The sequence below is a fragment of the Aythya ferina genome, assembly GCF_964211825.1.
Source record: "Aythya ferina genome assembly, chromosome: 3".
NCBI lineage: Eukaryota > Metazoa > Chordata > Aves > Anseriformes > Anatidae > Aythya > Aythya ferina.
Window position 1 is genome coordinate 105,422,676 of NC_140298.1, and position 72,089 is coordinate 105,494,764.

The 72,089-nt window shown below is 38.1% G+C and overlaps 2 long non-coding RNA genes across 2 annotated transcripts; one reads left to right on the forward strand and one right to left on the reverse strand.

The window, feature by feature from the left end:
• The first annotated feature begins 14,134 nt into the window (after positions 1-14,134).
• LOC311434816 lies at positions 14,135-22,661 on the forward strand. The gene is made up of 2 exons (XR_014691746.1): positions 14,135-16,769; positions 20,799-22,661. It is a non-coding gene; the product is annotated as an uncharacterized lncRNA (long non-coding RNA).
• LOC311434814 lies at positions 20,771-31,222 on the reverse strand. The gene is made up of 4 exons (XR_014691744.1): positions 31,174-31,222; positions 25,863-26,001; positions 21,885-25,066; positions 20,771-21,759 (listed from the first exon to the last, which is right to left on the reverse strand). It is a non-coding gene; the product is annotated as an uncharacterized lncRNA (long non-coding RNA).
• Positions 31,223-72,089: the final 40,867 nt, after the last annotated feature.

Genomic DNA, 72,089 nt, shown 5'->3' on the forward strand with positions numbered 1-72,089 from the left:
GTTTATTTTTTTAAAATGAGGAGTGAGAGCAGACAGCAGACTGGCAGCTCAATAGGTAGACAGCATGATCACATAAACACTGTTTTTTTAGAAAACAGAACTATACTGGAGCACCAGGAGACTAGTTGTCTGAGATTTCTCATCTATGACTCTAGGATAAAAGTAATGTTAACTAGTTGTTTTTAAAGGTCTATTTTTAATAAAACTTTGATTAGTAACCTCCCTGATCACTACTGGAACACCAGAGTATTTCAACATCTTCTGAGACAATCTAGCATGCTCTGAAAACTGCATTTCTGAATAGTTATTAACTATATTACAATTTCCATTTCACCAACTACCCTGTAATACTATGAGAAAAATACAGCAGGCTCTTGGCTCAATTCTTCTTTCTTGACTGTGGAGCAGTGGCTTTTTGGCTTCTAATAATCTCTTCAAGTTCTCTCAGTTTTTATTTGCTTTTCCCTCCCACTCACTATTACTCATACTTACCCTCAGCTTTGGGAAATTAGTTGTTTAGAAGAACCATGTATGCAACTGATTAGGACTGTCCTCTGTTTAATTGCCAATTGAATATAACCAGATAATGGTCACTGCTTTATAGGCAATCACCTACTTGTTGTTACAGAAAATAATTTATTCAACTTAATGTTTGTTAATGTTAGTTGAACTTTGTTCAACTTAATGGCAAATAAAATAAACCACTGTTGGGTACCAGACCTTTTGTATAAGAAATCATAGTCTATAGCTTCTAGAAATTGTGATGCCTGTGCCCTATAGCCAACACTTCTCCCCACCAGGAAAAAAAAAAAAAAAAAAAAAAAAAAAAAAAAAAAAAGTTTTCTATACATGACAAGATGTGGTTGACTTAATTTTCTGCTTTAGTTCTTCAACCTCCCATACACTTCCCATGATCACCATCATGCATTCAAAGTCACATAGAATTGAGTTCTGGATATGCACAAATTGTCTATATCTTCATGCTTTCTCCCACTGTATTGTCAGCTCTTATAGCCAAAGATTTAAAAATTCCAGTCACATAAAACATGCTTGCTATAACCTGCTTTGCCAAGTACACCACACTTTCCAAGAATTTTTTATTGTTACTTGTCATCCAGAATTTTAGCGTAAATACGTGAATAACAAAGTCACCTTATCTCTCCTCTAGTTCAATAAATTTGCAACCTGAGTCTATAATGCACACAGTTCTATCAACCCTGTTGGTAAAACTACTGTTATTATTATCAATTTTAACAAAGTCTTCTAGACTACTTCAATTTACCACTGACAAGGAAGACTACTCTTTATCCCTTACTTACAAGCCTCTGTTGTGAAAAAAAAAAAAAAAAAAAAAAAAAAAGTATTTATTTATTTATTTATTTATTTATTTTCCACAGAACTGTTGCAGCAAACTCCCCAAAACACTAATCCTTGATTTCATACCATTTGCAGTCCACTCAGCAGTCCACTGCTTGGTCGCTCATGAAGTGAACACATCTCCAAAGATGTCAGTTCAATCCTGCTTTTCTTTAACAACCTGAGAACCATAATTTACATAATTCTGTGTGGTAACTCCTTATAGAAGAATGACAGAATTACTGTATGAGCTTCACAACTTATTGTTACAGATGTATTTTTACTCCAGTGAAACAGTGCAGAATCCTACTGTCCATGTGACTTCTGCCCTAAAAGCCTGAGGTAATAAAGGCTTCAATGGTTACCAAGCAATATTCACTGTTAACACTAAAAATGATCAAACTTCACTGCCAAATACAAAAGACTGATGTCCTTTCACTAACTCTATTGAGAAACTATTTCAGAAAATTACTCCTCAGACAGTTACAGTCTAATTTTCATCTGTATTGGTGAGTTTACAGCATTTGTTATTTTCCATTCTTCCCAGTATGTAGTGACGAATGACATTTTCTTTTTCTCTCTCTCTCTTAAGGAGGCTGAAACACCTTTCTTGGATGTTGCTTGCTTTGTTCCATCAGGATTATTATCACGTACAGACTTTGTAGCTTTCTGTTCCTTCAGGGGCTCGTTGTTTGGTATCTGACTCACAGAGTGCTGGTAGTGCTGCTGCACTTAAAATAAAACTGAATGCTTCCTAATTTTTATTCTCTTTTGGTCACCAGGACTCTTACCCAGTCTCTTAGCATGTCCCCATCTGGTGTTTTTCCCCACAAAACCTCTGTTTTTGTGGATGTGAAATGGTATTAAATAACTGTTCTTAGATCATACATTTTTTCCTATGATATGTTGGTCAGATTATGTTGACTGCACTGATAAGAAAAATACATGAAATGGTGTATCTCTGTAGTTACACAGAAAGAAAGAGATTCACACACATTTATTGGAGTTTGCCTAGTTATACACCTGCAAGAACACCCAGTTAAAGTTGTTTTCTCAAGTGCAGTCAAGGATTTACCACAATAGATGAAACTGATATTACTTGACTTTAGCCTTCTAAACCTTGGGCTTTTATTCTTGTTAATTGCCTATGTCCCTTACATAAAATGGAATGGAAAGAGAGCTTTCCACCTATCATAAGTACATTTCTTTTTTTCTTTAGCATAGAACAATCAACTTTCTCAAAGTGTTTTTTCCAGTTTACTACTCAACGAGCCTACACAACCAGCTTTCATTAAGTGCCAAAATTTTAAATGTTTCTTAGTTAAATCTCTCCTTAAAAGACTCTAGGTACTGCCATAAAATTTGACTTCTTAGTTACCATAGCTGATATTTCACACTTGTATTTTCTGGGAAAAAAAACAACAACAACAAAAAAAAAAAAAACACAAAAACGAAAACAAAAAAAAACCACCACTCACAGAGAAAACATGCAAGTCCCATGTGGTCTGTGAACTGGTTTTGTGCTAAAGGGATTTGCAAGGGAGAGGACCCAGATTGCCAACAAAGACTGAGCTGAAAGCAAGAGGGCAAAAATCTTAATTGAGAGAACAAAGCTGTTTCTTCTCAACAAGACATATTAAGTAGCATATTACCTATGGTTTCTAGATCTGGAATTGCTTCGTTGGTCTTGACAGTTACTTGAAATTAAAAAGCCTTACATACATTTAAAGAAACAGACATTGGTACTCACCATTCCTCTAAGGTACCACTGATTTCCTTGGATTAACTTGTGTCAGGAGAGTACAGACTATGTGGTGTGAATAATGTTCCAGACATCATTGTGAATTTTCTAAATTCCCTCAATTCTGTGTCACTAAGTTTTTCCTTAGGAAAAATCTGACACAACACAGCCTCACAATCTACTTTTCTTCAGCAATGGGGCAATGACAAATATAGAACAATCAATGCAAGACTAATTAAAAAAAAAAAAAAGCCAGATTATTCAAAGAAACAGCATTTTTCTTAAACTTGCAAAAATATTAGCAATAGCATTTGTGACTAGTTAAAATCCCATTCAGTGTATGACCTTAAGCAGTTGATCTCTCTAATGCTCAGATACTCCATTTATAAAAGGGGGACAATAATATTTTCTTTGTAATATGCTTCAAGCCATACAGATGAAAAACATTAGATAAGCAGCAGCTATTATCTTCACTGTTATTAAAACCTTGCTGACAAGACACAGATAATATTGTAATTCCTGTAAGACCTGAAGACACAGTTTTTTGCATTTTGCAGACATGATTCTGTACTTGATGTCCTAACTCACTCAGCATAAAAAATAAACATTATAATATAATTGCTCTCTGCTTTACCTGGTCTGACTTTTAATAAAAAGACAGCTCTTAGGGACAACAGCTTGCTGTATTCTAATAAAAATTTGGAACAGCTGCACGTACTCCATTCCAAGCTCTCCGCCTTGTATAGTTTATCTTCAAAACCACCTTAGAGCAAACCCCACTTGTTTACTTCAGTGGAAGTTTTTCCACTAGGCATGTAAACTCATCCAACCTATCTCTCCCTTGTGTTTATATATAAAAATACCTAATATATCTCTGCCAGAAATTTCAAGGAAGAGAGTAAGTATAGGCTATCCAAGGCTAAGCAAACAAAAGTCATCAAGGTTTTGGAAAAACTTGTGAGTTCATTTTCTTCAGAAGAACAAGTTATTTGGTAGTGAGTGAAACTTGCTTCTCTAGATTTTTGTCCCTTGTTCTCTAAGCACACCTCTGTCTCCAGCTAAACACCTCTTTATTGCAATAACTTCTCCCCTTAAATCTGAATGGGAAAGAGGCTACAGTGCTGGGGCTATTCTGGATCCAGGGCAAGGAAATATTTGGGTTTCAGGAGGGCAGTGAACTGACAGACAAAACAATAGTTGAATATTTTTGTTTCCTGAGAAAATCAAGCTAAAAACAGTGACAGATCCTCACTAAATCACATCAGGCACAGCCCCAAAGGCCAGGCTCTTCAGGAAAGCAAAGATTTAGCTTCAATATCTAAGTGTTTTAACAGTGGACCTCTGTTCAATCTCCTGCATGGCCTTGAAATCCTCAATACAAAGACAAGTCTTTGCCACCTAGAGCCCATGATCCCTATTGATCACAAAACTATTGTATATTTGTGCAATGTTCAGGGAAAGGATTAAGTTGCTTTTTTTTTTTTTTTTTCCCTCAATTCCTCTGTCTCCAAACTAAAATGTACCCAGACCCAGCCTACTTAACAAAACTGTACTACTAGAAACATACTGATAAGAAGTACTATGTAATAATAGTGTAGCTGCTGGTAGAATGCTGTTAAGGAAAAATGATGCTGATATAAAATATTTCTCTTCTCATCCAAAATAATAACTTTTACTAACATATGTATATATATAAAGAATCAGTCTTTTATCTGTATTACATAGGCTGCAAACTTTTAACACTCATATAAAGTGGTTCAGCTTCAATGCTTAGATGTTAACATGTTCGGTTGAAGTGCACCTGGTTTTACAGCTAGTCAGCCTGACTGCTGCTTCCCCGAAGGGAAAGAAGTGACACGGGATCCCCAGAGTATAGCTGAAATATTAGTCAAAGGCTGACAAGTATCTGAACAATTTGCTGATGCATGTTGAGACGGCCTGCTCTCAGGGGAGTAGTTGTGACCTCAGCCCTTGCACTATATCTGCATTAGTACAAATTAGGAATACTCAAGAAAATTAAAAGACTTCAAGCTTCCTGAGTATAATGAATGAGTAAATCCAGCCCAGTCAAGGAACAGGCTTCAAAAATAATCATCTTGTGCAGAACCTCCCATGATAGACAGGCTAAACAAATGATTAGATTGGAGTTGCTACTGATTATTGAAGCCTACTGTCAATATCACACCCCTCACAGTTAGATTTTAAATCAGACATTTTAGCCACATTCAGACTTCAGGGTATGCCTGTCACAAGCTGTACCACTGGCTATTACACAGCACTGTTTGCCTCAGGGTTGTTACAAAGATCTGTGGGGAAAAAAAAAAAAAAAAACACACACACACAAAAAAAAAAAAAAACACACACACACAAAAAAAACCAACTGCATTGCTCCAGTTCTTTCTTTCAGGATGTTTCTGGAGTGTTGTGACAGGTGATGTTTCTGGTGAAGTTCCTTGCAACTCTCCAGAATATTATTTGCTTATATTAATGAATGAGTGGTCACAAACAGGAGGAAAAAGAAGGCTCTGAATTAAAAATAGTAAGGGAAGATCCTGAACAGAATGCTTTCAGTCATTGCAATCCCTCAAAATTTGGTAATACAGACTTTGGTTTAGGTTCATCCTCACAACATACTATGTATAACTGAAGACATGTGAATAAACAGACTGTTCTCAGAAGGTACACCCTGAGTGTTAGAGAGGTTGGAAACTAAAGATTTCTGTCTTCTGAATCAGTAATGGCTTCTCACACGTGGAGCAATAAAATTCCCCAGCTATCAGTCTAATATTGACTGATATCAATATCTTACCATACTCAACTCTGGGAGCACAGGTCTGAAGAGACATCATGAGTGATGACATCCAAGGCCTTATATAACAAGTACCTATGCAATATAATAAAATCATAAGTCTTCAACTTCAAATAAGAAATTAAGCAACATCCTTTCAGAATCTCACTTCTTTGCTGGTTAGGAAGTAATTTTAATTTTTGAGTGCTTTTGGGGTTTAACATATGGTGTTTTTTTTGTTGTTGTTGTTTTTTATGTTTTTTTTTTTTTTTAATTCAATAAGAAAAATAAGTTGGATGGTTAATAATATTTCTCTTTATCATATTTTTGTCTTGTGGTATAGACTGAAGGCCGCCGGTGGAAACAGATGCCTAGGAAAGATCTTCTGGTTATATTCTTATTCTTGGAACTGTTTGCAGGATTTGATACCACTAATTTCTGGAGAGTTGTCTGTGCTGGGACATGGAGTCTTTTCCTCTGGTGTTCAAGGCTCCATGTCTTATTGTCCCATGCATCAAAGCACTGAATTTTGTCTGAAAAGCAGCTAAAGTTTCTGCTTCTATTTTGTCTGGAAGGCAAACATTATTGTTCCAACTGTTTTAATTTCCAGAACAATTTATTCATGAACAGCTTATGTTAGGCTTTTGTAATGCCAGCATTGTTCTTTAGCTTAAAATAGCTCTTCTGAATCTTTGCTTGCCCCTATATAGCAAATACATTCCCTCTCTACTTTTCTTTTCTTACACTAAACAAGCCAAACTCTCGAGTGTCCTGTCAGACAGACCTTCTACTCCCTTACTTATCCTGGCAGTCCTTCTGTAAGTCTGCTCCAGGCCAAGTTCATCTTTCTTGAACACATGATCAGAATTGTCTCCTCAGTGACTTGAACAGCATTAACAATTTCTACTGTCTTTTAATGCTGGATTTCTCAATACTTCCTAGGAACATATTATTTTGAGGTAGCTGCATTGCACTGGATCAAAACCATTATCTTTCCAAACTCAAGAACTCTAGACTTAGAGCTGTTTTGTTGGTGGTGGTGGTATTGGTGGCTTTTCATTTGATTGTTTTTGTAGATGAACAACAGCTATCTACATGTCTATTCAACATGTAGTTTATTTTATTTGGATGTTTCTTTAAAATGGCATCATTTGGTAGTAAAGAAAAAGAGCTTCAAATATAAAGGTAGTGTTCCCGAGTGTCTAAGAGAATGTCTTACTTGTCTTAGTATCTTTTGTGATCTAATAGCTAGGCATCTTAGTGAATTCTCTAGGCTCTTTTTATCATCAGTGGAGAGCGACAAGCACTTCTAGAGTGTGATTTAGCTCATCTTAAAATAGATATCTAAAACAAGAGGGAGGCATTGCTCTTTGGAAATTGCCTGTCTTACCCTATAGATGATAAGAGGAAACTAGACAACTGTCTCAGATGTTTTATTTGACTTGTGTGTGGCTAAAGTAAGGAGGTATGAATCTTACCCCAAGTAATTCAGGACAGTGAAACGCTGTTTCAAAAGAGATTCAGGTTTGCTAGTGTCTATATTTTACTGAAAGGCAATAAAATTTAGATTTTTAATGTAATGGGAAACATTGGTCATATTTATCTATTAACTGTAATAAGATTATGTACATACAGAACAGTTGTAGTTATTTAAGAAGTCCCCTCTTCAGAAAAGTGCATGAATATGTCAAAGGTTTTTATGCTCACTGGGTTGCGCTGACAACCCTGGAGATCCACAGATTCACTAGACAGCTATGAATTCTGACCTAGATCCTACAACTATAAATATGCTTATTTATCTGGAAAAGACTGCTCACTCATAAAGAGTTTCTGGTGAATGCAAACAATTGCTGGACCTGGGAAAATTCATGACACTGTTACAAATATATTGTGCAGTTCTACAATAATATCCTTCCTACTAGTACATGATATGCCAGATAAGACCCAAATATTTTACCACAGGTCTCTATATTATCTTTTTTTTTTTCTTCTTTTTTTTTTTTTTCTTCTTCTTTTTATTTTTTTTCTTGTGAATAAGGTTGCTTTACATACATACTATCATTCTAAAAGGAGTGAGGAGGAGGTCAAAGGATTTATCTAAAACATATTAGAGTTTGATCTCATCACCTTTAGACAACTTTTGGTAAGAGGAACACTGTCTGGTAAAAAGTGCCCTATTATATTTATTTTTAGTAGGTAATGAAGAAACATGTTTCACATTTTGTTCCTTAAATGTGAAGAGGTACTTCAAAATGACACCCCTTTTTGTCATTTTAAAATGAGACACACTTTCCGTTTACCTACCCTAAACATGAAAAAAAGAAAAAAAAAGAAAAAAAAAAAAAAAAAAAAGAAACCACAACAACAATGAAGCCCAGTGAACAATTCAGTTGTTTAAACCTGAAATCACCTTTTATCCTTCACTGAAAGGCACTCTAATCCTTCCACAAATAAGTGTAAAAATAAAATTGAGGGAGCGACTTCCACCTTTCTGTCACAGGAAATCTTGCTGAGACTAATCTGCGTTTTAGAAGGTTTACTTTTAAATAGGATTTCCTTTTGCTGCATGTACACACACTGAGTCAGGAAGCTCCAGTCTGAGTCAATGCTAAATGCATTTGGTTTTCAACTTGAGTCGGCTTGCAAATGATGGAACCAATGATTCATAATTTCCATCCTGACCTTGTTTGCTTTATAGTCACACTGTGGCAGGTGAATTGTCATGTTCAAGATCGTCAAATTATTTAGGAGGAAACTGATGCCATCCATTAGCCTGCCAAATGAAAAACACATTTGCATGTATCAGAACAAGTTATAGGACGGTGAAATGCCGCTCAGATATTTTGAAATGTTCTCATCTTTTGTCTAGCATAATTTGCATATTCTAGTAATGCTGAACATGTTAATTGTCATCTATGCTTGTTATGGGCTTATTATTTCTTAGTTATTCACTTTTCTTTTCTTTTCTTTTCTTTTCTTTTCTTTTCTTTTCTTTTCTTTTCTTTTCTTTTCTTTTCTTTTCTTTTCTTTTCTCTTCTCTTCTCTTCTCTTCTCTTCTCTTCTCTTCTCTTCTCTTCTCTTCTCTTCTCTTCTCTTCTCTTCTCTTCTCTTCTTTTTTCTTTTCTTTTCTTTTCTTTTCTTTTCTTTTCTTTTCTTTTCTTTTCTTTTCTTTTCTTTTCTTTTCTTTTCTTTTCTTTTCTTTTCTTTTCTTTTCTTTTCTTTTCTTTTCTTTTCTTTTCTTTTCTTTTCTTTTCTTTTCTTTTCTTTTCTTTTCTTTTCTTTTCTCTCCCTCCCCCCCCCCCCCCCCAAGGTAAGTCTGTCTGATAATGGATCCACTATGTGGTATACTATTCCCATGATACTGGAAGTCTAGTTTTAAATGTATTTATGTAATGCTGTATTGCAGTCCATTTTGCTGACATATAAAATATGTGAATGACATTTACATATCTCTTTACCTGTTCTTCTAATATCAAATAGGAAAAACAAAGCAGAACTAAGAATCAGATATTTAATTATGTTATAGGCCAAATCTTCTGAAGTACTGATTTCCTGCCACTGTGATCTGTCCCTAAGAACTTATCAGCACAGATTTCTTCATTCATTTTTATTTATCACTGTAATTTTAAGAACTGTGTAAGAACACTAGAGAAAGATACTTGTAAATTATCCATTTTAAGTAGAAAAAAACACAGTCTGAAGAGTCTGTCACATGTAACTTTTTTCTAAAAACATAAGACCTATAGGCCAAATTTTGACCAGATTGCAGTGAGCATTTTTAATCACTTAACAAATCTTAACAAAGCAACCAATGCATACTTTTTGGGTCACAATATTTCTAAGGTCTATTGTCCTGAATGGGTAGTCTATGGGGAACAATGGGGCTGTACAAATGTTAATCTTTCTCTTGCAGAGTGCCATTTCCAGCCAGGAGAGAAAGCAAATGGACAAAAGAGTGCTTGGCTTACTGATGAAGGACACTTTTCTGTTATTTTTGAGCAACAGTTACAGGGTTATGACATTAGATCTGTGTTTAAACCTGCTCAAGCTGAAAAAGAACTTAGAGCTCTTATTTCCTTTTGTGAAGCTGCTTCAAAAGAAGGTTTAGAAATGTAGATCTGGGCAGCAGCATCTAGATTTTCACAGTGGCTAGCTCAAGGCAGCTCCTTGATCAATATGCACTGAGCCAGTCTACAAAAGCATTTAAGGCCTACGATTAATGGAGGCAGGAAAACACACTTAGCATAATGAATCATTCTTCAGAGGTGTTGATTTTTCACAGTATGCCTATATATACATCTGTATATAGGATGACTAGTTTCCTCATTCCTATATTAAGGCTATCTGACTCATTATGTTAAGGGCAGGTGCTTATTTTGTATGCATTGGCCTAAAAAGCTAGATAGTCTTGATGTAAACACCACAAGTGAGATCTATTTTACTTCACACATCTGTCAATCAACTGCTTAAGCCTAAACTATTCACCTTGTCTCCCTGTGTGGTCAATGGACAGAGCCAGGTACTTCTTTAAAGTTATTATTCTCAGTAATTTACAGACACAAGCTTTAGGATGAGACATATTGCCATCCAGTGCTTCTTGTTTCTCATCAACTACTTAAAATTAGATACCTGACCATTAAAAGTAGGATGAATCCACCTTGGGTATTTTAAGACTTATTAAGACAGATTTCACAAAGTCTTGGTCAGACACATTTAACCTAGTTGGAATGAGTGACCGGCTGGAGGGTCACAGTACTTAATGCTGTGAAATACTAAGTAAGATACAAAAAGGAAGTCACAATAAGACAAAAAGAAATGACTGGAAGAAGTTGTGTCTAAGGAGGGTTAATGAAAACAACATAATTTAGAAAGTCTCTAGGAGACTGCTGAATGATTATTTTCCATGTTGTGTCCCTCAGTTTGGCCATGCTTGATAGTCCCCAGCATGAACACAGCACTTTCCATCAGGCGTACTCTCCCACTCAATGTGTGAGAAGAAAATGTGACTCACCAGAGCTTCATAACGCTTGTTTAGCAGGGGGTTTTCACTTGTGGCTGTCACACATTATAGGCATAATAAAACAAGAAAAAATCAGTAACCCAGATCTCTAGATAAGCAGCTAAGAAACTTCCTTTTACTTTCCCAAGTCCAGTATGACCATGTTCCTTCACCTCTTACTGAATGAAACTGCAGTCACAGAAAAGGGCTTTGCAAGAAATCCATGGATCATGGCCAAGTGAAGGCCAAAGGTTACCCCATTGCCAGAGCTTTGTGATTTCGGCAGAATTTTTGTTCAGGTATAACAGAATTATGTATGCTGTGTTATAAGATGAAGTACTGGAAGGACTTGTACCTCTACCCACATCAGCTCTCAGCTATGCCACTGAAGAACAAACTGTAATTCTAGGTAATTGCATTATAAGAGGAACGCTATAAAGTCTGCAATGTTCTCAAGCTGCCCAGAGATGCTGTGGATGTCCCATCCCTGGAGATGTTCAAGGCCAGGTTGGACAGGGCTTTGAGCAACGTGGTCTAGTGGAAGGTGTCCCTGCCCATGGCAGGGGGCTTGGAATCAGATGATCTTTAAAATCCCTTTCAACTCAAACCATTCTATGATTCTATGTATATTTGCACAACTCTATTATCAAATGCAGAGAGGAGAGCACTCTATACACAGAATTTCTGTAAAGATGAGAGATTACATTCCTTGTGTTTTGTTGAGAAAATGAAGCCTAATACTGCTAGAACTATTAAGGAGTAAACATAACAATGCAGTTTGGAAAACTGGCAAAGGTAAAGGTCCAAACCACAAAGAACAGTACTATTAATAAACAGAAAGTTTATTTTGAGGAAGTATGATGCCCTTTGAGATCACAAGAAAAAATTTTGTTGCAGAACTCTGTCCTTTAAAGTCTTTTCTATTTTCTGTGAGCTTAATACATTGGATTTCTTTTTCTGTTTCCAATTCAGTCCCATTAAATTGCTCGCCCTCATATTACTTGCATTATAATTCAAAAGGGAAAATTCCAATTACAGTTTCCCATGAGAGATATCTTTCTTGGATTATATCCCTCACCTATAGGATCTTATAAAATTTTTGAGACGTACCTGGGCAATATCCCACCTGCTTTCAGATAAACAACAGCAGGATGAGCATATCTTGGCCTTGAGTTACTGTGCAATCATTTTCTTGCTGAAGGTATTATAGTACTGGGAATGTATTTATTCATCTGTTAGAAGAAAACAAGCAGCTGGAAATTAGTTCCCTTGCCGACTGCAAGAGAGCTACTGGGAACTTGTTTATTTACTATTAAAAAAATATGCACTTGGCAGGGCATCTGATCACACATTATTTTGTCAAGAGGAGTAGATATCTTGGAGACAAGGTAGCCTGAGTAACCTGAGGACTATTTAAGGTACACAACAATTGTGGATTCATGTCCGAATATTTTCAGATCTTGTACCATTTTTGTTTGAATATTTTAGCATTATATATCCTTCTTTTCAAGAAGTTTTTGAAGCACAAGCTACCAAAACCAGATAGTTTGTAAGAGGAATTTTCTTTGATTTGATTTACCTCTAGAGTATTAATATATTTTAAAAAGAATTTGAGCTCAATCTTTATATCCAAGTGATGAACCCATACTGTTCACAAAACTATGCTAACACTACTAATGAAATAAACTACTAATGAAATAAATAGTTAACATAACTGAAAATAACTTGCTACCTTTTTGGTGTAAAATAAGGAGACTTTTTACAAACAAAGTCTTCAAACCTTTAGCGCTCTGAAAATGGAATAGACCCCCTTTTTTTTTTTCCCCGTAACTAAATAAGCACAGGAATGCAAATGCTTTATCTGAGTCCCTATTAACTAAATTCTAAAAATACTTTGAATGCATGTCACAGGCACAGCACTTGTGTGCACCTATTGCTTGGTGCAACTGCCTGCTGAGAATCTGAGGGGTGGAGGGGAGCTTGCAGTTGCTAGCACTGGCACTGAGGAAAAGGGAAAAAAAGAAGATGGACATGCTGTCCTACCTTTGATAAAGGATAAATATGTGGAGGAAGAGGCAGCTTTTTGGAAATGGAGAGAGATGAAAATAGGAGATGAGTTTGTATTTCACTATATCTAAAAATGTATATGCAGATGAGACTATAGTTTATCAGGAAAGGGAATTTAAATCCTGTAAAACCAAGATAAATGAGAATGATTGATTACTTATTTATTTATTTATAAACAGAGAGGAGAATGGTCATTATTTCCCACCCTAGGCTGGTACAGATCTGAGAGCCCTCCTGCTGAACAGGCAGTACTACCAGGCTCTTGGCTCCCTGTCAGCTAGCCACATGGATGACGTACAGCAAGGAAGGTGAGCTGGCAGGAAATGAGGTAGATTTTGAAACTTCCTGATTTCTCTTGGCCTGAAAAAGACTCCCAAGTTCTTTTGCAAAATGCCTGACCAGCTTTAGTTTTCGAAAAAAAAAAAAAAAAAAAAAAAAAACAACTTTTCTTCCTCACTTCTGCAGAGAATTTTCCTGAAGACAATCATAGGAACAACACCTATGTGCTGTGCAAAACTTTTTCTCTTGCACAAGGAAACATGATGTCAGCTGCTTTCTAAACCAAACAGCCTTGGAGTGTCCCATGGCTTCTTTTGGGATTTCTAACCCATGGGACAAAGCAAAGAAAAGAGAAAGAGTGAGAAATGAAAACATACACATTCAAACTGTGAAGGAAATTATTCACTATGCATGTGATGAAGGGCTGGAATACCCAGTGGCAAGTGCAGAGCCACTGTGAGGGAAGGCATCACCTTCAGAAAAGAATGGATGCAGTGGGTGAGTGATTTGCTTGAGTGTATGGGGTCAAAAGAATAGGATATAACTTTGTTTTAGCTTGGACACCCAGCCACAGACAATTTTCCAGATGCTTTACAGTATACATTTCTATACCATGAAGCTCAGCCTAAACTACAGCTGGTCTACACTGCCCTCTCTTCTTTCTCTCCTTCTTTTTCACCCTCCACTTACTGCTCTAAAGAAGGGAGTATGATTATAGTCCCCCTCTTCGGTCCTTGCTATGCAAGACAGAAGGACGTTGCTGGATGGGAACTTTGATAACAATTGGCAAGTCAGAGGCTATTCACCATTTGTAAGGAAAACAAAACAAAACAAAACAAAACAACAAACAAACAAACAAACAACAACAACAAAAAAAACTTTAAAGTCAGATTTTATGCAACAGTATGTGTTTTAACAGATGACTCGGCATTTCACACATATGAAGGCTGTTATAGCCAGAAGCCCTTGTTTCATTATTACACAGGAACAGCAAGACTCTTCATTCCCAGACCTCCTCCATCACATGAAAGAAGGTTGGCTTCAATTTCTTTGGTAACTGGCTTTGAGCAGTACATCTATGGTTAGACTGAGACAAAAATACCAGCAGTGATCTGTGATTTTGTATTCCAACCTGGGTCACCTCAAAGGAGATCCATTTTAAGAAGCTGGGTAACAACAGTTTTTAAAATCAAGTGCTTTTGAAATATCTGAAGAATCCTTTAACAAATTCTGAATTTACATCATTTCTCAGGCTGAAAATGGTAGCACCATAGGGAATGAACATACCCAAGAAAAAGCAGTCAATTTGAGAAGTCATAGACAACAGTTATTTTTTAAAGATCATATTACATAATCAATGACTGTGGAATAAAGGACATTTCACAGCAACAGTTCTGTGGTAGAAATGTACTCTGCAAGGTTTGTTCCATGGGAGAGAAAACCTGGAGTTAGAGATCACAAAGGCACACTTCATCTGTATTATGTAGTACAGCAATTGTTCCAATGTTACAGATGGCCAGGAAGCAACTGAGAAGCCACTTTCTTAGCTTACAGTATGACATTTCTGGATTATTCACAGTAACACACATTAATATTTTACTCTGGCGACATTTATGCATGGAAAGCATTATGACTATTATGGCTGGATTCTATGACTGACACACAGAACCTACACTGTGTGCCCTAGTTTGCTCTATGGCTTGGGAAATATGTTAGGAGAAGATATGAACAGTTTTCACCACATCTACAGGCCATGGCAGAGAGTGGCAAGTCTTCACATCCTTTCTTTCTTCCATTAGACCAACCAGGAAGAGCTGAATGCAAGCTGTTTCTCTGTGCTCAGAGGACAGGGAGAGGAAAGAAAAACAGTCACTTATTGGGACTGCCTACAACCCACATATACGGGGTGTGTGACCTGCTATAGGGCTTAGGCATGCATTTGCTTCACTAATGGCTGTAGCAAGATTTTTTCCCACTGTAGACCACTTCTTCTGGCTGTACATGTAGGTTGCAGTGTCTGAACAAACTTCAGATGCTTTACAAAGCATTACATTTGCTGTACAAACTGGTAGCATAAACTACAGGTCACAAAACCTTAGCTTAAACTAATTTTTTTTTTTTTTTTTTTTTTTTTACTGAAATGTTTGATGAAGGTTCATACTTCGTTTCTCCTGCCAGAGTCAATGAGGTGTTATTCTCTGGTTGATGGGAACTAAAATATCAAACTGCTCCAGCTGCTTACTTCAGTGAGCAAGCATCTAAGCCATAATTGAACAAGACCTGAAATACCTATATGAGACCGGAAAAATAATTTTGTGGTCAAGAGAAAAGATGACCTTGTGGTTAAGTTAGGAAACCAGGGTAAGTTGCTTAGAGCCTAGGATAAGAAATTCTGCCTTGTGCAAAGAGTAAATCATGTACTACTTAACAGTTCAAATGGTCTTAAAATATCTGTGCATACAGTGCTAAACCTTTGCATATTGCAAACCATTTATGAATATCATATAGTTAACAGGGTATGTTAGGTTATCAAGACAGACAGCTCGAGCCTAATATTTCTGTTGACCTAAAAGCTCCTGTTCGTGACCTTCACAGTGGCTATTATTCATAATCTGCCCACAACTTTTCAGGATGATATCTATCAAACTTTCAGAGGAATTCCTGTTTACATTTTAAATCAGAATCAATAATTCACGTGTTCCAATAGCATGACTTCATTTCACTTTGAGATCTGCCCTGCATTTCTCTTTCTAGGAAAATAACTTTCCACATACTTTTTAATCCTTTCTTTTTGCATGTCAAGATGATCTTTTACATTATACCACACAGTACAATGTATTACCCTGGTACATTCAACCCTATCTTGCATTATTTTCAATTTCTTTTCTACTCTGGGCTCAGCTGTTGAATGAATTGCTCCAGAATCTGTAACTATCATCTTGCAAACACCCTGTTGAGAACTACAGGAATTTCAGAAAGTATTTTCAAAAATTAAATTTTCTTTTTCATGTAGTTATGGCAGGGACTAGTTATTTGTAAACTGTTATAAATGTTATAAATTTGCTGCAACTCTCTTCTTCCACCAAGAATACTGTTATTAGTTTGAAAATAAGGCTTATAAACAAGTCAGTAGAGTCCCTAGTCTGATGGTGTTGTTGATAACCAGCACCTGGGGGTGCTGGTTGACAGCAGGTTGAACATGAGCCAGCAGTGTGCCCAGGTGTCCAACAAGGCCAAAGGCATCCTGGCCTGCATCAGAAATAGTATGTCCAGCTGGACTAGAGATGTGATTGTCCCCTTGTATATGGCACTGGTGAGAACTCATACGAAGACCTGTGTTCAGTTTCGGTCCCCTCATTACAAGAAGGTTACTGAATTGCTTGACTATATGCAGAGAAGAGCAACAAACCAGGTGAAAGGACTAGAAACAGGTGTTATGAGAAACAGCTGAGGGAATTGGGGTTGTTTAGTCTACAAAGAGGAGGCTGAGAGAAGACCTCACTACTCTCTAAAAATACTTGAAAGGAAGTTGTAACAAGGTGGGTGTTGGTCTCTTTTCTCAAGTGACAGTACAGGAGGAAATGGTCTCACATTGTTCCAGGGAAGTTTTATATAGATATGTATTGGACAATAGGAAGAATTTCTTCAAGGAGAGTGTTGTCAAGCATTGGAATGGGCTGCCCAAGGAAGTGGTGGAGTCCTGGAGGCATTTAAGAGATGTGTGGATGTGGTGTGAAGGGACATTGTTTGGAGATGGCACTTTTTAGGTCAGGTTGATGGTTGGCTTAGTGATTATGGCTTTACAATATTCGATGTGTACCTGGTATGATTCTGATAAAGCATTAATACTCAGAGAACAACTATGAATAAAAATAAAACTTTCAGTAAATATTAGATTGAAAATGAAAATTTTCTCAAATCCAGAGCAGTCTGAAACTAGGAGGGAGAGTAGAAGAGGAAGAGTGGGAGAAGACAGACAAATAGGGCTCTTCTGTAGGAGACCAGTATCTAAATCTGCTGGATAACCACATCCCCTATGAACCTATTAATAATACATTATTAACTGATTTTTAAAATGTTTCTTCCAAATTTTCTATCTTAATAAATTCTCTTTTTATTCTTAAGCCTCTGGTGGAAAAACACTTCTAATCCTAATTCTTTTTTTTTTTCTAAAGGAATTTCTATCTGTTTTGCCTTAAGCAAAAACTTGTATTGATTGCTATAGAAAGTAGATCCTCATATATAAGTGAGAGACATTTTATTGTAATTAAATTGCCTTGAAACTGACTTTGTAGCTTCATTATAAATACCCTTTGATAGTCTGAATTTGCATCTTCCTCATTGCTTTTAGGGGGGGAAAAAAGCAATGAAACAAAAATAAGTTTTCCTCTTTTAAGGTAAAAAACATTGAGGGAAAATAAAATAAAATGGAGAATACTATGTGCTATTTTTCTTCCATATGCTTCAAAGATAAGGTAGAATTTCTTGGAATATCTTCCTTTCTCTAGTGGAATGCGAACAAGCTTCCATTCCAAAACCCCTAGAATCCAGGAGGTATAAAACCAAGTATTGCCAAGCAAAACCCAAAGCATTTCTGATTCAGAGCTTTCAGCAATCACATTTGCTCTGCAGTATGACCATGACCACAGTCCAATTACTATGATGACGCAGGAGGAAAAGTCTATTGTAAGCTTCACTGCCTATTCATTAGGCCATGTCAAGAGAATTGTTTTCAGAAGAGCCCACTCATGTCTCAAGTGGCTCTGCTTTTACTGGGGGACTTGTCTGATGAAAATATTACAAAAGATGAGAAGTTCTCATCAAAGTTCAAGCTGGTTCAGAGCTTATGAAGACACTTCCAGGACAGGCTCAGGAAAAGAGCAATGGGAAGAAACATAAATATATATATATATATATATATATATATATATAAAGTCTCAAAACCAGACCAGCTATTCTATGTTTTTCTTTTGGCTTTCCTAATTTCTTTGCATTTATTCTTCACAATACCCAAATGAACTGTCTAAAAAATTTCCAAACCAAAAGAACAGAAACATCTAGGAAGGATCAAGGTAAGGAGCTCTTTGTGTTCACTCAGTATAAAGCAAATAAATTTAGACCCAGCTTTGAAATAACTGTAATATCTGCAATCCCAACAAATTGTACCTGCTGCCAGGAATCATACCAATAATTCTGCTATTTAAACATTGCTTTTAAACCAAGAAATAACCACTTATAATTCCTTTAAAGAAGCACCGCCACTGTGTATTGCAGAAAGGTTCAAGTGCCAGCCTGGTTATATGGTTATATAGGCCTTTTCCTGCATTTAAAATAATTTGAATAAAGGAAAATTAAAAACATACAAACAAACAAACAAACAAAAAAAAATTAAAAACTTACTTTTGAAAAGTATTTCAGAGTAATTCTCATTGGAAAGCCAGAAGTCATCTCCCACACACCTCAGAGATAAATGATTAGAGCTATATAAGAGTAATTTATCTGAATGCTTATTACAGAGTTAAAGAAAGGATATTTAGCTTAGGAAATAGAAAATTCTTCATGTCTGCAGTTTGAGAGATGAGGGCATGCAATTTAAAGTTATTTTCTAGTACATCATTCTTAGGAGTCTTCTAGCCAAGTGGGACAGTCTCTATTATAACAATTATATTTAATAATTACATATAATGATTTAAGTAGTTCAATGGATATTGCAGAAATCAGATCTGTCTCAGTACAATATCTCAACACCTCAACTTAATATATTTGTTTTAATAAATACATAATTGAAATTTACCAAAAGGTATTATTGACATTATTGATGTCAGTGACAAAAAGTCACTGACAGCAAACAAGTTATGTTTCATTTTGAACCCTAAATGAAGACCTGATCTAACACAAACTTGGGTTACTCCAACATAGTACAAAATTATTGTCCTGTCCCTCTATACAACACAAAACCTTGATACTAGGCTGTGAAAGTGATTGAAAGTAAGGAAGGATTTTTACTATGTAATTTTGTTCTGTTGTCAGTTGCATAAAGAATGGAATCAAGCACATTTCTGCATACATTTATGATCTTTATGTCCCTTTAATTGTGCCTTTGTGATAGTACATGAAATACTGAAATGAAAATAAAGGGAAATTCTAGAAATTGGATTTATTTATTTTGTCAGAGGCATTTTGCTTTCAGAGGTAAATTGAAGATGTAAGGTTCAGTTTTCAAATGTATTCAATTGTTAGAATTGTAGTCAGATGCTGACATTACTTTCAAGTGTATCTCAGAAAGTTAGGTAATAATTCATCTTTAATTCAATGCTTGAACGTAATAATGGGAATCTAACTCTGTTTTGATGCATTGAAGTACCTTTGAAAATCTGTCTATTTACTTTGAGTTAAATCTAAATAAATCTAAAGTCTATATTGTAAAAAGCTTTTAGGCACCTAAGGCAATATATGAAATTTACCTGATAAAAAACAGATGCATTACAGACACCTATTTAGGAGCTAATAATTTAAATTCCCCTTATAGTTATTGGAAGCAATTGCCATTTTTAGTTTGTAATTCATTTCATCCTAAAGTATACATCTCATGCAAGATACATGCTGATATGGAAGCCAGATGAATAACACCAAAATAAATCCCCATTTCTCTAATAGTTATTTCTCCTAATTGACTGCCAAAGGGAGTGTGTAGGACCTGGCCCAGAAGAAGTGGTTGACATCTATGGATAGCTCAAGGTTGCTATCCTTCGTCATCTAACTCATCTTAATCCTCTTCCTAGAGTCATCCAGGTGTAAGCTAGATGCTGTGATGTTGATCCACAAGCCTATATAATCTAAAACTTTTAAGAGTCATTCCATTTAAGAATGACCAGAAACCTATTTAACCTATGGATAAATTACAGTTATGTTCAATTACACAAACAAAAGAATTACACAGTCCTCCAAATGAACTCCCACCACCAAAAAATAAAAATAATAATAATAAAATCTTACAACCCCTAAAACTAAATATTTTTGCTTCTGGGGGAATTCTTATACTGGATCTGAACCTTGAATCTCAAACTCGGAGAGTTTTCTTAGATATTTTCGTTGTTGTTAATAAAATTTTTAATTATTTTCTCAGACTGATGAAATTGATAAGCAGAGGAGAATCAGGACACGGGGCATTAAAGTGAGAGACAGCCATGTAGTAACAATAAAAAGTCATTACTAAGTCTAAATCCTTTGGAAGATGGTTCTTACATCCTATTCAAAACACTGGATGGTTAAACACATTGTTATTGTGGGTATCAATTAAAACAAAAATTCTACTAGTAAAGTTAATCCAAACCATTTAAATCTTCAATTTCTGTCTAATAAGCACATATCAAAAATCAAGCACTTGCACAAGTATCCGAGGAGCTTTTAAATCTGATTGTTACAGATAAGCCATTTGTTCTGGTTGTTAAAGGTCAGTCAGTACTTCCATTAACACCTTACTTTCAAGGTGTTATATGCTGCCTGTAAAAATTCATTTTAGGTGGAGAAATTAACCAACTTTTTTTTTTTTTTTTTTTTTTTTTCAGGCAAGAATAAAAGATTCTTTCTTATAAGCAAATACAATCTAAAAGATATCTTATTTTTGAAATACAGAATGTCAAATAGAAATACCCATTCACTTGATTCAATTAATTTTTTTTGTGTTATACCTACATTACTTTAGTCAGGGAAGAATAACTTTTTTCTGTTCAGGAAGTTGACATATTTTTGTAGGGCGGAGGAGGAATGATTCCTAGCAAGAAATCCATATATTACCTTCATATAACAATACTGGAGAGTGAAGAGGCATCCTCTTTGGAAATATATTCCACTATCCTTATTTGTCATAAAGATTAAAGGTTCATCCATCATAAAATCCCTTCTGCACCAAGCAAGATTGTCTTTTGACATGGGTATACTTCATCAGTCCTCATAGGGGTCTTTCTGCACCAACTTGACTTTCAATTCAAGGGCATCAGAGACCTAAAGTTTAGTCCTGGTTAGACCACTGGTCTACTGATCTCAGACATATCAAATCAAAGCTGATTTTCAACAGTGTTGTGGATGTTAACTAATTGCAGGAACTGGTTGAAGTGCTGGAGGGCTGGGCTGCTATTCAGAGGGCCCATGCAACTTTGGAGAGGAGAACAGACAGGACTCCATGAAATTCATCATAGGCGTGTGTCAAGTCCTGCACCTGGAGAGGAATAACCTTGTGCACCAGTACAAACTGGGAGAAGACTTTCTGGAAAGTAGTTCTGAAGCGTAAGGCCTGTGGATTCCTGTCATCAAGTCTGAGCCTGGATCAGCAGTGAGGCCTTGCAACATGGGTGGCCCAACCTATCCTGCATTGGCAAGAGTGTAGTCTGCGGTTTCTGGGAAGTGATACTTCTCTTCTGTTTGGCATCTGTGATACCACTTCTGAATACAATGTCCAGTCTGGATCCGTTGTGGTTTAGCCTTGGTAGGCAGTTCAGCATCACACAGATGCTCAGTAACTCCCTGTCACTGGTAAGATGGGGGAGAGAATCAGAAAGGTAAAAGTGTAAGGATTCAGGGGTTGAGATAAAGATGGTTTACTAGGTAAAGCAAATCTGTGTGTACAAGCAAAGCAGAACAAGGAATTCACTCACTTCTTCCTATCAGCAAGCAGATGTTTGTCCTTTGCCAGGAAAGCAGGGCTTGTCACACATAACAGTTTCTTGGGAAGGAAAACACCGTTATTCTGAATATTCTCTTCTCTTCCCTCTTCTGTCCCAGCTTTTATTGTTCAGCATGATGCCTTATGGTATAAGACAACCCTTTGGCCAGTCTGGATCACCTGTCATGGCCACATCCCCTCCCAGTTCTTCGTGTACCACCAGCCTCCTCACTGTCAGGGCAGCATGAGAAGTGGAAGAGTCCTTGGCTCTGTGTGAGCACTCTTCTGCAACAACTAAAACATCGGTGTGTTATCAGCATTATTCTCATCCTCCATCCCAAACACAACACCATACCAGCTACTAGGAAGAAAACTTTATTACATCTAAAACCAGGACAATATTCTTTGTCAACCAGCATTGCATTACTTATTATTATTATTTTAAACTATGAAGGGACGTACAAATATTTTTTATTATGCTATGTACAACTGTATTTAGTGGTGCAGAGTTTTGATATTCTGCTGCTGGGAGCTTGTGTTACTTGCAACATGTGAAACACCATTGGAAAATAAGAATACCTTCACTGTGCCAGCTCTGGCCCTTCTTAAACTGATCTTCTGTACTGGAGTAAATTTTTAGAAACAGTGCTCTGATGCAAGTAAAAGTATTTGGAGAACATAGAAAGAGCCAAATGTTTGCATACATTAATTTATTTGGCTACAGAATCTATCTGAAACGCAATAAACAATGAAACTGTAGATATTAAAATGTGCCCTTTCAGACAGTATATATCAAATTCTATTTTCAATTCCCCTGGGGCAGCCCAACTGCATGTAGAAGGAAGGATATAGATGTATATAATTTAAGTTGCTCTTCAGAAAAAAATGCTCTGCTTTTGATATATCAGAATATGCCAAAATAACAAAACAAACAAACAAAGTAAAATATAAGCCAAGATTCAATACAAGTCATATTTGAATTCTGGGACATTACTAGCTTTCCATCTGTCTAGAGAACAATACAATGCACTCATGTGACCATCCACGGAAACGAGTTTCAAAAATCATCAAGCCCTCTGCTCTCATTATGCAGGTGGTGTGCAATGCCAGATGCAAAATAATTGATGTAGTTTCAAAGTTCCCTGGATCATGTCACAATTCATACATTTTAAAGTACATAGGAACTCACAATCTATATGACAGTGTCTGCTAGTCTTTTTTTTTTTTTTTTAATTTACTTTGAAACCATCTTGGTAATCAAAAGCTATTTTAAAATTCAAATGCTAATTCACATTCTGTAAAGTTATAAATACTTATTCCTGTACATAACTACTGGAATGTTAGAGAAATAATTAGAATAAATTTAAAAATAATTTACAAATTAGTTAGAAGGTAAAGAATTCTAACATCAGGATTTCAAGGACATCAAACAGAGGCATGGCAGTAATACAAAAGACGTAACTTTCAAGAAACAGAGTTTATTAGCAGGCATTCCAGAGACATGTTCTTAATCCATGTACATGGTAATTGCAGTTTATTTATAGCACAGAAAAAAATTAAAATGTTTCACCAATGTTATTCAGTCATTTAAAGGGGATCTGGAGTGGCTAGTACTATTAACACATCCGACTGTTGGGGTCATATGAAAACGGGGGATACACCTGCTGGGTTTGATTTACAGACACCTACTGAGAGGAAATAAAGAACACAGCCATTCCCCAATTTATAGCTATCTGGAGTGAGATAGTTTATAGCTGCAGGAGTGAGAAGCAGCAGCAAACTTGTCAGAGGCTTATGGAATAATGCTCTTCTATGAACTGCCGCATAAGGCTACTTGTAAAACTGGGGCAGAGATGGCATCACCTTCCAGAGTTGCAGCACTCATTTTCTGGTCTCACCATTTAATTAAACTACTGAAGTAAAGCTGATGAACAGAAATACTATATTGAGAGGGATATTGAGGGAGAGGGAATGTGTTACCTTGCGGGCAATACTTTTCTGCTTGTGTACAACTGTTGTTGCCTGTTGCCTAGTTCTCTGAGATGTTGACAGACAAAGAAGAAATAAACTAAAAAGCTAAAAAGCTACGCATATATCATGTTTGAAAACTTTCTTTTTTTTTTTTTTTTTTTTTTTTTTCCTTCCCAGAAATTTAGATGCTTGTTCTTTTGGAATGATTTATCAATTCAGATTTTAACAATAGTAGTCTAGATTAGAGAAAACTCTTTAGAAGTTAAAAATCATGGAATTTTTCTCAAAAAGTCTTATATCTGGTAATCAGAAAATAGAGGGGAAGAGGATGTTACGGATATGACACCACTGGGTAGGAAAGATCAAGGAAGGAAGAAAAGCACTCATGCTATACTTCAGCAAATCAATGACAGTGATGACAAGTGTTTTCCTTTTTAGGAAACATTAGACTGCACACATTTCAGCAGAGACCTGGCCATACACCTGCAGTGAGATGCTGCTTTTTACATTGGCCATGGCAACTTAAACACCGAGATCTCATTCTTGCCTTTGCCAAGGAAGCAAAAATCTCACTAATTTAAGTGAAATATGGTGTATGGAGAAGACAGCTCTATCCCAGTATTTCCAATACAGGCTACAGAGTAACATGTACAACATGCCCTGGAATATTTGGATTCAAAACATTCACCTGTGAGTTCTTACTATCCTTAGAGATTTTTCTTCCTCCCTCACCAGCTACTTCTGGTATGCATTCATATATAATGTTATAATAAAGAATTGTAATTAAGAGTTTTAATTTAGAGTTATCACTAGTCATCAGATAAGAACTTTACAGTCACAGCTGCATCATTGACAAGAACATCTTGTGAATTCTCCAGTTTTACTCTAAAAGGTTTAAATCCACCACAGTTGCATTACTATCAATCCACTCTAAGTTTCAAAACAATCACAATGGTACCTGGACACACATCATCCTGCAAAATACTGTATTGTCTTCTAAAATTCAAATATCTATGACTGTGAACAACTTCAGCCTTATATCCTTATTTTCCCCTGAAACAAAGTGTAAGCCATGCTCTGCAGAAGTTGAAGCTTCTGGTGTTTCAGTGTGAGAAGATCAGATGATCTTTTGTTTCACAGCTGGGAGGAAGAAGGTCTAATCCAGGAAGCTTGTTGGAAGGGACTTTGCAAGTTACATGTGGGCTGGAAAGAGCAATATGCCTATTATCCCAACCTGATAAATGAATTTATGCTAAAACTTTATGTTATTACTTTATAGTTGAACTTGGCCATTGTTATGTTACATTACTACAACTATGACAAAGTTTAAACGGATTAACTCCTACTGAAAGTGACAGAGCTAAACTAACCATGAAGGCACAATGTTGGAACAAGCTTGTACAGTCAAAAAGCAGGAATGACTGATGCAAAGATAAAAATGTAGAGAAGATTAAAAAACAGAGGAAAAGACAAAAAAAAAAAAAAAGTGCCCTGCAAACTTAGTAATACGTTTCATGTCCAAACATGAAATCTATCCATCTGCAAAGAAAAAATGTCATGTATCATAAACAAAAGAAAGAATAATTTTGAATTGAATAAGCTGTTTTTGGATGTAGGCTTGAATTAGATTAGTTTCATCCCTCTGTGAATTTATGGACTACAAATAAGTCAAGCAAATGAAGAAAGAAGATAGAGGTGGAGAGGGTTGTGAGAAAGTGAGTCCCTGAGGACAAAAATGGAGTGAGGGAAGATTAGGATGTGAATGGAAAACCAGTGAATGAATTATAACATATGAATGTGGAGTGACAGAAAGGAAACAGAAAATATATCAGAAAACAGAAGAGTAGAAATGGATATGCATTGCATTACATGCAAAAATGACCGTGTTAATTGTACGTTTTAAAGAAACCTGCTTTAGGTTGTGACCCAGAACTGCTGCTTTAATGTTATTATTTCCCTTTCCAGTAACCCCAAAGACTATCACAGACCAGAGGCTCACCTGTGCATCCATTAAGCTGCTGGAGCGGGTTGAGCTGGATGTAGCAGTCAGTTCCTCCTGCTGCACCTCTTCATTGGGGTTCTTCTGGCTCCATTACCAGGGAGGTGATTTGGACCACAGTGAGCAAGTATGCAGTTTCCTTAGGGAGAAGGAGGGACTCCTCTATTCATCTGCTTGTTTTCTTTCTAGAATAACCTAATCTTTGTAAAATAGCTGAACAGTAGCAAAGATAATTGCTAAAATGTAACTACCTTTCAGTGAATGGGAGGCAGAAGCTAAATATCAATAATAAATAAAACTAAGAATGTAATAATTTTCATGTCAGAAAAAAACAAACAAACAAACAAAAAAAGTTAGGCTGCAGTTGTACCCAGAGACAAAGTTGGCCAAAATGATAAATAAATTTCTTATTTTTTTTTTCAAAAACAAAAAATCACACACTCTATTAAATAACTCAGTTGTTTTTAAACATGTGTACTGTGAGGTAAATATAATTTTGCAAATGATATTTAGCGTATAACTGATTCTGCCAAAATTTTCAATCAGCTGACTAATCTGGGCAGACTCCATATAAATACACCACAGCATTGATTTTATGTACTTGTTCAGCTGTTCCCAAATGCTTGACAGCCCTGACAACGTGATCGATCAGTGATCCCATTCACCCAGACCTGCAGGTGCCTTTTATGCTCTCCCTGCTGGAAGATGACAATCAGACTCATTAAAGGCAACACAAAGCATTACCAATGACATGTTTCTTGTCAGATGAACACAGCCAATGCCTATTATGATTTTATCTCAGAGAAATTGATTTAATCAGCAGTCTAAGATTTAACCTATTGTTAATAATGCAATTTAAAGCTTTTCTCTCATTGCTGATCAACCTAACTAGAATTTAAATGGGTAAGAAGCGACATGAACAAGCTCATAAGGGGGCAGAGTTTATCTCTTCTGTCTGTGCCAGCCTCTTTGATGTTTGATGCAAAGAACTAATCTTCGTGATTCCAGAAACCACATCGTGAACAAGAAACATTTTACCAAAGCTATTATGTCACATACTGCTATCTTAATTTTGGTTTTACACAAGTTTTATATTCTTTGAGTTTTCTTTGAGTTTTATGCATACGGAAGACATATTTAAAAAGCTGTCAAGTTGTATAAAGCTAATGTTACATGTATTTGTTGTATTAATGATCTAATCATTCAAAGCTTGCTTTTAGTGTTGTTTTTCTTTTTGCTTTGCTTTTCATCCACACTATTCACTTCATTACATATTACTTTAGCTTGTCATTTGTGAAAAAAAATAGTTTTCAAAGTGATTATTTTTTAAATTTAATCTACTGAAGTTACAAGAGAAAACATAAAAATGAGACTGTAAAAGTGCTTTAAAAAAACATGTTGACTTCTTGTAACACACTTATTCTACTCTGTCATTGTCAGTTTGTAGTACAAATGTACTCTTAATGAAAGATCTGAACCAATCACCATAAATTTCAGTAATTACTTTCAAATATTGCTATCATTAAACATATCATCTCTACGACTACCTGAAAGGATGTTGTGGGGAGATGGGGGTCAGCCTCTTCTTGCAGATAACTAGCAGTAGCACAAAATGGAATGGCCACAAGTTGTCCCAGGGGAGGTTCAGTTTGGAGAAGAGGAGAAATTTCTTCTCATAAAGAGTAGTCAGGCGTTGGAAAGGTTTGCCTGGGGAGGTGGAGGAGTCACTGTCCCTGGGGGTGTTCAAGGAAAAGTTGGATGTGGTGCTTAGGGATGTGGTTTAGTGGGTAATATTGGTGTTATGGGGATTGTTGGACCAGATCTGGGAGGTCTTTTCCTGCCCTAATGATTCTATGATTATTGAAATGTGGTTCAAATATTAAAGCTGTTTATATAGTAAAACTTTCTTACTCAACACATCAGGTCCTCTTCAGTTGATAGAACATACATCTGCCTCCTTCATACCTAAACAGTATCTTATGGGTAATTTTTATTCAAATGTCATTTTATAAGACTTTTGCATATTTTGTCTATCTGTTATTTAAAAAAAAATAAAAATAAAAATGGAGATAGCAGCACATTGTGTTCCAGTTAAAACATCACTAGGTTGAAGGGAATGTACAGTGTGGTGTGCTCTGAGAAGAGGCAAAAAGGTGGATTCACAGATCTGTTAGGGAGGACTTGCCATGCCCACAGGACAGCATGGCCAACCAACCTAACGAGACACTTAGAGACTTAAATTCATAAATTGGAGACCATTAAGAGTTTTACAGTGAGCTTGAAATTTCTTTGTGAAATCGGAGTTTGTGTGGTGAACATATTAATTAATATAGCTAACTGACTTTGGGAACTGAGGTAATCTGAATGACTTGAGAAGTGAGGATAAAATAATCACTGTAACCAAGACTGCAGGAGACAAAAATCTTGGGAACAAACAATTTCTGATTGCTTGACAGAAAATTGTGGTTTTGCTCCCAAGCAGCTGGGAAGTGTATTTCATTTTCCCATTACTCTATGCTTTTTCTCTGAGGGATAGGTTCTCTGTCTAAACAAATCAAGATTCCAGATTGAAAAGGTAGGCTTTTCATTTATCAGCAGAAGAATGGAAGGTGAAAATGTGCCATGGGTTGATTTTCTTCAGGGAGGCTATACAGGAAATGCATTATGTAACAAAGAGAGAACTATATGGACTCACTATAGGAGAAATTGGAGAGATAAGAATAAGGAGAGAAGACAGTAGAGATTTGTGAAAACGATGAGAGAAAATAGCTTTGTGAGAGCATTACCATCAGTGACGTTGTCAAAACAACAAGGTTGAATTTCTTCAAGACAACTGAAGCTCACCAAAAAAGAGCAGAATGGCAGTTTCACTACAGTGGAAGTCAAAACGGGATAGGTTTAGCAAGCAGTGAAAGAAAGGAAATGGTTCTTAATCTCTAGATGAATTTAAAGGTGAAAAGAAACAAGAAAAAAAAAAAAAACTAGTGATGAATTGGGGGTATCAGCAGTGAGCTCTGAGGAATGAACTAAGTGATAGCTGCAGTTTAAAGGGAACTGAAGACCATACATAGAAAAGTACTGAGGAATATAAGGAAAATATCTATTGACTTGCAAAATAGAATTTCTCTCTCATATATATACATATATTTAATATCTAATTAGGGTTATACTTTAGAAATGTTTTTTTTGTTGTTGTTGCTCACAATGGAGTGAAGAGTAGATATCTATTTTCACTATGCTTTCAGTAATGCTTAGATACAAACATTTTCAGCAAATCATTTTAAAGTCACTGTTTAGACAAGCACAAAGTACCACTGAAAAACCAGTCAACCTGCATTACCTGAGCTGTGGGAGTAGTCCCAGGGTCACTTATAACAGCAAATGCAAAGTCATATGAGTTAGTACAGTACTTGTTTGTCACAGGCTAATTTAACTCGATTTGCCTTGTGCACGCTATAAATTTGATGACACCTAAATGGATAGTTACCCTCTTGTAATGTGTTTGAAGTTGGGAGCTTTCAGTGAGACATCATACAAGTAGATTAGAATTACTTTTAATTCAGTGTCACCTTTAATACTGTTGTCAATGTCACAGTGATCAGTTAAATGGTGGTGAAAATGAAGACTTCCTACATCTGTTACTACTGGTTTTAATGAATTCTCCTTATACTTTTTGTGAAGTAGTGACCCATTTTTTATTATCTTATTACTTCTATCCTACATTGAATCTTAAAATAGTTTCTGCTTCCTCTTGAAAAATCTGGAAAACTTATTCCCTAATTCAGTTAGAAATTCCCAATGATTTGTGCATATTAAATCCAAACAAACCACCTGGTTTTGACTGTTTCTTAATCCTTCTTAAAATCAGAGGCCCATTATCAGTGGCCTCTGCAAGAGAACTCCGCAATTAGAAATCCACACAAGCTTCCCTCTTTGTCATCAAGCTGTGTATGTCTGCTCACAGAAAATTGCTACAGCTGTCAGCTTAAGTGCAATGACAAATATGTTTCTCTGCATATTTGGTTTCAGCTAGTTTTGCTCAATTCTGTATGACTTCACTGGCATGACAAGTTACACAAGTGTTGCCAGAGAGTAAGAAAGACAAGCTGCCAGGTATTTACCTTAGGTTAACCCTGTGTGGTGTTACAATCTGTGCCTGTGCTTAGCCCTGTGGTTACTAGATAACATTAGCCTTTGCACCATCAGTGGCAGGTTGATGTGTAGCATGTTCCCATTTCTCTCTGTCTCCATTTTTTTATTTTTTATTTTTTTCTTTTTAAGCAAGGTTATATAAAATAAGATAGTGTGTGATTTGAGATAACATTGATCTCCCTTTTTGTTTATCAGAGCTGAAGAATTTTTCCCAAACTACCTGTGTAAGGTTCCCTCAACAACTATTTCCCCTGTAAATTGCAAACCCTCAAGATTAAAAGCACCAGAGAAAGAAGTCTCTGAAGTGATTTACTAACTTCAGCAAAAACAATTCTGAGAACGGAGGGGGATTGACATTCCCAGCTATCACAGCTTCTCCTCCAAGAAATCTGAGGGAGTTGGGCCAACTGTTACTAAGTCGGCTGTGAGCTGACTGCTGACTTCAATTGAAAAGTTCAATCTATGGCAATTATAATGACAGATTTTGGCATTTTCAGTGACGTTTAGCATCCTCAGAAAAAAAAAAATAAAATAAAAAAATAAAAAATCAAATAATGGAAACTTCAAAGTGCCAAGGATATACAAAAAGGGGATGGAAGAGACTGGGCTTGTCAGCCAAAGGGCTGGGGGATGTTATTAAAACTGATAACTTGCAGAACAGAAGTTTCCTCTGCACTTAGAGCTGTTACTCATCTCTGATAAAGGCACATCCAACTAAACAATACTGAATATTACTGCCATTACAGATCAGGACAAATCATATTTAGAACCTTATGGAATTCAGTGCATCACATATGCCTTAACCATGACTTCCTAATTGATCCTGAAAAGGAAAGTCTGTGTCTGCATCACTCATTAAACTTAGTTTGATTGTTCCTTTAGCATTGGATATGTAGAACCTTGTTCTGACATCTTGTCGTGGTTTAACCCGGCCGGCAGCTAAACACCACACAGCCGTTCGATCACCCTCCCCCCTCCCTCTCTGGGACGGGGGAGAGAAATGGAAAGTGAAGCCTGTGAGTTGAGATAAAGGCAGTTTAATAAGTCAGGAAAATAATAACAATAACAATAACAATAATAATAATAATAATACAATGTTGATAATAGTACTACTACTAATAATATGTACAAACAAGTGATGCACAATGCAATTGCTCACCACCCGCTGACCGATGCCCAGCCTAACCCCAAGCAGTCCAGCCCCCCCTCGCCCGGCTAGCCACCCCTATATATTGTTTAGCATGACGTCAGATGGTATGCAATACCCCTTTGGCTAGTTTGGGTCAGCTGTCCTGGGTCTGTCCCCTCCCAGCTCTTACTGCACCCCCAGCCTGCCCGTTGGCAGGACAGAGTAAGAAGCTGAGACGTCCTTGGTTTAGTATAAGCACTGCTCTGCAGCAATTAAAACATCGGGGTGTTATCAGCACTCTTCTCATCCTAAGCCAAAACATAGCATTCTACCAGCTACTAGGAAGAAAATTAACTCTGTTCTAACTGAAACCAGGACACATCTCCAATCCATCATATCCTTATTATAGTGATAATCTCTTGTCTTTTAATCAGTGATACTTGGGAGAAGGAGGGGAAACGTGTGAAAGTGTGAATGTATGGATGAATCAACATCTGATTAGCTCACAGAATCTATTTTGTGTGTTTATTCAGAGAATATGAAATTCAAAACTTTAAGTGATAATGATTATTGGTGTATATATATGGTGTACATGTATATATATATGCATATATAATTTTTATATTTTTTTTTCCTAAGAGAAACACTCATTTATTTTTTTTTTTTATTCTACAGTTCCATGGGTTAATCCAGCAAAGACACAGATGAAGGCAAACAACACTTTAGGAATCCAGTTTGTAAAATGTTGCACCAGCTGCAAAATGGAAATGTAAGTTGTTATTCACATGGTTCTGTGTCTGTTGAATGTCCACAAAACAAAGAATAAATAATGTAGGAAAAACAAACCAAAAAAAAGTTATTATTTCTTCAGAAGCTCTCGTTACTGTTGCCTACCTTCTTTTTCTTTTTTTACATGCCTTTCATTAACCACATTGTTGTTTGGATCTGGTTAAACCTTCACAGACTGCAGCATCTTGTTTACAACTCACTTTTATCCCAAGGTAGCTTCTAATATTTTTGGAGTCAATATCATGTTTTTTTTTTATGACTTCCTGCCTCTACTTTTGCCTTTTCCTTTCATTTGCCATCTGCCTATGGGACTGCCTGCTTTCCTGTCTGGTCTTCTGCTACCACCTTCCTCAATGTCTCCATGTCACTGTGAGCACTGCAACTCCCTTTAAGAGTTCTTCCTCTTGACCATCTGACAGGAGTTACTAGCTTGAGCTCATCACCACATCGCTTTAAGTGGTTCCTCCAAGAGGGGGATATGTTACCAGTTATGAGCTAATCTTTAAAAAAAAAAGAAAAAAAAAGAAAAAAAAAAGAGACATATTAAAAAAGACATATTCTCCCTAAGCACTCAATAGGCTCCCTGAATGGCTGAATGGAGAGCTCTGGTGGGTGACTGTTTGGGTTCAGCTGTTTGGGGTATATATGCTGTTGATCTCCTAGGAAGGATGGCTACTAGTCAGCCAGCCCATTACACCTTGCTGTTATTACTACCTTCAATTTTAAGCAGTTACAGCTCTGTTCACCCCTATCTTATTACCAGTCTTTCTTTGATGTTTCAAAGGAAGGAGAGGACATCTGTCGTTTGTGAGCACAAATTAGATGCAGTTACACACACACACGCACACACACACACAAGTAAATTATGGAAATACTGGTTGGAACAAATAATCTCAAAGTCTTCTGAGTTTTAGAATCCCACCATGTCACATCAGTCTCTCCCTGGATACAAAATCTTAGTGTATGAAAATTGATAGCCTGGCAGTCACCCAGCATTGTGTATTCCAGAGGAAATCCTCTATATCACCTTGTTTTATTCCCATTCTACACTAACATCTGGTTACTCATACGACAGAACTTGATCAGATAGAGCTGAGTAATGATGAAAGTGATCAACTCATTATATGAAGTGTTTGTAACACATTTATATATACATATGTACACATTTGAATGTATATATTCATAAACTAATTTCTATCAGCCCGCTGCACTTGGCAGCCACTCTCTCAGCTGTTTTTTCCCTCTGATACCATCAATTCCAGCAAGGCAAGCTGTTCTTTCCATCAATAAGTCCCTGTTAAACAGTTCAAGAAAAAAATATAACTTGACGGAGCACATTATTTTTCTGCCTTCATTACTATTCCTGTATGAATCCGTATGGATACCAAGGTGTTGTGTACACAGAAAATCCCTCCCCATTTCTCTGGAGGTGCAGGTGGGAGTATGTTTGATCACTGAAGAGCCATTCATTTGTCTTACTGATCCTTCCTTTTGAATGCTGTCAGTCTTCCCCTACAAAACTGACAGTGGTGACCCTGTCTCACATGACACTACATGAAGATACAAGGATGCAGGTGACATTTGCTGGTCACGTCTGCCTTGTTGTCACGCTCGTCACCATGATTTTAGTGACGTGGAAGCCTGCTGACAGATGAAGCTTTTAACCAAATAAAGGAAAAGCCTTGTGCAGACACACTTGTTATTTTCACTTGGTATATAATTGTACTCTTTCTCACTGCCATAGTCAATAATTATACAGCCATGAATACAAATACTGATCTAGTCTGAGGAATGTACATGAATATACATTGAAGGAGAGATGAGAATATGAAAATATCAACTACTAGTTCAGCTACTCCAAACTTGTATAGTACATATCTGCAGCTGCTAAACTAGTGTAGTCTGATGTTTCTTATTTGACTTTAACCTCACCAGAAGAAAAATATTTTGGCAAGATTTGTTTTAGAAAAACAAAGTAAAAGAATATCATTTATAATAATATGATGTAATATTTTCTGTTGCTGTGGACACAGAACAATGAAAGCATACATCAGTTTTTAGGGAAACTGTCTAAATTACCAAAAGCTTTAATAAACAAGCTAACAATTTATATTTGAGGGCAAATGGCCTTGAAAATAAAAATAATGAACCCATATTCAAATCTGTGCACTAAATTGCAGGTTCAAATGTTTTAGCTTCTAGACCTCCGACTGCTTGTTTTGTTGACTACCATCAACATATTAGCATTTGTATCTGTAATAAATTGTGCCCACAAAACTGTAGTGTCTCCTTTTCTTTCTAATTTTTTAAAGCAAACATTAAATGTAATTACATGTGCAGAATCCCAGTATCATATCAGTACCTAGCAGTTTTTGAACTCATGGATGTGAAAAGCCATTTTCATTTCTTTATCTTCGTATTAAGTGGTTGCATATTCTTTGCTCAGTCGAGGTACCAAATAACCATTATGTTCAACACTAACTCTCAATTCAGTGGCAACACTTCTTTAATTTTCTATTTTATTATGCACATAAAATTGTAGGCTGGATTAATTAAAATCCCAAACTACTAATACTTCTTTTTAATAAGAACAGCTGCACATACCATCACTAGTTAACTTTATTTCTCAATGGCTACTGGAAAGCAAAACTTGAAAAATAAAGATGGATGAAAATTATAGAGTTGTGTTGGTGTTAGAAATTAGTGAGTGGCTGGGTCATGGCTGACATACTCATGCAAGCTCAGTGACGAATCAATTCTTTATCAGCTTTTCTGTTATAAAATGCAGACAGAAAGTGAAGCCAGAAGGGATAACCTAAATGAAATTTAATCTTCAAACAATTGCTTCTATTTCTACAGATTTGGAGAGGTTCCCTCTATAAGTCTTCCTTCCCTAAATGAATAAGATGATATGATCCTTTACCTCTCTAGATTTCAGCAAGCATAGAAGAGAAACAGTGAAAAGAATTATGGATAAAATCTGTGGGAAAGTCCATGTTAGTTGACTTACTACAAAAAGATAAATCTGAAGGGGGTGGATGAGGGTAATGAGTACTGTCTGTGCTCAGCTGTCTTTGAAGACCTCTAACAGGAAAGTATGATCAAATACCTGGTTCAAAAAAGCAACAGAAAGTAACAGTGTGTCAAGCCTTACGAACAGATGTATGAGATGTATGTACAGTTTCTGACTTGAAAGTTTTATTTAATCCAATAAGAAACATACCCAGGTTTTGCTGTTACTGAATAAGAACAAAAGAAGAAACTAGCCTCGGCACACCTGATTAAACCATCATACTGTAAGACCAGACATGGTCATACAGTTACCTGTATCTCATCTACCCTACAGATTCTGCCCAATGGAAGATAATTGGTTTTATTTCATGTGGTTTAGAGTAGTTCCCAGTAGAAATGTTCATTTGATATTCCAACATTACAAGACTTAACTATCAGGTTATCTGTGCATGCATTTACTCTCACTTGTCCCTTTCCTACCAACACAGGTGGAGACCATTTAATCCATAGTACATGTAGATTAATTTTAAACTATGCAGGAAGCTGATTTTAAGGGTTATCGTTAAATATAACCTATTGAAATGATGAACTGAAATTTCAGGTGCATAAATCTGCAAAGCTTCATCAGTTATACTGGCTAACACCAGCTGAGGACCTAATTTATCTTAACTGGAAGGAGAAATTGAGTTAATAAAAACCTGAGAAAAAAAAAAAATAATAGAATTTCTAATGGCACTTGGAAACTGGAACGATTATTTTAACACCATATCTGTTAATAAGAAAATATTACACAAACTAGATAATACTTGCTGAATTAACTGTATTATAAGAAAATACAGACTTCATGCATACAATAAATATTACAAAATGAGGAAAATGGAATATGAACAGATAGTGAATAAACTATTGGAAGAGATTAAAAATATCCATTAGATTGATGTATACCTGTCCTGAATACCTCTTCTTACAAATACAGAGGCCTGTGCACTTTTTTATTCTTATGTATTATAGCTGCATAAATATATCTTAAAGTTAGAAGTGCTTTGGTGAGTACACTGCTGTACAGAGGAAAAAAAAAAAAAAGGAAAAAAAAAAAGAAAGAAGGGAAAAATGACAAGCATTCATTGCTTCAAACTTTACTCACTTAAAAAGTTGGGAAGTACAATGTATAATGAAAAATTTAAAAATCGGGTCCTAATTTGTAATAGCATCTAATCAATAATCTTGTATTGTGCAATAAAACTAGCTTACAGAAAAATAGCAAGAAAAAATGTGCCATACTGTAACATAGACTTTATTATTATTATTATTATTATTACATGTATTATCAAGCATATTTTCTCAAAAAGCATTAATCAGCTATTTTAACAGAAACTAATATTCTCCTATGCTCCAGAAACTGTGGCTTTAGGAATAAAATTAAGGAATAATACCCAAGATGTATGTTAAATGGCAAAAGAATGATTGTATTAGAAAAAAAAAAAAAAAAAAAAGGCACAAGACAGGTGGATAGTCTGAGCAGTTATGATATAGAGGTCTTCAGGTCTCTTCATATCATCTTATACTTAAAATCATCATGGAGTTGCATGTCCAAATTCCTAATTTTAGATCAAAGAACATCATCAACTAATTACAGAATTAAGCCCTTAAACTTAAATTTCCCCCATCACACATACATAAGACTATACTTAAGCTATTTTCAGGTTTTTGGATGGCAGAGAAATTGCTGTACAGTAAGTACAATTTATTGCCTGAATTTGCCTAATTCCAGATTCCAGCTATTTAGCCATACCTTTTTTGTTGATGGTTAAAGAGCTGTCTGCTATCAGAAATCTTCTGCAATAAATAATGTAAGCTACTATTAAGTTGATTTCAGTCTCTTTTTCAACATGTTAAAGAACCAAGAGATTTTTTAATTTATTTTTTTTTCTACTGTGAACAAAACTGGTGACACAGTAGTGTCACCAACTGTTGTGTCTTCTTAAATGCTCTTATTTAGATAATGGTTTAGATATTTTTTCTGTTCTCCAGAAGCAAGTTTCTAGGAATGAGGGAAGGAGGGAGGAAAGGAGGAAGGGAGGGAGGGAGGGTGAAAGGGAGGGAGGGAGGGAGGAGTCTTAAAACAAAATAAAATTCTCATGATCCGATGGCTGAACTAAACCTTAAGCATTCTCAGGACCTTAATCATGATTTTGACAATACCAAGACAGCTTTCCAATTCTTCTATCATCAGTATCTTTGGGTATGGAGCATTGCATTTTGTTCTGGACAAGTAGAAGAACTAATTTTCCTCCATATTCAGAAAGGCTTCCCAAAACTCTGTATCCCCTTGCAAGAGAACACTATGGGATCTTGCAGTAGCTTTCCTGAGGCATCCGATCACTGCTGAGACACATTTAATCCTGTTCTTAACTACCTATTGAAGGGGATTCTCAGACCTTAGAAAGTTTTATGTAGTAATTATGTAACCTAAAAAAAAAAAAAAACAAAAACAACAACAACAAAAACTAAAGATGCGTCTCTGTTATTTCATTTCATTAGTTTCAGGAACATCAAAAATTGGGCATAATTCAGACTCATTGATTTCTACAGGAGCTAGATTGATTCTCTTAGGCCAAAACCCTGAAAGAGTGAATGCAGCTATTTCAACAAGGTATTTGTTCTGGCAAAGAGGCCTTCAGCCTTCAGATAAGCAGAAATATATAATCTGTCTCACAAAGTAAAATGCACTATGAAGCTGCTGGAAAGAGGTCTCTGTTCTTGTAGACTTGTGTTCCCTGTATAGATATGTGCTGCTCAGAATTCAGAATCAGTTTCCCATGAAACTTTAGATTTAAATTAGGTTTACTGTTTCTGTTACCTTGTTTCCTAGAATATTCATAAACAGAGGACAAAACCCATAATAAACACAAAGGAAATCTATTCATTTATTTTCTTTCTGTCCCAACAGAATTTTGTGCAGTAGTTTCTCAGTTCAGGAAAACAGCATAATTCAAATCCTTTCTCTTCAACCTACAATTGCAGAATGTCAATCTAAGAATTTTTAGGCGATTTTAAATGAATGCTATTGAAGTGACTATTCAGTAGATGAAGAATAGACGGTTTAATTTCACTTTTAGTAGGAGTGGAGCATAAACAAGGGTTGCTTTCAGTATTTTCCAACAATATTCTTTTAATCTGTATTGCATTAATATTGTGTGAGCTAGTAGTCTAGACTAGGCGGCAGTATATAAAAGAGACTAAATTGTGCTGTGGCTACAATCAAACCTGATTAAGTAATGCTTCTGCATAGCATAATTTCACCACAGTTGGAAGGAATAGCTAAAAATATGGCTGTTCAGAGAAACTTCCTATTGTAACTCTTTAGATAATTTGACATTTAGTACTGGCTGCTCCAGTTTCCAAAGATAACTTTTGTTCCTCATAGGAGAGTCCCCAGCAGATCAGTGGTGAAACTGCCCCTTCCTAATATCCAGACTGTACACTGGGACAGAAAAACAAAGTGTCCAGGTGCCAAGTATTCTGTCATCACCAGGCAGTATGTCCTTTGGAGACCACTCCACTGATTCAAGTTAAATCTCAGATACTCTGCCACTTTGGCAACATGGAGCAAGAACATTGAATCAGAAACCTGTATGACCTCCTCAGCAGCTCCAGCCTATAGGCTGTTTCCAGCAAACACTGTGTGGAATAATCTCCTGCACAGAACAAAAACATCTGTGGAGATCAGTTTCCCTCATCTTCTCCCCCATGCCTGAACCACAAAGGATATGATCCTACTACTATACCAGTGAAAGAGCCTACAGTTTTGAGCTCAAGCCATAGAAGCTTATTCTTTTCTTTTGGGAGATACTGAGTTCAAACTCAATATATCAACTAAAATTACACAGACATTGAGTGAATCTGGAATAAATGTACATTTCTTATCCACATAATTTATAATTTATCTGGCATTTTTTACTTTCTATATTTTCTTGCCATGTTCCATTAAATCTCTTCCACCACCCACTTTGAAAATGTCTGACTTTCAGAAATGTACGAAAACAAAATCCATAAAGTACATATGCCCAAGATTTCTTCTCGGGATGGCCATAAAAGCTCATTGAAAGTGAAACAAGATATCAATTAGAGAAATGTTTGGAGAGCAAGAATTGTTCTTTCTTTGAGATATACTTAAAAGGAATTGTTCCTGTCTTGGTATTTGGCCTGCAGCACTTAATCAGCATTTAAACAATTCTGCATTCCAACAGAATTAAATGCATATTTAACCATTAATTATAGTAACAGTGATTGATTCTATGCCTCTACTGCCTGTGGGAATACTCCTAGGCAATTTTACAGGATGTTGGACTAGTGCTCATGTCCACTGTTCAGCTAAATGACCAGATCCAGAGTCATGATTAGTCAATTCCAGTAATTGCAGTATGTATCACTGAAATTAAGGTAAGTTCCAACTGCCTATGAAAAAGGGCAGGATGAAAAAACTGTGCTTGTGTACCTCACAGAACAACAACAACAAAAAAACACATTAAACATATGTAACCATTCCTACGCATTTCTATGCATTCCTATGCACCAGAAAGGGCGAGCTCTGGCTTTGATAAATGCAGTTTCACAGCTGCAAATAAAACAAGGCCAATTTAGATGTTGTTAGAGCCTCCTTGGAAAATGCATTTCATAACAATGCTTCAGTCCCTGAGGCCAAATTTTGTTGCCCTTCTTAATGAACAGTAATTTTCCATGAGCAGCAACCATGGGACAACAAAGTAAGACACCACAGTATGTTATAACCAAGGGTAAACACAGACATCCTCTTCCAATCTGGGCTCTGTAGCAAGACAGGTAAGCTTGTTTTGCAGATACATTTACCTCTTCTATTATTCACCATAGTACCACTATTCATAACAGAATTGCAGTTTGGCCTTTTGTGCTGACAGCTTTTACAAAACAAAACAAAACAAAATTCAGCAGACATTTGATGGAGAATTATAACAGAATATTGAAGTCAAGTAAATTATTTGAAAATCAATCAGAAAACAAACAGAATGAATTATTCATTGTTGTAACTTTGCTTTTCAGGCAAATGCTACATTAAAAAAAAAAGTATTAATAATTAACATATTAAGATAGTGTTAGAAAAAATACATTTCTGTGGTATAATAGTGATATGTACTAAAATATTTTCTTATGATTCTCTAAACTTCAATAGCTCAATGAGCAAGAAACCTAAAATTGACAGCTCTCAAAATCTATCAATTTACTGTTCTGAATTTTTCATAATGTTCAGTCCACCATAATAATAACCCGAGTCCATTTCCATTCTTAAATATTTCAACCAAGACATTACACAATGGGTTTTCTGTGAAATTTTAATTATTGTATTTGTTACAGGCATTCAGAAGCCTAAACAAACAAGATGGTCTCTAGTAGGATTTTTGAAAGCACTTAGATTTGAAAAACACATATGTTTAAAAAGGAAGCTAGATATTTCTATTAGAAAATTAAGTAGGCATTGACCTCTTTATACTTTGGATAAGTATTACCTTGTACTTGGTAGTGTGAGTTTAAGTGGAAATTAAATTCTCAATAGGAGGCCTTAACTGTTACTGCAGGGTATTAATTTTAACACAAATAAATGATATCTTTTGATAAATATCTAGGTTATACCTAAGTCATCAACATTCTATTTCACGCTCTTTTTCTGTGTACAACAGACTTACTTCAATATGGAAACTACTGACTGCTTCCAAAGAACAGCAGGGAAATCCCATGAAAACTGCAATTATAATAACTATAAAGAATTAAAATAGCTCTTGGGCACTTTTTATTATTTTTGTTTTCAGTTGTCAAGAAGAAAAAATGAACAAAGAAAAAGAAAGATGTGCTCCCAGCACTAGGAAAGCATTTTAAAGGATCTTGTAAACAAGCTGGCAACAATTCATTCATGGTTATCAGGGAAAAACAATAACAAAAAAAGGAATAATAGTAAAAAAAAAAAAAAAAAAAAAAATAATAAGAGGCCTCCAATAGAGAGAATCCTGTAGGGACTGCAAAGTGACTTGTAGCAGTAAAATTTAACTAACAGCAGCTGGAAAGAGACATTTAGAGGTGGTAGAAAAGTAGGTACTCTCCTATTAATAGCCACAAAGACACCTAAAGAGAGAATATGTTTTTCTTGTCTTTCCACAGACTCTGCCAATTGCTTCTTATTCCACTGAAAATTACTAGAAGCAGTGAGACCAACAATTAAAGACCTGTTGTGGCTCCTTTATCTGGCCAGTAATCTCCAACAAATCCTGAGGCTATTTAGTCATTTTACACAAACCACTAATAGTCATTGGTCATTGCTATACTGAGACAGGTTTAGACAGTCCTGAGAGGTTAAAGGTTCCCTGTCAGTCCTGTCAGATATGCAATCTCCCTTCTAGACCCATAATGAAAAGAAATAACTTAAAATGGTCTGTTTTGAAAAGACTGATCAGCAAAGAATTCTTACACTGCATGCGAGACAGGCCTTAGATAGGATAGAGAATGGAGGGTCTGCTTTCTCTATAGAAATATGTGTTGCTACAGTTGTCACTGAGTACTTTATTTGCTTTGTATTTGCTTTGATATTGTTGAACAGCAACTGGAAAGCTGAACTTCTGGGGACCACTCAGAGGAACTTTCTCCACAGAGACATTTTTCTCTCCAATGTGATTGTCCTGAGCTGGAACTGTGTTTCTCCTTTGCCAAGTCAGGTGGGGAGAGCAGGATGAGTTCAGTTTAGACCCAAATGAAAACAAACAGTATGATTCTTTCCCTCAAAATCATTACTGGACCAGAAACCCTCCCTAAGGATATACTTGTATTTTCCATTACATAATATGCACTCCTCACCAGGTTATTTCCCTTTCCAGGCTCTCTTCTAGCTGATGGGCTGGGGGGTCCCACCACCACCATCACCTGCTGTCAGGCCAGTAGGTCCCCTGGATGAGCACCTGTCCCTCAGGCTTCACAGCTAAGTGATTTTGCCATGTGACCAACAATGTTTCTTTCAACTTCTGCCTTGCACTCATTCCAGCTAATGCTTGCAAAACCTTTTTCAAACCTTGTGCTTCACCTCAGACTCCTTGAAAACTTGTAATGTAGCCACCTTCTCAGCTAGTGTTTGTCTGCCAGATACTTCATCCTTCCACACAGTGCTCTAGAGGGAGTTTCACCACAATTCTGAAAATAGTTTTATCTAACCCAGGTCAATGTGTATTGATTTGGGGCTAGATTTATATTGCTTAGATTCATGCCAAGACAGGATTCAGGTATGCCTGAGCCTTTGTATCCAGATTTCTGTAAAGGGCAGGAGCAGAAAGGGTAATGCGATGCTCTTCAGAAAGATTTTTTTGTCCAGATGGTGGGGTAATCAGGGCTATGCATTGCTGTGGTGCTGTGTACTTAAGTGCACGGTGAAATCAAACACACTTTGACTATGAACAGGGAATATGTTTCACAATGAGAGTGGTTAAGGGTTGGAACAGGTAGCCAAGAAAGGTTATGAAGTTTCTGTCCTTGGAGATCTTTAAAACCTAACAGGACAATGCCCTGAGCATTTTGATCAACTTTAAAGTTAATTATGCTCTAAGAGGTTGTCCCTTGTGAACTTTAGAAAGTCACATTCCTTTTTTTCAGTCTGAATTATTTCTACGACTCTACAACTTTACAGATGATTCCCATTTCTCCAATGAACTAATGTTCCCAGCTAGTGCTGGGTGTAATTCCCAGAATTACTATTCCTGGCAGATCTGTCCTTTAGTAAGGCAGAAGTAGAGAAAAGTCATGTGAAATAAAAAGTAAAGAATATGACTTGTCATCACTACTGGAATCACTGGCAAAATGAAGGCACACAAAGAGTTGCCTTTGTTTTTAGTAAGATATTACTAATTATACTTCACAAAAATGTTAAAATTATGAAATAAAAAGAGAGTGGAAATATTAAATTATCCTTTTACTCAGATTAAAGGTGCTGCCTTACTTTGTAAAGTTTTGATAGGGGCAGATTTGACTGGATGGAAAGTGACTGTAAAAGTAGTCTTTTATTATGGTTACACAGCGACACTGCTACTATTGAAGTATAGACAGCTGGGAAGCAAAAAAAGATGTCTTTCTCTTCCTAAATGCCACATCACAGAATCACAGAATCACAGAATTTTTCTAGGTTGGAAGAGACCTCAAGGTCATCGAGTCCAACCTCCAACCTAACGCTAACAGCCCTCCACTAAACCATATCCCTAAGCTCTACATCTAAACGTCTTTTGAAGACTTCCAGGGATGGTGACTCCACCACTTCCCTGGGCAGCCTGTTCCAATGCCTCACAACCCTTTCTGTAAAGAAGTTCTTCCTAACATCTAACCTAAAACTCCCCTGGCTCAACTTAAGCCCATTCCCCCTCGTCCTGTCACCAGGCACGTGGGAGAACAGGCCAACCCCCACCTCTCTACAGCCTCCTTTAAGGTATCTGTAAAGAGCAATAAGGTCACCCCTGAGCCTCCTCTTCTCCAGGCTGAACAAGCCCAGCTCCCTCAGCCGCTCCTCGTAGGACTTGTTCTCCAGGCCCCTCACCAGCTTCGTCGCCCTTCTCTGCACCCGCTCAAGCACCTCCATGTCCTTCTTGTAGCGAGGGGCCCAAAACTGAACACAGTACTCGAGGTGCGGCCTCACCAGAGCTGAGTACAGGGGGACGATCACCTCCCTAGCCCTGCTGGTCACGCTGTTCCTGATACAAGCCAGGATGCCGTTGGCCTTCTTGGCCACCTGAGCACACTGCTGGCTCATATTCAGCCGACTGTCCACCATCACTCCCAGGTCCTTCTCTGCCTGGCAGCTTTCCAACCATTCCTCTCCCAGCCTGTAGCTCTGCTTGGGGTTATTGCGCCCCAGGTGCAGGACCCGGCACTTGGCCTTGTTAAACTTCATGCAGTTGACCACAGCCCATCGGTCCAGCCTATCCAGATCCTCCTGCAGAGCTTTCCTACCCTCAAGCAGATCGACACACGCACCTAACTTGGTGTCATCTGCGAACTTACTGAGGGTGCACTCGATGCCCTCGTCCAGATCATCGATGAAGATATTAAAGAGGACCGGCCCCAGCACCGAGCCCTGGGGGACGCCACTAGTGACTGGCCTCCAACTGGACTTGGCTCCATTCACCACGACTCTTTGGGCCCGGCTATCCAGCCAGTTTCTAACCCAACGAAGCGTGCGCCAGTCCAAGCCAAGAGCAGCCAGTTTCTTGAGGAGAATGCTGTGGGAGACGGTGTCAAAAGCCTTGCTGAAGTCAAGGTAGACCACATCCACAGCCTTTCCCTCATCCACCCAGCGCGTCACTCTGTCATAGAAGGAGATCAGGTTCGTCAGGCATGACCTGCCTTTCATAAAGCCATGCTGACTGGGCCTGATCGCCTGCTTCCCCTTCAAGTGCTGCATGATGACTCTCAGGAGGATCTGCTCCATGAGCTTTCCTGGCACTGAGGTCAAACTGACAGGCCTGTAGTTTCCTGGGTCTGCCCTCCGGCCCTTCTTGTAGATGGGCGTCACGTTTGCTAGCCGCCAGTCGATTGGGACCTCCCCCGATAGCCAGGACTGCTGATAAATGATGGACAGCGGCTTGGCCAGCTCCTCTGCCAGTTCCCTCAGTACCCTTGGGTGGATCCCATCTGGCCCCATCGACTTGTGCACATCTAAGTGCCGTAGTAGGTCACCAACCAGTTCTTCATGGATAATGAGGGCCACATCCTGCTCCCCATCCCCTTCCACCAGCTCAGGGTACTGGGTATCCAGAGAACATCCGATATTGCCGCTAAAGACTGAGGCAAAGAAGGCATTGAACACCTCCGCCTTTTCCTCATCTCTTGTAACTAAGTTTCCCCCCGCATCCAGTAAAGGATGGAGATTCTCCTTAGTCCTCCTTTTTGTGTTGATGTATTTATAGAAACGTTTTTTGTTATCTTTAACGGCAGTAGCCAGATTGAGCTCCAGATGAGCTTTGGCCTTCCTAATTTTGTCCCTGCACAGCCTCGCTACTTCTTTAAAGTCCTCCTTAGTGGCCTGCCCACTTTTCCAAAGCTTATAAACCCTCTTTTTCCTCCTAAGATCAAGCCACAATTCTCTGTTGAGCCAGGCCGGTCTTCTTCCCCGCCAGCTCGTCTTTGGGCATGTGGGAACAGACCGTTCCTGCGCCATTAAGACTTCCCTCTTGAAGAGCGCCCAGCCTTCCTGGACCCCTCTGCCCTTCAGAACCGCCTCCCAAGGGACTCCACCAACCAATGTCCTGAGCAGCTCAAAGTCAGCCCTCCGAAAGTCCAATACAGCGGTTTTACTGGTCCCCTTCCTGGCCTCGCCAAGAATAGTGAACTCCACCATTGCGTGGTCACTCTGCCCTAGACAGCTCCCGACGATCACGTCCTCCACCAGTCCTTCTCTGTTTGTGAAGAGAAGGTCTAGCGGGGCACCTCCCCTGGTAGGCTCACTAACCAGCTGCGTCAGGAAGCTATCTTCCACGCTCTCCAGAAACCTCCTAGACTGCTTTCTCAGGGCTGTGTTGTGCTTCCAGGATATGTCAGGGAAGTTGAAGTCCCCCACGAGTACAAGAGCTGATGATTTTGCAACCTCTGTCAGCTGCCTGTAGAATTCCTCATCCGTCTCCTCATCCTGGTTCGGCGGTCTATAGCAGACCCCGACCAGGACACTAGCCTTGTTGTCCCTGCCGATCCTAACCCAAAGGGACTCGACCTTGTCATTCCCAACCTCGAGTTCTACAGCCTCGAAAGACTCTCTAATATAGAGAGCCACACCACCACCCCTTCTATGCTGCCTGTCCCTTCTATAGAGCTTATAGCCAGGCATTGCAGCACTCCAGTCATGAGACTGGTCCCACCACGTCTCCGTGATGGCAACCAGGTCATAGCCTGCCTGCCGCACGATGGCTTCCAGCTCCTCCTGTTTGTTACCCATGCTGCGTGCATTGGTGTAGATGCACTTCAGCTGGGCCATTGCCTTATCCTCCGGCCTTGCCATTGTTCCCCCTGGCACAGCCCTAACAATCCTAGCCTCAGCCCCATCCCCCTTCCTACCTAGTTTAAAGCCCTCTCAATGAGCCCTGCCAGTTCCTGGCCCAGGATCCTTTTTCCCCTAAAAGATAGGGACCCGTCTGTGGCCATCAGGCCAGGTGCTGAGTAAAGTGCCCCATGATCAAAAAACCCAAGATTTCTGCGTTGGCACCAGCCCCGGAGCCACGTGTTTAACAGGTGGGCTTTCCGTGTCCTCTCTGAACTCCTCCCTGCCACCATAGGGATGGACGAAAACACCACCTGCACTCCCGCTCCATCCACTAACCGACCCAGCCCCCTAAAGTCCCTTTTGATAGCCTTGAGGCTTCTCTCTTCGATGTTATCACTGCCCGCCTGGACTATCAAAAGGGGGTAATAGTCAGAGGGGCGTACCAGGTTAGGAAGCTTCCTGGCAACGTCCCTGACCCTGGCCCCAGGGAGACAGCAGACTTCCCTACGGGTAGGGTCCGGCCGACAAATAGGGCCCTCTGTTCCCCTAAGAATCGAGTCACCAACAACAATAACCCTCCTGTCTTTTTTGGTGGAGGCAGTCCTGAGGCGCGGAGTCGACCTCCTCGCTCCAGGCATCCTCCTGGGAACATTTGCTACCTCTTCCTCACACACCGGCCTCTCAATCTCTAGGGCCTCAAACCTGTTGTGTAAGGGCACCTGGGAAGGTGGGGCCGGAAGGGGAGAGCATCGCCTGCGATGTCGAGCAGGGACCTGTTTCCATTCCTCCTCAGCTCCCAGATCCCCTCCCTCTGCCCGACGGGGACAGGGCAGGGGGTCCGCCCCCATTTGGGGAGTCTCACCTCGGCACCTCCCCTTGAGGCCCTGCAGGGAGTTACTCCAGAAGTCTATCTCCCGCTCACACTCCCTGATGGCCCTCAACCTCTCCACCTCCTCCTTGAGCTCCGCCACCATGCGGACCAGGTCATCCACCTGCTCGCACCTCACGCACGCAGTTTCTCTGCCTCCCGCCGATGGCAGCAACAGGCTCAGACACTCCTTGCATCCGGTGACCTGAACTGCGGCATTTTTTAACGGGTAGTCGGTCTGCGTGTGCACCGACTTTCTGGAGAGCGCGCCGTGCCTGGTGGCCACCATTATCGCCTAGTTACGGCTGTTGTTAACGAGGTGTTGTTTGTGTGTAGGGGGAGCGCTCTGCCCTTCCTGCGCGCCCTGCCTGCGCTAACTGCCGCGCCACTCCCTCTGACGCGCCACGCCCTGTTTGCCCGCCCTGTTCGCCGCGCTCCTGGTCGCTCGCGCTCCCTAGGGGCTGCTTTTGAAGGGCTGGGGAGGGGGCGCTGCTGGCTCCGCCTTCGCCTCGTCAGCCTCCCTCACGAGGGCTGCCGGGTCCTGGCGGCTCCCTCTAGTAGGCTCGATGCCGGACAAAATTAGCCCTGCCTGGCCCGATCCCCCGCTCCGCTGCAGAACACGTCTGCCCCGGAGCCGATCGCCTCGGCAAATGGCCAAAAAAGGTGTTCCTCTCCACGGAAATCTTTAGTAAAAGGCGAAAGATTTATACGATCTGAAGAGAAACCAGATTTATACGATCTGAAGAGAAACCAAAAAAAGATGTCTTTCTCTTCCTAAATGCCACATCTACCAGCTCTTATTATATCTCAGGTGTCTTCCCAGTATAATGTTACAAATAGTAAAGATTCTGGCTGAGGATTTCAATGCAATGTGGTGTTTCCATTTAACTCTCCTTGATTCCACCAGATAACAACCTTCATAGGAGAGAAGTGTTTTTACCTGCTTTAAGTCATTTAACTGTTTCTTTCATACCACATCAGGCAAAATTGAACCCATCTGTCTAACAGAGGCAGTAGCTTTGTGGTACCACATGAAACACAAACCTATTTTTTGCCAGTAGTCAGCATGCTTTTATCAGTATGCATTTAATCAGCAACAACAATATCATCCTTTATCATCTTCTCTATTTCTCTACTCTCTGTTGTTGAAATCTGGCACTGTCTTGATTTTCAAAGTCCAAACTAAAAGACATATTAAAGATTTAACCCAACACATCCAGGAACATTAAAATTGATATACATTTTTGACTACCTTACAGTTAGAATTAATTCAGTGCCAGTAAGCATGTCATTCAGCATAAAGACAAGGAGCAAATAAATTGAGAAATTATCACATTTTTCCATGTAATCTTTATGAGAACTGAATTTAAACTAACAGTTGAATCACTTTATGATCAATCCCCTAATTCTTCAGTAATTCAGGGATTCAGTTGGCACAAGAAACCAAGAGACACACAATTAAGTTTGAGTGATGGCACCTTCTTACATCAACATAGCTCATTATTTAATGCTATCAAAACACCAGGCTTAATTACATCTGAGTATCTAAAAATAAATGTCATAGATTTTTTTGTCTTCCAATTATGTCTGTTAAGGGCTTATTCTTTTTCAAGCACATACATGCATTGGCTGAACAATGCAGTTTCTCTGACTGTGCCTAAAACTTCATTGAGATACATTTATGCTTTATATCAACTAGGGGAAAAAAGAAAAATAGTAAACCTAGTTGTGAAATTGTACATGTGAATATTGGAATTATCTGAATGGTTAGCAAACTTCCTTGTACACAGCTGCCAATGTTATTTGAATGGGACAGAGAAAGTATATGCTTGCCAAGGCAATGTTTTTGCTGTTTATTTAGTGTAATTAGCAGAAGGTAGAGACATTGTCCTACACTATGGGATGCAATAATTATATATAGTTTTAATTGGCAGATCTCTTTTCTGCTGGACAGCTCAGTTCTCACTAACAAACTCTATGGTGTATTTGAGGTAGCTTTAATCATCTAAAGTTGTCTGGACCAAGACAGGAATCTAGTTTTCATCTACAAAGTAGGAAAGAAAAATCAGCCATCTCCAAGGGAAAATTCAGATTATTGTAGTGTGACTGACTGAGAAACGTGGAATGATTATGGCATTGTGGATAGTAGTTGGAGGAGCCTACCTCACTTTAGCAACTGTAGAAGGAGCTACAGAACCACAGTAGATTAGACCCCTATCTTCTACTTAACTCAGAGTAAGAGAGAAAATCTTGTTCTTAGAATATAGCTGGTGTTATAAGCAAGGCAAGATTTCTTTTTCAGGACAGTGCTCTTCCTCCTCTGCTATCCAACTTGGAAAAAGAAAAAGGAAGTGCACACTTTTCATACTGTCACTGGTCACCTCAGCTCAATTATTTTGGACTACAAATAATGAATAGTTAGAGGCAAGGGACTTCCTCTCACTAATTACTATTTTCTTGTACCTCATTCAGTCAAATGGGATTGAACAGAGGGTCTCATTCTTCTCTATTCCCTATGAAGACTGAAATAGGGTGAGAACACTCCAAAATTAGAAGTCTCAATACCATTCCTGCCCTGTAAGATATTAATCATCTCTTTCAAGAGTCCATTAGCTTCCACAGAATAGCACAATCTCCAGGATTTACTGTATAGACCTATCCCTCAGGAGGAAACTAGCTACCCTAAATGTTTGGGGGGAGGAAAAGGAGAAGAAGAGGAGGAAGGGAAAAAAAAAAAAAAAAAAAAAAAGCCTGAGTTCCTGTATTCTGTCTTTCTGTCTTAAACTGCAAAAGAGTGGTGACAATTTGTGACAAGGGGCAGTACTCTTTGTAAGTTCCGATAGTCTATATTAAAAACTGTTACATTATCACCATAATTCTACAGAGTCTAGAGAATTATATTAAACTAAATCTCCAATGTTTACATAATTAAAGTCAACTGAGATAAATCTCATGCTAGAAACAGACTTACACTAATGAGAGGTTCTCACCATTTTTGGTACAAATTGTCACTTTCCATACTGAATTCTAGTTGCCATGTACAAGCAGCTTGTCAGATGTCAAAGGGCATGCAGGTGAACAAGAAATTATTATGGTTCTTCTCAAAAATTGATATGTGTGCAAGAAATGTGCTGGTGACAGTGTAGCTGAGAATACTGTTTAATTTATCCTCAAACATTTTTGTATGGTGGAATATAAATGAGCCCCTGCCAGACAAATATTTGCAAAAAAAAATATTCATATTGCTTCATTGTCAGCCAAAAGAGGGATTACTAAGTTGTTGAAATCAGGAAAAACTCCCACTCATAACTCTTGGCTGAAAAATATGTATAGATTTGCTCCACTGAAAAAGACTTGCTGTCAAATCAGCAGATGAACACAAGATCTCAGTGAGATATGGCACACACCTTTCTGTAGCTTTTTCTAGTGATATACTGACAGTATTATCAATAAGCCTGATATTCCCTTCATTGCAATTAATCTCTGAACTTGTTACATTCCTGATTAAATTGGTAAATTCTCCATCAAGGGTTAGGCTCAGGCTCTGGAATTCCACTCCAGTGAGCAGACAGCAGCAAAATGAATAAAAACAACCTAACCTGTCCCCAGCAATCCTCAGATTGCAAGAAATTAACCTCTGGTGATTTACAGAAAAAAATTCTGCCATCTAGACTCTGCTATTAACCAATATAAGGTGAGCAATGACATCTTCCTTCCTAACCTGGTGTGCAGGAAAAAATGGTGACTTAGAACAGGACATACACATTTGTCTTTTGCTGTCTCTGAGAAGTGTTACCCAAATGTCTGTTCCAAGTAATAGTTAGTAACAAATACAAATGAAACTTTTACTTCTCCCTCTTTGTTGCCCTTTACACATCACACATAGCTTGTTATTTTAGAAATTATCACATAAGAAAGAATGAAGTACGTCATGTGTTATGTGTTCGGTGCTTTTGAGACAATAAAAGGGTTCTGTTTGCTTTGGCAACTGCAGCTCAAGTAATTTGTCTGAACAGGAGATGGAAATCTAGCAGCATATGGCTGAAGATATAAATACAGATCTAGAATTATATACAGACATACTATACATTAAAATGAAAAGCATTTCATCAGCAGTTGGTCACAGTGATAATTCCAAAATGCAGGATTTAGTTACCATTCTCAAGCATTTATCCCTTGCTATACATAGTAGCATCTTGTACTCTCAATCCTTATTGTAATCTATATTTAGTTAGACAGCAGATGACCAGATTTACCCCAAACCACTAAAAGACATGCCATCGGATGCATCTTAATATATTATACATAGAGCAGAATGAGCCAAAATCATTTGGTATGTTTCAAATATATGTATGATTTATCTATATCATTAGCTTTATGATAAAAAAAAAAAAAAAAAAAAAAAAAAAAAAAAAAAAAAAAAAGAGGGAACAGTTAAGAGTCTCCATTAACTCCCACAGGGAAGTTATGATTTGAAGACAATTATTTAAAGTTCTTCATAATCTGTGTCCTTGCTTCCAAAAAAGCAGATCTTTTTATCCTATACACTGTTTAATCAGCAAGACCAATGGAGGTGTTTCAGTTTAAAAATTCTGGAGTCAGAAGGTTTTTGATGAAGGATGATATTGTGAGGAATAATTCTGAGGCTGCTACATATTAAATATATGTATTAAATACAATTAAATACTTCTAATTTAGCTCTTCTCATCTAAATTAATATTTATAAGAAACAAATTTGTCCTGACTATTTTCCAACCTTTGAAATGGATGGTAATTTTCTACAATCCTTCAGTTTTGCAGATTGCTTATCTATGAGGTTAGTTCTGTTTTTCAGGCTACTGCTGCATTACCACATGATTATGAGGATTAATGTACACAATGGCAAATGTGGCTTAAAAAAAAAAAAAAAAAAAAAAGCCAACATAGCAAAACAAAAATGACTGATTCTCAGTTTTACTGGTGAAAGTGAAATCTTCCTCTTTACATACAGCAAACTATGGTCATTGGTTGTGTGTGCTCTGCTTCAGAGATGTAAATAGAAATGCTATATGGAGGGAGAAAAAGAAACAACAAATTCAAACTTGCTTGGAACAAGAAGCTGGGGTAATGGGTAAGGGGGAGTATGTTTAATTTGTTACCAGAAATAAATCAATAAAAAACTAGAAGTGGATTTCCCATTTGGATTCCTCAAATTATTAACAGCGCTGTAACTGGAGTTCTTGATGCTGTTTACATGTTTCTGCACTTGGTCAATTTGGCACAAGAATGCAGTACTGAAGGATGTCCCTACAAGTGTAAAAATGCATTCCTGATGCTCTGTGAAACTTACAAAAATATAAATTTATCATTAAGCATAATCTGAAATACTATTGATATATATATGTATGTATTATTTCAAGCATGCTGGAGCAGTGGGGTGGAAACCTGGATTTTTACAGAATGCATTATAATCCTCATGCACCATTAAAAATAAATAAATTAATAATAATAATGTCTTTGCTTCTTGAATGGGAAAAGTGTCTATAGAAGCCATCAGTAACTGCTGTTTTATCAGGTACTGTCTTACTGACCATATTCAATTCTGAACTGAGAACCACCTCTACATTCAGTAGGAACTATAAAGAGTAAAAAGACGCAGTAATTCAAATTATTGTGAACATACAGAAAATAGAAAGGAAAATATATACTAAGATAAAATCTTTTCCTATTACACCAGCATCTTGTTAAAACACCTAAACCGATCCTGATGTAGAATAGTTTATAATTTGTTATAAAGGTAATTTTGTATCCTACAATATTCTGTGGATGAAGTTAGTCTCTAAACGTATGAAGAGCAGGAATTAGTTTTCAAAGCTGTGATGCACGTCAGAGTGCTCTGTCATTATTATTATTTTGAATCAGGTGGTTTTAAGTGAAAGAGGTAAACTCTTGGGTTCCAGTTCTTGTTTTATCACTGCTGAAGCATGAGGAGACTTTTTAAAAGCTTGATTTGTCAATGTAGCTTGAAAACAATATTCTTTAACCCTCTGTTGACAAGAGACACTGTTCTGGTAGGAAAGCAAGTCTTGGCTTTTCTTTAAATGAAGAAAATAATAAGGAATTTGCAATGTCATTTTCATACTTTAAACTGAGTCCAAGTGAATGCAGTAGAAAAACATTGTAAAAGATGTTTTTCAGGTACTAGAAATTGATAGCAAAAGCTCATTCTGGATGAATTTCCATTGATATAGTAAAGTCTAAGTACTTCTAAACCCAGAAAATCATGGAATTGAGAAAGACCTGTGTACAGCACTTGGGTAATTACAGTGTTTTAGTTTAAGTGAGAAAGTCAAGATATTACTGACTAGTCTCAATTTTGTTTTATTAAAGGCTACACTGGTTTGCCCACTATACACTTTGCTTTCTATGCTTTCATGCAGAGAAGGACGGTATCTAAATATTTACTACTTTTTCTATTTACATAAAGCAATGAATAAATTAAAAAATGTCATAATGTACCATCAGTCGATACCCAGGTTAACTGTTACGTACTCAATAGGCGCTTTTTTGTTTGGCGAGACTGTGACATCCATCACAATATCCAGGTGCCTTACAGCTGCTCATAGAAACATTTGGTAAAAACTGGTGAGTTCAAACAAATTGTTTCAGAGTAGAGAACATTCCTGGCAATGCCATAATCCTCCCTTGAAAATTAGCCCATGTGGACATACTCATGAATTAAACATAAGCAAAAAGGAATATATATGAGGAGATAAAAATATTAAAACTAAAATTGATCTAGTTGGATGCTATTACACAACAAAAACTAGCAAACCCCAGACAAAAAGGCCTCTCTTAAGAAGAGCACATTCCTTGCTGGAATCCAGCTTTTCTGACCAGCAGTGAAGCTGCAGTGAAAGAAGGAATGAAGCAGTGCTGGAGAACATCAGGAACTGAGCCAGCCATGTCTTTTAACTTACAGCCAATACCTTGATTTTCATCCAAGGTACACTGAGAGCCAGTACAGAGATGTGTGTTCAAAGAGTCGTGTGTTCATATTGGCTTAGCCCACCTAAGCTCCTCTTTCTGCCAGTATTCCACGCTTATCTTTTCTTCACTGGCTTGACTAAAAGGGACCATCCACATCTCCCTCTTCAGCTGCTCCAGCAAGAGCTTTTTTTTTTCATCTCTTCTATCTTCTGGTCCTGACCACCTGGGAATTGGAGTCAGGCCATAATCTAGCTTTATTTTTATTTTTTTTTTCAAAACAGCTTTAACTGCAAAGTTATTTCCAAAGGCAGAATTTAAATGATGCTGAAGTGTGTCATCTCATTCTGCAGTTTTCTCCACCCAGCCCAAAATAGATGACCCTTGACAGAGCCACACGACCACATTGCTTCTGACATAAGAATGAACTCAGCTACATTTTTTTGGCATTCACTTATGATTGCTCCCACCTGTCTCTATTATTTATACAATGGTGTTTTGGAGACCAGGTCAACATGAGGAAAAGTTCACCAATATAACTGTCCTGGCAAGCCCTCCTTGTGTGGGTGCAGAAAGAGAGGAGAGGAGAGGAGAGGAGAGGAGAGGAGAGGAGAGGAGAGGAGAGGAGAGGAGAGGAGAGGAGAGGAGAGGAGAGGAGAGGAGAGGAGAGGAGAGGAGAGGAGAGGAGAGGAGAGGAGAGGAGAGGAGAGGAGAGGAGAGGAGAGGAGAGGAGAGGAGAGGAGAGGAGAGGAGAGGAGAGGAGAGGAGAGGAGAGGAGAGGAGAGGAGAGGAGAGGAGAGGAGAGGAGAGGAGAGGAGAGGAGAGGAGAGGAGAGGAGAGGAGAGGAGAGGAGAGGAGAGGAGAGGAGAGGAGAGGAGAGGAGAGGAGAGGGGAGGGGAGGGGAGGGGAGGGGAGGGGAGGGGAGGGGAGGGGAGGGGAGGGGAGGGGAGGGGAGGGGAGGGGAGGGGAGGGGAGGGGAGGGGAGGGGAGGGGAGGGGAGGGGAGGGGAGGGGAGGGGAGGGGAGGGGAGGGGAGGGGAGGGGAGGGGAGGGGAGGGGAGGGGAGGGGAGGGGAGGGGAGGGGAGGGGAGGGGAGGGGAGGGGAGGGGAGGGGAGGGGAGGGGAGGGGAGGGGAGGGGAGGGGAGGGGAGGGGAGGGGAGGGGAGGGGAGGGGAGGGGAGGGGAGGGGAGGGGAGGGGAGGGGAGGGGAGGTATACAATAGAAATAACTTTACTTGGTATTGTTGTGCTGGAAAATGTGCCAGCTGTAAACCTGAACAAATTCTATAAAATAAAAGCCATTTATATGGACAAACGAAATACTATCTTCTCTAGAGAGAAGAGGGTGGAGAGGGAAGGGACCAACAATGAATTTGTAAATATGAAACATTCATTATTTTTGACAGTATTGTTTGCTGTGAAAAAAATATAAATAGGGTAGAGCAATGAATCTAATTATCTCAGTCTTTTATTGGGCAGTTAGAGCAGTAGAAGGGAAAGCACAGTAAAAAAATATTTCAGTTTTACCATGGGAAACGGGTTAGAAGTGGGACTTTCCAAGGAGGGTTCTATTTTGTAAAAGTGCATTCTGAGTTATCCAAATAGAATCATTTAGGCTAAGGGGAAACTGGAAAGTAGATGGAAAGTAGATGCTTCTCCACCTTCTCCTGTTTCCTTCTTTCTTAGGATTAAAATCTGTCTTTAATGGGGGGGGGGAACGGAAAAAAAAAAAAAAAGAAAAAGAAAAAGAAAACATAATTGATAACTGTGGAACTTACAGGTTGTTTTGTTTGTTTGTTTGTTTGTTTATTTGTTTTGTTTTCTTTCCCTCCAGAGTCTTCCAAAGAAGAGCTGTTTTAGTTTTTCTTGCTGACTCAAAGGGTTCTGGCATTGCAGAAAATGCTTAAGATTTTTTAATTGTTATTATTGCACAAAGCAATTTCTGTGTTGTTATTCCCATTATAACTACTATTAGCACTGTTGAGCAATCTGTTTTCAAAGGAGGTCTGGCAGGATGAACATTGCCATTTCTGACTTGCTGCTGCTGAGAGCAGTGGGTGACGGTAACATCTTTTGTTGTTCTGGCTTCCAAAAGGTAGGACTCATGCTTTCAAAGCGTGAGAAAAAAACTCATTTTGTCTTTGTTTTATTGTACAAGTGTCATGATGTCAATGGGAGTTGTTCATCTGCAGTACTTCACAGCTCTAATTGCAAAACTACTCTGTCCCCTGGCAAGGAAAGACCATGTATATGACTGGCAGGCACAAAAACTTTCTAAAAGCATGAAGGTAGCGGCTAAACTGAACTTTTTACATCACTAGGAATACCCCTGGCTTCACATGAAGTGATTTGTACTGAGCACAGGCCACTGAGGAAAGTGTTTTTTATACACTAAAGCTTAAGAGGTGATATTATGGGTGTGAATATGGTCTTGCTGCAAGTGGACACCCAAGGAGGAGGCCATGTAGACCGGAGATTGCTTTCGTACAAGGCTGAAAACAATAAGAAACACAGAACAATAAAGGAATGCTAGATTTGAGTTTCAGGCTTGTTCTGGGGTGGTTGTAGAAGGATTTGTTTTAATTTAATTTCATTGGAAATACAAGGAACTTCTCTAACACTGGGTAAAGACACCTAAAACATTTTATTTCTAAAAAGAAAAAGTTGATTTACTAGACCTGAGTTCCATGCCATACTATGCCAATGACTCACTGGGCACATCGCTATGATTTGCAGCAGGACAGTTAATGTCTGTACAGGGTCTTCCAGCTTTATGACGGAAAGGGTATTCTATTACACAGGAGTAGTCCCATTCAGGTCAATGAATCTCCTCAAGGGAGCCAAGTTTCATCAGTGTCTGCATGTTTGTAGGAAAATGGATTTAGGATTTAAAGATAATATTTAAAGAACTTAAGGTACAGAGTAGTCATTGCTTTGACTACGTTACAGGGAGGAAGAACTTGCCAATAGCTCTTTATAAAACCTTGCTTCATCTCCCGATCGTAAAGCTTCATTTTCACATTTCAGGGCTGGTTGCTGCTGCATCACTGCCATTACTTGCACACACTCCTAATTATACTCAAGTCAGACTTTGACTAATTTTATGCCATGGTGTTTTATAACAGTGAATGTAAGACTAGCAGGCAGAAGACTGCTAATCAATCATGGAACCACAGAAATTAGACAAGGGAAAAGACATGTTATTAAGTCATTTACTACATCCCAGTGCCAAATGATTATTTTCTAGAGTACATAGCTGAGCTCTTTGTCCAGTTACTTTACAAATGGCATTAGCCACACAACGACTTGCAAAATACATCTGTTTCAGATTCTCATGGACCTCACTACAACTTTTTCCAAAAGTCCATTCTAAAATTATTTTGTCTTGTATCAGCCATTCTGACTCTTCTCTTCAAATCTAATGAAAATAATTCCCTTTCTCCACTTCCAGAACTTCCAGTCTTCTGACATTTCTACTGTATAATGATTATCAGAATAGGCCACTCCTGCTGTAGCTTTTCTCTTGTGTAAAACTATTTATAGCTCCGGAGGGACAGAACACACGTGCAGAGAGGTATTTGTTTCCTTCCTGCCTATCAGCTACCAGTAATGGCCAGTTGTGACAGGAGGAAGGCAGACACCAAGTTACAAAAGAAAAAAAAAAATGTTCCAGTGTTAGCACTTCAATCTCTAAAACATTTGATCAGCGCTAGCGTGCCACAATTTTTATGATAGTAGCTACAGTAATGCATATTTCCTTTTCTTTACAAGACCAGACAGGAGAGTAGTTATTCACAAAAGATGTCTAAAAGAACATCTATATGCACATATATATGTAAATACTTATACAAAATAACATCACTGAAGACAAGTGAGTTTAGGATGGCTAAATGCTGAGCGATGGAGTACTACATAGTGAAGATCTAACTGTGAAACTTTCGGGGAAAGAAGCATTTATTCCTTCAGAGCCGAAACTTGCTGCTCCAAAACAAAGAATGGCCTGGGGATATCTGTCCTTTGCAATATTCTGGAAGTTCTGGTCTTTTTCAATTTTTCTATGTCTGTCACTAGCAGTTGACAACTTTTCTTCCGACTGTGCAGATCCACACCATGCTAAGCAGTCACCTGTCAGACACTGCTTTAAAAAGTGTAACTCCATACAGCAGGAGACTTTAAAGCAGCATGTGTGACCAGTTTCATACATTAAGATGTGTGATAAATTCTCTGTGAGGAAAGAAGAGGAACAACAAAAGAAAGGAGAGAAGATCACTAAAAATGTGGTGGACAAAGAGCAGAGGGCTCCTGGGGAATAAAGCACTAAATCTTAAACCATTTTCTCCTTTTCTTTGTATAGTAGCCAAGGGATGGCTGGTATTTTATTGCAACAGCAGCTGATGCCTAAACTAAGTGTTAGAAAGGGCACTTAGACCTCCTCTTGAAAAATAATTTCAGATATCATTATGTGGACACATTTGTTCCTGATGTTCACAAGGAAATAAGGGTGGCAGCCAATGAGTCCCCAGACCTTCTCTCAAAATATCAGACCTGCCTTTTCTCTTTGTTAATTCCCAATAGTTTTTTTTATAAAAACAGACAAGCATCTTTCTATGAGTTTGTGCTTTCCCCATCCACTGACTCATACTCTGTCTTTCCTCACCTCGCCTGCACAGAAGCCTTGTGCTCCTGTCAACATCACAGCGATTCCCATCCTGCTCACTCCCAGGAAACTCCTTCAAACTTATTTCTTAAAATCTTTTTTTTTTTTTTTTTTTTGTCCCAGTTCCTGTAAGTAATGTCCCAACACCCATGGGAGGAAAAGCAGTGTGTCAATTGTGTGATGTGAAAATTGTGTCTGGATTGGATCATAAATGGAAGATTTCCTGTCTGCATGGTACCAAGAACAGCCTGTGGGTGGATTTCATGGGGTGCACGGCAGAGCTAGCACACAGAAGCCACTGGAGAGCCAAAACACACTGTAGCACCTCTGAGAGAAAACAGTTTCCAGATCCTTCATCCCACAGCACCTGAGCATGGGTGCTGAACCTCACGTAGAGGTGGGATCCTGGAAGGATCATCGGCATCCTTTCACCTCCTGGTTTTGAGATTCCTGGGACCTGAAACTCTCACTGCCTCCCACAGTGGCAGCCTTTCCTGGCTTACACTATGGCTCTGACAACACCATTTTTCTTTTGTTTAAGAAAGAAAAATGCAGTCTGGCTAACCACAGTAGAAAAATTGCAAACCTCAGGGTTCAGTGCAAGCTCACATATTCTGTCCACCTTCTCCACTGAAGGCAGCTATGGCTGCACTCTCTACTTCTGATTTCTTTCTTTTTTTAATATTACCAATCAGTTGGATTCTGATCCCATATATGTCTGTGCTTACTCATAGCTAGTCCACTGGCTAGAAAGTATTGACTTCCTGGAGGATTCTGAGTGCATGGAGAATACAGCATCACCCGTGCCATCTTTCATGCTAAAAGCGAACAAAATACATATAGGACGAAACATTTTGTGAAGGTATCTAAATAACAAAATAGGTGAGATAATAAGAAAAATAGCAACTACATCATTGCTTTTAGTCAAAATAAATATTTTACATTGAAAGAGCAGAGGCTGTCAGACTGTAAAGTATGAAAATTGCCTGAGAGCTGTGGTACAGGATACAGACTTTTTTTTCCAGAACACATAAACTGACTAAAAGTAGAAATTGATGTAAATTCTTTTCATCTCCACATTTTGTCCATGATGTAATTATCTTGGCAGTTTATAAGACTTTCAGGGTCATACCTCCATTTTTCTTAGCTTGATACAGCTAACAGATAAGACAATCTACCCCAACAACTCAAGCCCTAGCTATGAGTCCCTGTCTCTGATGAAGATGTGTCACTCTATGTTATCTTGAGCACAAGAAGTTTTTTTGTTTTGAAACTTTTGCACTGGGAATTAGGATTTCCTGGTGTGTTAATTCAACTTGCTTATATTAAGCACTAAACCAAAGAGTTGCTGACCTGTCTGTTCTCAGGCACTAAACTCTTTGGAGACACAATTTCATGGCAGATAAATGGGAAGAGATTGGATTAGTGGAGTTAAGGAGGAATCAAAGGCAAAACAATAAGACTATTTGTCTTTCTCTCTCAGACACCTACTTACAAACACTTAATTCCTTTCCCTTATTTTCACAGCAGTCTGAAGAATTTCTCTAAAGAAGGGCAGAAGATGCCTTCAAAATCCTAACTCTTCCCATGGCAATAAACCCATTTCCTTAAGTTCAAGGCATATTGACTAAAACTCTGTAAATTAAATTTTCATGTAAATATTTTGCAGTGGTTTGTTATATTATTTTTCATTTATTTCATGTACAAGTATTATGTTCCCCGAATGACTACAAAAAGAACCAGTTTTATGGACTTAACAAGTTGATTCCCAGGCAGCAGCAAGACACAAGGATCAGAGAGACCTATATCTGTAATACTGTCTCTGACTTCTTCTAGCTAAGAAACGAATGACGAATGGTTATTTAATGTAATGTTGATGTGCAATCAGACAGGGTGGAGGAAAAAGTTGTCTGGGGATCTTCCCAAACTGTTTTTGTTAGTTACTAAGAGCATATCTCATGTTGTCTCAAGAATGGGAACTAGCAGCTTAAAAACATTCTAAAAAAGGGACTTAAAAAATAGAAAGAGATTATTTGGAAGCATAGTTAATTAATACAAGTCAGAATGTCTCATTATTGGTCTCTCCTATTATCTCTTTCTACTAGAAAGTTGAAATACCTTTTCTGCTTTCTGGAGGGGACATTTTAATACAAGACTCTCAGGAACTCCATTTCTAGCCTTTTGTAAATGACACCAAATATCTGCCCCCCCCATACCATAAAAGTACTGTAAGCCTCAGAGATTTCCTCAATGATCACAGAGGGTATGTTTGAATTAACAATGTCAGGAAATCATCCTGAGCAAGAAAACTCAAATGTTTATATACTATTAATTGCTAAAATTGCTACTGCTGTCTTTTTATCCCCAATAACCAATGCCTATTGAACAAAACATTTTATTCTGGGCACCTCACCCACTCTGCAAACCCTCAAAATAACTACCTATGGTTCTGTTTAACCTGGATTAAACTAATTCATTTCCACAGTGCACAGTCTTGCTACTCATTGAACCCCCATACCTAAAGTGCCTTGCCTTCTGTCATGTAGCCTCACAGGTTGCAGACCCTTCAGGCCTTAGTCTTGTAACTGCCACTTGCAGGGCTCAGGAAGAGAGAAATAAGTACCTAGATTCTGTATTCAGAACCACACAGGGAAAGAAACACTTTCAGCAGTGATTCACTGCAGGGCATATGGTTCTTCTGAACAGTTGGGATGTCCTGATTAGTGCTTGAAATGTAGATCCAAACTGCTGAAAATTGTTCAAGTCACCATCGTGGTTCTGAACAGTATCTGCAAGGACAATGTTATTACCTTGCACATGTAAGCTATAGGGGGGTCCTTACATCAAGCCTTCACAGCCTTGGGTGAAGAGTCAATATTCGTTCTGAAGAAGTAGTGCAGCTGTATCCAGGACTTCAGTTAAGCAAGAAACTACCATCCTCTCAAAGATGCCACGACAGATTCCTTTTGATTTGTATCTGTGCTGCTTAACACTGATGAGTTCAATTCAGCCCATGATCATGGAGGTTTCTGAGGTTAACTGCTATGTTCAGTTGGCAGCAGGGAGAAAACCATGAGACCATTTTACAGTTACTGTATGGAGAAAGCATGAGATGAGCTTGTTCCTCCTAGTTGCAGTGATCCATGTTGTCTGTCTGAGTGAAGGATACAGCAGGCTGCTGGGCTAGACGTATTTGCCTATGTATTCTAATCTATGTGCATATGTTGTAAATTCTGTGAACTGAAGGATATATCCTTAAAGTTGGAGACTGGAAGTTGCTCCTCTTTTCCTTGACTATAGCTCAAAGTTGTCAACCTCAGCCATGAAGAATCATATTTTTTCCTTGTGGTAATGATGTTTCTTATTTAGTTAGTTATTTTCCTTTTTCTATTTTGTCCTCTTTTTATTTAACATGTACTTAGTAGTCATCATACTTGTGCCACATCAAAACTGAGATGCCATGTATGCTCTAATGATATGGCCAGAAGTGGTTGGGTCTCCTCCTGGAAAGAGGCTGTGCAGCTCCGAGGACTCATACCAACTATGGGCAACTTTGGTTGTGTGTGCAGCCTATGTGATTATATCCAAAAGGCTATGTACATGATAGAGCCATGGGGGCCCACATGCCATTTTTGAATCTGTATTGGAAAACACAGGCTTCTTTAGGCCGGAGCAATCATAAATGTAGGGTTAATACAACCACAAATGGAAGTGACTTAGACCATCCTGTAAGGCTGGGACAGTGTGGATGGTCATGCTTTCTGAGGACTGCAAAGGCCATTGTGAATACAGCAGGGGAGCAGTTGTTACGAATTCTGTGAGCCAGGCATATCTTCACTCTCGTGTTCTGGGATGCAGAAACCTGCAGGTCCTTTGAAGATTGCTGCAAATTCTACATAACTCCATGCACATCTGTTGCTGGCTATACCTGTGGAACAAGAGGAGCAGGAATGCTACTCACTTCATGCCATCTGTATGTCTTGAATAATGGTGTGTTTGAAATGCATAGTATCTCCAGGCACCACCCAAGTTATATACCCTTAACCTCCTTCCTTTCTCCTTGAACACTGAGTGCTCTTAAAGGCTTTCATCTTGCAAACAGTGATTTTTAGGATGACTATCCTGACACAGGTAGCAAGGAGACTTTTGAATTAATCAGATCCCGTAAAAACAATACTCTGACTTTGTCTTACAGTAGCAGTGGTTTAAAGGGCCTTTAGTGGCATCACTGAAACTAACATAAAAGTACAAAATGGCACAGAAAGAGTGAAGAGAAAAGTGCAGTCTCTATTTCTCACCATACCAGAAGGGGCATCCAGTGAAATGATCGGGCAGCTGGCTGAACACAAGAGCTTTTTCACTTAAGATGTATTGAAGTTATAGAGTTCACTGCACTGGGACGTAGTGGGGCCCAAAAACACACATAGATTTAAGAAGGGATTAGATCATGGAGCAGAGGTCTATTTGTGGCTATTAAACTCTATCATCAACTACAGTCTCTGGCTCTGTTAAATCAGCCTTCAGTTCAGAGGCTACAGCAGAAGAAAATCCCTTTATCTGCCTTATTCTTGTCCTAGATTTCTGCTTCTGTACACTGTTAAAGCCAGGACTGAGCTAAAAGGACTTTCACGTTCACCCAGGACGGCAGGTTTTATGTTCTTATTCTGGATTTACAACTCTGTCACTGAGGCTGGAACCTGGCCCATTATATGCGGTCATTTTTCACTCTGTTCATTTAGCTCTTGTACTACACTTAAGGCTGTGGGGGCAGGAAAAGACAAACAGCACAACGAACTCTGTCTGCTTGTTTGTCTGTTGAACTCATTTACACTAATTGCTTCAATGTACTGACTGATTTCTTTTTAATTTATAAAATATGCTTGTCCCTGGCTCCAAATGCTTGCACAACAGTGGGTGGGGGGGAAATGAACCTCACTGAAATTTGTACCATGCTGAGATAGGTACACCATGAAAACCTCCACAGAGAACAGAAACAGCTCCATGGAGGCTTTAAAATTTTGCCCTTTCTCTGCAGCATGAAAAAAAAATAATAAAATAATAAAATAAAGACACACACACACACACAAACCACCACCACCAACAACAAAAACACTAGATTATGTTAGTGCCAAGGAGAAGGCAAGTTACAGATACAAGAAATTCAAAAATAAGGTGCTGTGCTTGTGGGCTAAGGCGTTAAAAGTATATTCTAAAATTACATATGTTAATATATATGTGAATATAGAGAGAGACAAAAGGAACAAACATGAAACAAAGAGGAACTGTTACTGTTAGGTGGGTCAAGCAACTGGTGAAAAGGAATGGCAGCTCAGGCACCAGAGTAAAGTTTGGGGGAGGCAGCTCTGGGACAGCTGAAGCTTAGGCTATAATTGGACAGAACAGATAGACACAGAGCCAAACCAAAAGCTGGCAGTCTGAGGAGTAAAGATATAACCGGCAAAGCTTGAGGGAAGCCGAGCCAACAGACAGGTGCCTTCTTAATGTAATGTAATCCCATTGCTCAGAGCAGCAATACTATCTATGTGCACATTAATAAAGATGCTCTACATCTCTCCTCAAGATACAATCCACTCTCTGGATTCCCATTCTTTAAAGAATTATTAAATATAAATCTTTATGATATCATTGCTTTTGTTGAAGATTAAAACTAAAAATTTAAAAATTTCACAAGTATGAGCCACTCTTAGATATTAGTAATCCAGCAAGTACACCTTTACTACTTCTAAGTACTTTCAATTAATTTCCTAAAATGTTGTGGAAAGAAAGACAAATCCAGCAAATAAAAACTTTCTCTTTTCCATAACGCAGACAATAGAAACTACAGTATCTGGTAAAAAATAAATAAATAAATAAATAAAAGAACTCCTCCAAATTTGTGCTTGTGATTTGTCCTTTATGCAATAAAGTCTTATGGAAAAAGAACAAAACAAAACAAACAGAAATAGCAAGAAACAAACAAACAAAAAAATACAGACTGGGAGTCAAGAAACCTAGTTCTCTTAGTAGTTGTCTTTGTTCTACAGAATATAATTCATACAGTCTTGATTTCTGACTCTGGATTTCCCCGGAGTATAATGGTGATAATAGCACTTGTTATTTGTAAAAACAGCATGTTACTCAAGTAAAACAAAATAAAACAAAACAAACAAAAGCAAAAAACACTCTATGTAAGTCATATATAAATACAGTGCTCCGCCCTAGCTATGATACTAATTCTTTTGATTCCAAATCCTAGCCCTTAATGAAACATAATTTAATGCATTATCAGTCTTTCTGATATTTCTGAGTTATTTAAAGACTCTTTCTTCCCAAATCTTTTCTCTACTTAAACTAACCTTGCATTAGCCTATGTAATTCATATACATTGAAATTTTCAAAAGATCCTTCCTGTTTTGTTCCATTTTCACTATTTTTCTGTAACTCTACTGAGACTTAAAGCTATCTCCAGGAATTCTGAAATTCATCATCGGAACAGGTGAATCTCACAAGAGCAGGTGGAACAGAATCATCACCTCCACAGCTTTCCATGGGAGGTGGCATGTTGAAAGTTTCAAAGGCAGTGATTATGTTATTTTACATTTGCCACATGCCTTCTTTAAAAAAATCTTTCTCACTTATCAGTAACACAGTGATAGATCAATAGTGCGGTGTTTTAAACCCTTTAGTCTAGCGCAGACTGGTGAGAATGAGTCATAGTTCATAGAAGTCAGAGTTATGGAAACAGAGCAGGTTTGGTACGCAAAGCTCTGCAAACCCTTGAGGTGTGCCCGCATACAGCAGTCTCTTGATATGCCACCTTCTACCTCTATGCTTAAAGGTCACTGTTATCTTCTCTTTTAAGAAAATGAGAGAACCCTAAAGATATAGGGAGTGGATCCAGTGCTGGTCTGAATGCGTGGTCTGTCAGCTGTACATGCAGCTCAGCGATTAGCTTCCACAGACAATGCTAAAAGGAGGTGGAAGCTATCTCAGTCCCCTGCACCCTTGCCCCCTATACCACTTCCAATTGGGGTTAATGCTTTGTTAAGAGCTGACAGAATCCAGGAGTGAAATCAATGACAGTAACTAGGCTACATAAACCAGGTTACAGAGGAACCTCAGTTGTCATAACAGCCAACAACTGAAGGCTAAACTAAAGCCATACAGTACAAATTAGAAATAAAACACACATTTTTAACTGTGGAGACTACAATGATTGTTCAAGTAGACTATTAAGGGAAAAGCTGTACCCTTTACTTTGAGAAAAGACTTTCTCAAATCGTGACTGGGTGACCTGCTGGAAATACAATAAGCAATGTACCTTTCTCAGTTCAGGAGGAATCAGAAGCAGTTTGATGGCTGTGTAACACAGGAAGTCTGATGCACTCCTGTTGAATGAATTCTTAGACTAAGTGCACAAGCAGTGAATACTTGATTGAATTTGGTCATTTAGAAACAGCCTAAAGGTTGCAAACAAATTGCCCAGGTTATTCCTAGAACATAGTTAAGACCAACATATAAATGAAAGCAAAGGAAAAGTAAAAGGGTAGATTTTGATAAATATGACAAGGCAGAGTATTCCTAAAGTATTCTTCAATATTGATTCTAGTGGAAGAAACTGGGGGATAGATTTCCTAAGTTTCCATCTTCTTACTGTCAGTTACATTTCTTAAAGCAGCATAACAGCAACTTGACACCCAGTGAGACATTTGTTAAAGAAATCCAGGATATGTAAAAAGATTGTGCCAGACCATTTCAGAGTATATATGATGACTGTGACTGCAGCTGACTGGCTATCTTTAGCAACAATGCTGTATCAATAATAAAACCTTTCTATGGACTAAATATTTTGGCAGCCACTCGAGACACAGCTACTTTAGATTTTATATAAAGATGACTTTCAGTTTTAGGAACTTAAGCTATTAATAATTTTCATTTCACACTGTTCTGCTGAAAACAAAGATGGACAAGGAAAAGTAACATCAAAAAACTCCATGATGAAGTTTATGGGATAATTGTAGTCAATCTGACTTTACAGGAATAACCTCACATCTCTTAATGCAATATTGATAACAACTAAAGCAGTTGTATTTGTGGTTTTAAAGCTTTTTTTTAAGCACGTAGATATCACAGGCGCGTATGAGATATTAATGTCATAGTGTAATTTACAAATAATCAACTGAAAATATTTAAGAAACATACAAAGTGAGAAAGATATATAAGGCTGTGAATTTTTTGTGCAACTTTGATATAACAGACTTTTGGAAACAATAGCTGGAGCTGTGACCTATACTGAAATACTGCAATGATTTGTGCCATGGAAAACAGTCTGAAGACTCAAACAGGGGTCCAATCTGCTGATTTCTAGTGCTTTAGGATTTTATTTTCCTGAAGACACTCTCTACTTAGCCTGAAAAATTCACAAGTGGTTAACTTAGTCTACTGCACTTGCTCAGAAGGGGAGATGGGGACTAGTCTCTCCTGCAAGAATCCCACTGACATGCAGGTAAGGCAAGCAACCAGCTAGCCCTGCCATTCACTGGAAGAGAATATGTGATGATGAAGAATCACTGAAGGGATGGACACCCCAGGAACACCCACTGTCTTCCTTGCTCCTTGTTTGATTGACATCTGACAGATCACCTTGGGGGCTTGCAACAGTCAGTGGAGAGAAGGAGGTAACTGTTATCCATGTCTTCAGCAAATGAGATCACTCCACTGAGTTCACTGAAAACTTAGTTAGGCATTTACTTGAGAAGAACTGGTTCATCTGCAGCCAAATTTAGATACAATTTAGGAAGAATAGATTCAGAGCTTAATAAAAGTATTATATGTCAAAAAGAAAGCTAACATTCTTTGCCTTCCCCCCAGAAACTTGTTTTCTTAGATGTATTTTTTTTGTCTTCCTACATGCAGACATTTCTGTCTGCTGTGAGACATGTGTTAGCAAAGACTGCTGCTTCTCTGACAAAGTCATAAAGACAAAAGCACACAGAGAATGAATTCAGGGGAAGCAAATGTACTCCTTTAATTGCTTGTTTGTTCCTTCCCGACCAGCTGTACCACCTTTGCATAGGTTATTAGCTATGATAAAAATGTTAACATTGCATTGTCAGTCACTGCCTGAATCAGATAATGTCAATTGTAACTTAGCAGTGGGTGATCCAGAATGCATGACATAAGATTTACCTACAAGGATAGTTTCTAATCTAGTTATCTGGATTCCTTTTAGAGTCAGTTGGAAAAGCAAAACAAAACAAAACAACAACAAAAAAGCAAAACAAACAAACAAAATAAAAACAACCAACCCAACCCAACCAACCACCACCAAAAACAACCACAACTACAAAAACAGGCACTTCCAGGCCTTCATTTTTCTCTTCCTAATGTAGTTATCTAAAATAGGTCAGATGAATCACTCTTTAAAAACATCCATTTCTCTCTATTCAGACTTAAGTCACTAGTTCCAGTATAGACACCGAGACTGTATATTGTGAGAATCAGGATAGATGGATTGCATGAACTGTATGCTATTTAGCCACGGGCAGCAGATTTTTGGAGGTATTTGTCTTCCAAAATTGGATATGAACCTAATCTCAGCAATACTTGATTCCTAACGAGTGCAGTACAGCATCTCTGGATGCTTAACTCTTTACAAAACTCTGTCCTCTCTGAGCCCAGAAAAGTGTGAGTCACTGTGACTTGAGAAGCTTGCAGTCAACAGCTACACTTATTCTGGAAAACAGACATGACCTTGGGTATGAGCATGAGATGGGAGTTGCCAGCCCTTACCATTCCTTGCCTTTCTCAGTATTCAGGAGACTGGGCAGGGGACACCTAGGCTTCCTTTCTCTGTAGTGTCTGCTCCAGGATATACTGAGCTCTGTGCCTGACACAGAAGATTTCATTGTCCCATCTGCTCCTTAAAAACAAGAGGGCAGGCACTTTAGAGTCTTTCCCAGCATTGTCTACTGTGAAAGGGTAGGAGCTGCTTGCAGTCTGAATAGAGGCTAAGCCAAGGCAGTCTACAGGGAGAAGATCAGCAACTTTACCTCCTCAGACCAGCCAGTGAAGTGTAGTTACTGATCCTTTGACTAACTGGTTTTGGTTGCCCAAAGCAGAGGAAGACTCAGGTTGTGCTACTCAGTGAGGGACACAAGGAATCACAGATTGATTAAGGTTGGAAGGGATCTCTGGATGTCACCTGGTCCAACCACCCTGCTCAAGCAGGGACACCTCCAGCAGGTTGCCAAGGACAACGTCCAGATGGCTATCAAATATCTCCAAGGAGGAAACTCCATAAGTTCTCTGGGCATCCTGTGTCAGTGCACAGTCACCCATACAGTAAAGAAGTGCTTCCTGATGTTTAATCAGAACCTCCTGTGCTCCAGTTTGTGACTTTGCCTCTTGTCCTGTCATAAGGAACCATTGCATCTTCCATACAAACTCTGTGTAAGAGTAAGAAGTGCCTTCTTACTCTTCTGCTCCTGTGTAAGTAATCTCCTTAAACAGTCTCCTCGACACAAGCCATAGCATGACTACAAATAGATGACAGGTAGTTGATGCTCTGATCTGTTTTCTATATGCATTGTATGTCAGACATATAATCTCTTCCTGTTGGACTCATTCTAAGACTTGAGAGATGTTAATAAGCCATTTTCTTGTGGATTTCTTTGAACATCATCACTGCGTGGGCAATTCTTAATCTAATCCTCCCAGGTTTATGTACCATAGGTACATATGTACTGTTTTTAGGATGTGTCTGAGAAGCATATTGAAGCATATTAAGTAGCATTTACTACATTTCACTCTATCATTTTACTTTAGTTTATTTTAAAACTAACCATTAATTAACTGTATCTGCTTAGTGCTAAAGACAAGGTCAAGAGTATCATGTATCTGTAAAGCTGTTTTGGCAGCCACTCTATAGGATGCAAGAAGAGAAATTTTCTTGTTCTGGTTTCCAGACCTCCCTAGAGCACCTACTGAGGTCTAAAAGTGAAAGGTAATACAAAACAATGTGACTTTGAGGTAATATATTAGTCCTCTGTTCATTACGAAATATAAGCAAAGTTTTTTATTTCTTTCCTCCTGACTGTTTGGTGTCTTGCTAAATTGCTGTCCAAGGGCAAATTCTTTTTGTCATCTGGACCTGTAAGGTTGCTAAGCACCCATAAGGATAAAGATACATTCTGATTACTCAATACTTGTTTTACAAAGTCTGCTGCTGAAAACAGTATTGCATCATATAGACTGCTTTTGCAATACAGGGTGGATACTTAAAATCCCAAATTAAACAAGTTTCAGCCTTAGGTGTGTGTTTTGGAATCATTAAGTTGTAGAGAAATTGAAAACTCCAAAGTGTACAGCATGTAAAAGAGAGAGGTTAATTAAGGCTGTCTATCTAAAGGCTAGCAAAATGCTAAATCATTTAAAGAGTGGGATAATGACTGCTTTAAATGCATCAAGTTTCCTGAAAAGTTTGGATAAGGTAATGTCTTCCATTTTAGAGCATATTCATGACACTGAAGACGTCAGAGGAATTCAAGAGCTAACATTCATTTAAGTCAAAGGACATTTTCAGACATTGCTAATGGATTTTAGACCAATATGTTGACCATGTTGCCATGAACAAAATTTGGCCACAAGGTTATCAAAGATGTTAAAAAAATTATTTTTTTATTTATTTACATATATATATGTGTATATATATATATTAGGAATTGCTTCAGCTCATGTGGTTCAATGACATACATGCAAGCCTGGTGTTTGACTGGAGATGTAACTCTAAGCAACTGAAAACTCGGTGAATACGCAGCTTGGGAAAGTGAATATTCTGAACACAACAAAGTGGTGCAGTATCAATAAAGAGGTTTGGTTTGATTAATGAAAAAGCAAGACATAAAGATGACAACTCAGGTGTATAAATTATGTTAGGAGGAGACTAACTTCTATGTAATTGGCATTTGGATTCCCAAACATTCATTAATCTTGGCAGCCATCCGTGCAATAGGTTCTCTTTTCACAATGTTCCCCAGAACATCAAACTGAATAAACACTTTGAAATGATTTGTGTATATAGGCAGGTAGATAAGCAGTCTTTAAACTTTTAATTTGAGATGAAACAGCATTCTTGTTTCCTGGCCAGTGGTGCCATGAATTCAGGTGGATAGGAAATAGTCTGCGAATCAAAGTCTACATCCCTGAAAATCTGACAGTTATAAAGCTTGAGTATGATTCACAGAAAAACTATTACAGCCCTGAAAACACATTCTTGTAACAACTGTAATTTCAAAAGGAGAGAATAAGGAAACAATCTTGTCTGTGAAACTAAGCAGGAAACTAAAGTCTTTGGCCTTTGAGAAGCAATCTGCACCAGATAAATTATTATTTGAAAACAAAGCCAAAAGCTTTAGACTCCAATGCAAAGTTATAGGTTATTTGTAGTGGATCTCTAACTTGTGAATAAGGATCCTTACTCCAAAGACGGTCATCAAATATTTGTTGAACCAAGTAACTGAGTTTGCTGCAGCCATGCTTGCTTTTGCTTCCAATGACTTTTCCTGTGACTGAGTTTTAGTACCATACTCCCCAAAACAACTATAAAAATCACACGATTGAAACTTTTTATGGAAGAGTTATTAAATTACTTTTAGTGGAATCCTAACGGTAAAAGCTGCAATAGTATAATCATGAAAAAGAAAAAATACTACTTGACTTCTTTTTGTTTTTACAAGTCTACTTTTAATTTTTTTGTTATCTGGTCAAGGGGGAAGGAAAGATTGTTAAAAAGAAAAAAAAAAAAAAAAAAACCAACAAAAAAAAAAGCTACATACAGTAACATTTTTGTGTGAAAGGCTGAAGAAAGCTATCAAACATCAGAAAAAGTAAAAGCACCCCAAACCCAGACTCCAATAAAGCATTATTAAAATGACTCCCACAACATGTAAGAGAACAGCAGTCTGAATTATTGGTAATGTATCTAGTAAAACATCCCACACAAAGTTTGTGAAATGCTTAGAGAACAAAACATGTACCACTGCATAGTGATCAGCCACAATCTGTGGTAAAAAGAACAGAAGTCATTGTAATTTAATAGATAATTTAGCACTGGTGCAGACCTTAAGTCTTAGCTTCTGGAAATGTGTTAGGAAGAAAGTAGAAAATGTTGGCGCCACCTATTGGTGAGAATTGAGATCTGGAAATTATTCATTCTAATTTGCATAAATCAAAAGAAAGGAGAAATTAAACTGGTCATGTTTTACTTCATGCTTAAGGAGTTTTGAATGTGATGTGAAGACTGAACTCATTTCTTTGGTTTCTATTCTGAGGAGGCTTACATGTGTGTTTAACAATGAATCACAAAGGATCTGAACTTGCCATTAAGAAGATAGAGAATGTAGGCTGTATTTTTCTTCAATTTGCTTGCAGTGACAGTTAATTGAAACACCCAGCTCACTAGGAAATGTTGAACAGTATGATGGGTCAGCAGACTCAAAATATACAGCTTTGCCAACCCTATATCTTTGGGTAGTACATTCCCTACAGAAATCCAGGAGGTGATATGTCTGGCACAGAGCATTGACACTGTTGCTATTCAGGGGTCTGAAAAGAGGATTATTTT